This window comes from Dreissena polymorpha, chromosome 16 (genome assembly GCF_020536995.1).
Source record: "Dreissena polymorpha isolate Duluth1 chromosome 16, UMN_Dpol_1.0, whole genome shotgun sequence".
Lineage (NCBI taxonomy): Eukaryota > Metazoa > Mollusca > Bivalvia > Myida > Dreissenidae > Dreissena > Dreissena polymorpha.
This window is the reverse complement of record NC_068370.1, coordinates 3514535-3576515: the sequence shown is the minus strand read 5'-3', so window position 1 is coordinate 3576515 and position 61981 is coordinate 3514535. Positions and strand designations below refer to the sequence as shown.

Sequence of the window (61981 nt, the reverse complement as noted above, 5' to 3'; positions counted from 1 at the left end):
TAAATTGATGCTTGTATATCCATCCTCTTCAAAAGAATCGTCACACCAGTACTGTCAGTACTTTGATTTAACTAATGGTTTATGTCAACAAAATTCCGATTAACGATAATCGAAAGTCAAAGATTTAACCACATGTATAGGAGAAATGGTACGCATTGTGTACTAATATTTTTTTGTCATATACTTTGTAAACAAATTAGTAAGTATATATTAGTATAGAATATTATATATTGTTGTTACATAAAAAAAAGTTCCTGTTGAACGAATATATGTCAGTTCAAAACATGAGCTTATTTGACTTTTATCTATACCAAAGACATTATTAATTGGAAATCAAAACAGTATAAGTTCTAAAAAAAAAGGTATTTCCAATTGGCTTCTGGCGCTCTTAAAGTTATCCAGCCTGGTCCGATGTTATGTTCAATGCATTCGAGTTTGCATACATCATGCAGTTGGGACACATATATAATTAAAAGTTATTATCATGTATATAAATAACACGATAATGTATATAATTTCACGTGTAACACGTAAAAAAATCAGTTACGAAAAGTAATATTGTTAAAATGTTAAGTTGAAAGTATAGAAATTCCTAATTGATAATTCTATCTGCACGGAGATATATCTATCTCTATTCATCTCATCTATCGGTGGCACTGCCAATGAAAAAAAAACACGAAATCAGCCAATAAATTTCACATTTACATGGATCTTATTTCAAAATCACGTCTCAAATTGTCGCCAAAACTTAATTAAATATTTAAATAGCAATGTATTTATGTATCTAAATATTTAATCAAAATCAAATTTGTTATAGATAGCAGTTTGATAGAGGGTAGTGAAATTGTATTATTATGCGTCGTCGGTCTGTTTAGTAGTAACCTGTGATTATTTTAGATATTTGAAAAACGTACAATGGGTATTGACATGAAGTCAAACATGATAACAAAATGGAATTACCGGATTATTAAAGCTTCAAATTTAATTGAAAGTTAAGACTTCGCAATTACACGTAATAATTGAGGGAAGGTACCTCGATAAACAGTTTAACTATTGCTTACTGAACAGGATGTATTTACGCGTCAAGTATGAATAGCGCATGTCTGTAGTAAACCCATAAATTCGTCTGGTTTCTCAATCGGCGAATGCCGTTTGCTAACAATATAAGTCGCAAACGAATTAGTAAGGAATATAAAGCATCGCTAATAGAACTCAAACATCAAGTGTTTAATCGGCTTAACTCTACAGGAGATGATGTTGAAAGTAATGAGTTGTAAACAAAACTGAATGTTTTACAGATGTTAAATACGTTGGACAATCATTTTAAGGCGGAAATTTTGTAATTTAAAGTAAGCTGTGCAAACAAAATCACATACCGATTAAACTAAAAAACAATATTTTGTGATAAAGAAAAATACGCGATCAAAATGATTGAAAAAATTATTAGGAAAGAAATTAAGTAAATAAGTGGGATTTATAGTCATATAGTAATTTAAATAACAAATAAGTGGTTGATAATTTATAAAACCAGTGCGTATACATACCTTGTCAAAATCCACGGGAATATTAATGCATGCACACACAGATACAATGAACAACAATACCGATCTCGACGATGAAGCGGCTTTTCTGGAAGAAGAGAACTTTGCTGAATGGCCTGCTGACAGGAACAACAACATCTCATCCAAGAATACAAACGACGCGAGGGCAACGTTAAATGACGTCAGAGACGGTCAGATAGCGAACAGACGTGTATTGCCTAAGGGCTCGGCTGTATTTCAGCGTGTGTTGGATGAAATACGACAGGAACAGGAAAATGAAACAAAACTTATCACAGATTCGCTTTCCGCATTCGCTGACGCCAAGAAGAAACACGAGGCAATTATTGCTGAAAGAAATGCAAGGAACAGTAAGTGGAAGTTGGCTTCAGTAAAAATGCTAACAAAAAGGCGGTCTACAAAGGACCTTTTGTTCAGTGGTAGTTAATGGTGTGCTGCTGTTTTCGACGTAGTCCAATATTTGGGAAGATAAGTGCTTTTACTATGTACGGACATCATCTAACTCTGTATATTGATAGAAATGAAATAGTTTGGTAAAAAATTGTAGAATAAGTAGAATTGTAGAATAATTATTAAGCAACTTGGAAACTGTCCACTTTCTTGATGCAATATTTTTGTTAAAATCGTATTAGTCTTTTTATGTTATTGCTTGTTTAAATGCGTGCATGTAGAAATGTAAAGCAAGTAAGATAATGACGCTTCTTGCGTAGCTTTTTTCACCTGTTCATATTATAAAAATAATATGCTTCAAATTGCATATTAGACTAAACTGTCCATTTCATTCTTTGTAAATAATTGCAAACATTGAATTAATTGTTACTATAGTCATAGTACCGCGTTACATTATCAACTTAGATTCTAATGTACCTTGCCATTGTCAGAGCCTTTAGTGAATAGATCAGCTACAGTATGCAATAAAAACTGTAAAACGTATGTACATTGATAGGTGTTTACAATTGATTCTTCCTGAAAACTACCCAATTGTGTTCAGCTGATTGACAACAGAGTTACGCGACCAGGAACAATTCTGTATTCAGTGTACATAATATGAATAAGCTTCGCTCTGTGAAAACGCGACTTAATGAATGTACCTAGAGTGCTGTCAAAGGTAAGCGTGTGTAGTCAGCACAGCACCATTGGCGAAACTTTTCGCTTATATTGTAATTTTCGTTTAAAGAAAGTCTCTTCCGATAAATATTCCAGTTTTAACGGAAAGTGTCGCACATGATTAGCCTGTGCGGAATTAATATGCTTTTTTGGGATGACACTTTGAGCACATGCATTGAGACCCGTTTTCCCTAATCACGGTTAAAATAATTACGTAAATGTTCCCCTATTAATACATTGTGTTTATATAGTTTATTTTCTAATATTCAATTAGAGTCACACATTAAGATATAAATTTCAATATTAATACTAGTGTGTAATCAAAAGAAGAGCTACCACATCGATATCATAAATGGCATCGGTACAATAAAATGAATTATGTTATTCCGGTGAAGTATAGGTGCTAAATAACTTCAGAGGTGTAAACCGACTTGAATTTCCAAAATTGTTATACACAAATAAATGAAATTCATCGAAGTCGACTACAGTTGATAAAATTGATGGGCAGTGTTTACAGTTTATGTGATAAACAGTACAGCTCACGCAAAACCAACAAAATCCGCGGCTATGCCGCGGACACACTCTTTTGTTTTCGAAATTACTCCGCATCCACAACGAGTATTCCCTCGGCATCATGCCGAGGCACTCCGAGATGATTCGCGGAGTTACGCCGCGTCTGTTCCTGCCTCGGCATCGATCCGCGGCAACACGCCGCGTCTTTACACGCGGCGGTTCGCCGAAAAAATAAATATTATATACTTTAACACATGTTAAATATTTTTTAAATAAACGATTATTAGAAACAGTTACAAATAATACGTTGATATGTTTTCTTCTGCGTGATTGTGAAAACCTTTGGTAAGCTTCTCTGCATACGGAACTTCATACGTAATGATTGTGTAGGTCATTAAAACCATATCGATGAACCTTAAACAGTTTAATCATGAACATGATCTCGGAAACAAGATTTGCTTTAAACATCGAAAATAACATATTGAGTTCATAAGATTTGCGAAAATACATATGAGAACCAAACAACTATACACATAAAAAACAAATATAAATAATGTTGACAATTTTAATAAAAACTTACATTCGTTTATATTTAAAAATGATTACTTTCACTTCGTCCCGATTTTCAGAAATGGCCATGCACATGCTGCATCTAAATATAAATTTAATAAACGAAATTATCGGATAATATATTGAAACATTAAACTCGGCATAAATGTGACTACCAAAATAATATTGTGACGCAAAACAGTATCTTTATTGTGACAATTAAATACACTTGTAAATCTGCTGTTCTCTTAGAAATTGCGCGAAAATAAAGATGACTTGTGTAATATCACGTTATCTGCCTGGAAAGCGTGAGCATTTTCATTGTAATTTTAATAAATCTGTGCAAATAATACGAGGATATAACAAGTAATACAAGCGTATGCGAATGCAAAAGGAAATGCGTGTGTGTATTTCAGAGTTTATTTACAGGTCCTACTGGCCTCTTCACGAGGTTATGGTAGCCCGACCTGCCTACTAAAAGGAAATGCATTGAGAACCCCGCCTTAAAATATCGAATTTTATACTGAAACATTAGGCGGTTAATCTTTTGATTTGTCGGCATTTTTTTATACTGAAACATTAGGCGGTTAATCTTTTGATTTGTCAGCATTTTGTTTCATTTCAGACTCCATGCAGTTTTAAGATCATAATCTCAGTGCTTTATTACCCGAACTCGTTAGTTTCTGGACACGTTTGCTACTGAAAATGCACAATGTGTCTAATCTCCCGTGTGTTTTATCCCTAAATGTTAGATAAGCACGTGCACTATTAATTAGTATGTTGGTCAGTACAAAAGGCCTTCTGAAAACCGCCGACTGCGTCTTTGTTTTATTGCTCAATCAAGCACCGATAATCCAATATCCCGTGTATTACAAAAACACACACTTTAGATAAGCACGTGTCGTCTGTCAAAACCATAATTTATCAGTAAACATATCGAAGTAATTCTCGTATATGATCTCGGAAACGGGACTTGCTTTGAACATTTACCATAACGATATTTTTTCCAGAAGATTTGCTTAAAACAAATGAGAACCAATCAAACATACACAGACAAAACAAAATGTAAATAATTATGACAAATTTAATGGAAAAAAAACGTTGGTTTATTTTCGAAAAATCGCTTTCCCTTTCTCCCAATTTTCAGAAAATGACTTATACGTGTTGCATAAAATATAAATATAGATGACGCTGTTTATTGGTCGTTGTAAAAGAATATTAACTTTACATGGCACTTTGTGTGCAATCAGATACAATACAGTAATTGTTGCAATATTGAACGAACTAAAATATGAAAATGATACAGCGTTTTTTACTTTTATTTTATTCAGGAAAATGTCAAAATCATTTGCGAGATACCCCAATACTCAAATGGAAATTCAATACGAAGCTTTTACAATGTTGTCTGCGCTACGTAGTTTCGTGTATCAATAAATTCACCCACGCCTATTTTCGCGCGCTTTTTGTTTTAGACAAACACTGGACACGAAAATATCATGGGCATATACATGTATTTATTTGTGTCACCCTTGTCCCGATTGGACATCAAATCTTTAAAAAGAAACATATGCCGAAATTCATTTGATATTTTATAAAAATGTTGGATGTCTGTGTTAATGAGTTTTCTTGAGCGCTTGTCTCGTCAGTATTAATCAGAATTTGCATTTGAATATGGACTACACGGGATTAGCGGGTAATGGATAGAGACGGAAAAATTCGCATGTATGTGGTAATCGATAATGACAGTAATAAACGCATGTATCGGGGAAACGATAGACTCGGGATTATACGCATCTATCAGGGAAAGGGTAACAGTTTATGAAGATAATTTGGACAGATGATGCAAAACCTTAACCCTTTGCATACTGGGAAATTTGTCTTCTGCTAAAATGCCGTCTGTTTGAAATTAGCATTTTCTTCGATTTTTTTCAAAGTATACTATCAGAATAGCAAACAGTTTGGATCCTGATAAGACGCCACGTTCTGTGACGTCTCATCTGGATTCAAACTGTTTGCAAAGGCCTTCAAAATTCGGTTCCCGCACTGAAAGGGTTAATGTCAATGTATTATGTAGTGAATTGTTCGCAACGTAGTAACGCTCCATGTTATAAATTTTATGATGCGAAACTCGGAGTCCATTTCTATCCGAGGTACATGTACATTGTAAATTATAATTAATACGATTGTCCGCCGAATGACTCGACATCATCAACAAATTCCTCGGCATCATGCCGAGGCGTGTCGCAGTGACGAGATGCGGAGTGCGGACAGACGAGGCTACTCGGCGACCAGATAGTCGATTCCGAGTCGACTCCGCGAACACAAGATGGCGTTTGACTCCGCGGATCGCGGAATATGTTTGTTTTGCGTGAGCTGTACTGTACATAGATCAAACTGACAGGGCTTATTAAGCACTATCGTTTGCGTTTGTCAATTTCAAAAATATAACCCCGTGCTATATGAGCCGTGTTTTAGGACATCTTGTCTTAATACATTTGCGTTAAGTGTGAGCCGCGTTCTGAAAAAAATGGGTTTAATTCATGTGCGTCAAGTGTCGTCCCAGATAAACCTGTGAAGTCCGCACATGATAATCAGGGACGTCTCTTTCCGCGTTTATGGCGGCATTTTTAGTTTCAAGGAAGTCCCTCCTTACCGAAAATCAAGTTTAGGCGGAAAGTGTCGTCCCAGATTAGCATGTGAGGACTGCACAGGCTAATCTGGGATGACACTTTACGCACACGCATAAAGCCCAGTTTTCTCAGAACGCGGCTCAGTGTCATCCCACATTAGCACGTGCAGTCTGTATTAGAAGATACGTTCTTTTAACGAAGAATCCCGTAAACTGTTCGCGGTAAGTGTCGTCCCCGCTTAGCCGGCGCGGACTCCACGGTCTAATGTGGGATGACACTTTGCGAACATTCATAAAGCCGAGTCTCCCCAGAACGATGTTCATATTATATGCCGACACGTATTATTCAGTAGCATTTGAAGAAACCGTATGCATTAACAATGCAACACCTGACAATAAATAAAAATATTCATTACGCCTGCTTCACCTCTATAAAGAATCGGATAATCTCACCGTGAACTCGCGCATGTAGTTTTATACCTAACAGAATATGTAGAAATGCATATTTGTTTGCAACAATCACTCACAAACTAAACAGATATCTGAATTATGTTTTCTCGCATGATTTTGCATTTTATTGTGTCTAACAAATATATATAATTAAATTTCATTATTACCCTCAGATATTATATGAACACATCTTTTACTTCACTTAGTGTACACGACAGTCGAAACGTAAAGTAATTATAAAATTTACTATTAAAGTCAATATATTGAATAACTTGTTCCATTTTAAGTGTGATTGAAATTCTGAAAGTTTTTCACATGCAAGGAAAATAAATTAGATCTTTATCTATACAAAAGAAATCTATTTTTACCTCCGGGGTGATCTTTTATACGCGTAGAGTTTTATTACTTTTCAAGACAGAAAGCAGAGCTTTAGCTTTAAATGTGTAATTATAGAATGCTATTAAAAGGAACAATTATTGCTTATTGTCCTGATTGAAAGCTAATTGAAAAATGCATTTCAAATGGACGGGTAAGTGAACTGATCGGGTACAACGATTTTGCCTGCAATAATTTGGTTATTCAAATAAAGTAAGCTAAACGGGTTGGTTGGCGAGCTTCCCGCGATTGCGCACATTAGCAAAAAAAAAGCAGATTTATAAATGAGCAGCGATGTTGAAAACCAGGGCTTAATGCATGTGCGTAAAGTGTCATCCCAGATTAGCCTGTGCAGTCCGAAAACGCTAATCAGGGACGACACTTTCCGCCTCAATTAGATTTTAGCTAAGAAGAGACTTCATTTTAACGAAAAATGTCATAAAAGCGGAAAGTGTCGTCCCTGATTAGCCTGTGCGGACTGCACAGGCTAATCTGGGACGACACTTTACGCACATACATTATGCCCAGTTTTCTCAGAACAAGACTCATTTATAAATGAGCCGCGCTCTTGGATACAGGGCTTAATGGATGTGCGCGATGTATCGTCACAGATAAGCCTGTGCTTTAGGCAGAGGCTAATCAGGGACGACGCTGTCCACTGTCATGGCATTTTCCTTTAAGCGAACGACTTCTAAACGAAATTCCAGTTAAGGTACAAAGTGTCGTCCTTGACAAGCCTATGTGGAAGTCAGGTGTATCTGGCTCGACACTTTAAGCACATGCATTGAGCCTTGTTTACGGAGTTGTTTGTTTAAATGCCATTACATGTATTTACTAAAAAAACGTTTACTATATAAGCATTACTTTTATGTCAATAGCAAAGAAAAAAAGTAAAATAAAAAATATTGCCTGCTCAAGTTCGAACCCAGGAACTTTAGAAGCAAAATGTAATGCACTACTACTAACCATATAGGCTTCAAAATTACAAAGAGCGTGTTCTAAACGCTACGTAAGTAAACGGCGTTTTCTGTTTAATATTTAGAAAAACATAATGATATTGCCGATTTCGACTGAGTATTAATAAATTATACTATATTCTTAACGGTTTTCTAACACAAGTGTGTTCGATATACTTCGCTGTTTTGTACATTATTCATAATACATATTTTTGTAATCTATTACATGTGTTATCATTGTCAATAAATTACACTTTCAAATTTCGGTTAAACATTTTAACAAGCGCAGTCGTTCTTTTAATACCAAAATGTTCACTAAAATCAAGTAAATACTTAGGATAAAGCAATAGGAAGTAAGGTGCAGTACTGTACTTCTAAAGAAATGCGGATAATCAATTAATTATTGAAGAAATTTAATATTTAACCTGTTATTTTCCGTCAGGTAAACTGGTCCATTTTACATTTGTTCACATGTAAAGTGCGGGAGGTCTTTATTTCATAAAGATATATACCCATAGTATCAATAATGGTGGTTTAATAAACTTATCAGATACATCATACAAAGAATACACTAAGCTTTGGGAGTTTACGGAATCCGGATAGTGCCATCTATAATATCGCACTTCTTTCATCAAGGGCGACACTAGACACACGAAGCGATACTTGATATTTTTCTTGACAGTCGCGGCGACGCACGATACTTTTCTTGACAGTCGAGGCGACGCACGATATTTTTCTTGACAGTCGCAACGACGCACGATAGTTTTATTGACAGTCGCGTCGACGCAAGATATACATGTATTTAACACGATACATCGCCTTTTGGGCTACCTAAACAAGGGCGATATATCGTGTTAAATATACCATGCGTCGCCGCGACTGTCAAGAAAAATATCGTGCGTCGCCGCGACTGTCAAGAAAAATATCAAGTATCGCTTCGTGTGTCTAGTGTCGCCCTTGATGAAAGAAGTGCGAGATTACAGATGGCACTATCCGGATTCCGTAGGAGTGTAATATTAGATATATGTTGTATATACATGTATTTTGAATTGCGAATTAAACACATTAAAGCAGTCAATTAAACCTTTTCGATTATGGGATTGTCTTTTCAAAATGTTATATATTGGTATATTCAAACGGAGCTTATAAATGTGATCGGTTGCGATTATAGAAACTTATTTATATAAATGGACTAAGTGTGAAAATAAGCATCTTGTTTTGTGTATACATAAAGTAATAATGCACCGAAGATGAGTATTGCTTTTTTGCTAAATGCCTTATGGCGTACCAGTTGAATTGGATATATAAAACCTCAAAATCAAGAAGTTATTAACATGTGTTGGTTTTGAAAGGAGCTTGTGACACGTTGATTTGAAACAAAATTCAATAATGTGATTTCAATTCAGTTTAAAGTGTAAACTTGTACTTACGCACTGAGATAATGTTCGCACCGTTTCGCAATGAATACCTCTATGAATTGCTTTCTATTTGACATCTGTTTAATACTAAGAAGACGTGATAAATTCATTACATTGAAAACGATTATATTGCTTATAAATCTTAATACATAACCATTTGTCGGTACGGGAATCCCTCATGCTATAACCTGTAATGGTTGTTTTTTGTAAAAATAAAACGACATTATAACAATGGTATCTACCGATGTTATTTACGACCAATATAACAATACATTGATTTTACGAGTATCTTCGGTACTTATGCACAGCGGGTACAGACATCCTCTATGTCTTCACAAATAAACGTTAATTACGGTCATGCAAATTTAATGTTGGTGATATCACGTTATTTCATCTTTATAATGAAAAGTGCTACATAAAAAATAAGTCGGATCGTTTTCTGTAATAAATAAGCATTCTATAACGGGTAGTTCTACACATTGAAGCTGACAATCGCACTTGTGAAGATCACGTTTCGGCTATGGAAATGGAATAAATTCAACACTGTTTTAGACGATAATGAACGAAACTCGTGGAAGAATACATCGACATTCAGCTTGTAGCAAATGGGTGTCAGATTATGACATTTGAGATGCGCAGGTATTCTCGCAGTCTGTGCAGGAGCAACATTGTCAGCTTTAAAGTAACGCAAGGCTAAGTGGTCTAATCTGTGGAAGCCATAAACCTGTATAGACAATGTACCGTCCGTTTTCAAGGTATAGCTGATACTAAGAGAAGCAGAAGAAAAGACATCACGACCATCGTTGACAGCAAACCGCTCGATGACAACTTTAACGTAATGTAATTTTGACAAACAAATGAAGACTTAGGTTGTTAGCGCCAAATGCCCCGAAAGTTTTGTTCCGCCACAAATCTGTGATATTGACTTTCAAAGTTAGGTAAAAACAGACAAGTTTATGAATTTCTTGAAAACAGAAATTTGAATGTCTTCCATGCTATATGATCTTTAATTACAATCAAGTTTATATTAGTCGTAATCCGTTGTGTGTAAAAGAACATTTAACAACGAAAAATTACTCGATAACAATCAGAGAAAGATATCTCGTACTCAACACTTCATCTCAAAGAATTATATCATTAAATGAAGTTTGACGCGAACTCCTTTAATACCTCTTGAGTTATGATGTGCAACAAAATAAAAATCCCTAATATTGGTCTTTGTACAAGAATCACTTAGGAGAGTGTTTTAGTGTTTGCACTCTGCACTAACACAAATTGTTCGCTTTAGATCTATACATTTTCAAACTAATATATCGATCTCTATGATTAACAAGAGCACGCATAACGGGTGCCAACGCTCGGCTGCGGGTGCATTTTTTAATAAATGAAAGCTTGTCAGATTTTTTTTAGAGGTCACAGTGACCTTGACCTTTGACCTAGTGACCCAAATATGGGTGGGGCGTGTAGAACTCATCAAGGTGCAGCCACATTATGAAGTTTCAATGTTGTAGGTGGAAGTACTTTGATTTTAGAGCCAAAGTTCAAAACCTTGACACAATGTTAAGGTTTTAGCACGACGCGGACGACACGACACGACGAGCTGGCTATGCCAATACCTCGGGGTTTCTCCGAAAACAGCAGAGCTAAAAATTAAACAAACAAAAATCAGTAAATATAGAACAATTACATATGGAAATTCTAAAAAAAGGCAATAGGAAGAGTTTAGGTCACTGTAACCTCGACCTCCTGTCAATGTCTTATTTTTAATATTAATCGAAGTTTATTTTGATCCCATCTATCGACATGAGTTCATGCTTGACACATACACCATTTACTAATGGCATCAACTATGTAAATAAATGAAAGTTATCTGCCGTGTACTCGGTATTTCCTCTTAAACCAATAAAACGTTATATGAGTCGTGTTCTGAGAAAACTGGGCATAATGCATGTGCGTAAAGTGTCGTCCCAGATTTACCTTTGCAGTCCGCACAGTCTTATCAGTGACAACACTTTCCGCTTTTAAGGCATTTTTAGTTTCAAGGAAGTCCCTCTTTACCGGAAATCATGTTTAGGCGGAAAGTGTCGTCCCTGATAAGCCTGTACGGACTGCACAAGCTAACCTGGGATGACACTTTATGCACATGCATTAAGCCCTGTTTTCTGAGAACAAGGCTTATATGAAGGTGTATTTGAATGCAGTCATCACGTACCCTTTACATATGAATCAAGTAGGGCAGTTGTAAGTTACAATGGGGGGGGGGGGGGAGGGGGCATGCTAATCACCTATATTTTTAGGAATTTTGGCTGTGAAAAACAAAATCAACTAGAAGTGGCGCGGCATAGATGTTATATTAAAAGGCAATTTTGGGTGGGCATGGCAATGTTGGTGGGGCCACGGGGTGGGTTATGTGGACATGGCTGGTCGCTATAGACCGTGTTGTCATAATAGATGTTCAGTATTAATTTGACGTAAATTGGTGGATAAATGAAGAAGTTATGTTAAAACAAATATTTGGGTACGAAAAATAATTTGGGTACAACAAAATTTGGGTAAGAAAACAAATATGTGAGAAAAAAAATTGGGTTCGAAAAACAATTTGGGTACGAAAAAAATTTGCGCACGAAAAAAAAATGGGTTCTAAAAAAATTTGGGTACGAAAAATTTGGGTACGAAAAAAATGTTGGCACAAAAAAAATGGGTAAAAAAAAAAGGGTATGAAAAAATTTGCGAACAAAAAAATTGTGCAAAAAAAATTTGGTTACGAAATAAAATTTGGGTGCGGAATAAACTTAGGGTACGAAAAAAATCAGGGTAATAAAGAAATTTGGGCACAAAAGAATTTCGGGACATAAATTTGGGTACAAAAAAAATTGGGTACAAAAAAAAATGTGGGTATGAAAAAAATGTGGAAACGAAAAAAAATGGGTATGAAAATTTTTGGGTACGAACAAAAATTGGGTACGAAAAAAAATTTGGGTATGAAAAAACTTTGGGAATGAAAACAATGGCTGTTTGTAAAACATGCATGCCCCCCATATGGGCTGTCAGTTGTAGTGGCAGCCATTGTGTGAATACGTTTTTTGGCATTGTGACCTTGACCTTTGACCTAGTGACCTGAAAATCAATAGGGGTCATCTGCAAGTCATGATCAATGTACCTATGAAGTTTCATGATCCTGGGCGTAAGCTTTCTTGAGTTATTATCCGGAACCATTTTACTGTGTCAAGTCACCGTGACCTTTGATCTAGTGACCTGAAAGTCAATAGGGGTCATCTGGGAGTCATGCTGAATGTACCAATGAAGTTTCATGATCCCTTGCGTAAGCGTTCTTGAGTTATCATCCGGAAACCATTTTTCTAAGTTGAGTCACAATGCCCTTGAAATTTGACCTAGTGGGTATCTGCGAGTCATGATCATTGTACCTATGAAGTTTCATGATCCTAGGCATAAGCTTTCTTGAGGTATTATCCAGAAACCATTTTACTATTTCAGGTCACCCCGACCTTGACCTTTTACCTAGTGTCCTGATAATCAATAGGGGTCATCTGCGCTTCATGATCAATGTACCTATGAAGTTTCATGATCCTAGGCATAAGTGTTCTTGAGTTATCATCCAGAAACCATTTAACTATTTCGGGTCACCGTGACCTTTACCTTTGACCTAGTGACCTGAAAATAAATGGGGGTCATCTGCGAGTCATGATCAATGTACCTATGAAGTTTCATGGTCCTAGGCATAAGCGTTCTTGAGTTATCATCCGGAAACCATTTTACTATTTCGGGTCACCGTGACCTTGACCTTTGACCTAGTGACCTTAAAATCAATAGGGGTCATCTGTGAGTCATGATTAATTTACCTATGAAGTTTCATTATCCTAGGCATAAGCGCTCTTGAGTTATCATCCCGAAACCATTTTACTATTTCGGGTCACCGTGACCTTAACTTTTGACCTAGTGACCTGAAAATATATAGGGGTCATCTACGAGTCATGATCAATGTACCTATGAAGTTTCATAATCCTAGGCCTAATATGTTCTTGAGTTATTATCCGGAAACCATCTGGTGGACGGACAGACATACGGACGTACGGACCGACATGTGCAAAACAATATACCGCCTCTTCTTCGAAGAGCGGCATAAAAATAGGGTATGAAAAAAAAATTTGGGTGCAAACAAACATGTGGGTACAAATTTGCGTAAAAAAAAAATGTGTGTAAAAAAAAAAATGGCTACGAAAAAAAAATTGAGGTAAAAAAAAATTGGGTACAAAAAAAAAATTGGGGGTACGGGGAAGTAGTACCTGTGGACCTCTCGATAAATTTGAAAGAGGACGGGAACCATTAAGCTACCTTTACCTTTATCAATGGCCCTGGGGTGGGTAATGTGAACATGGATGGTCGAGATAGACCGTGTTTTCATCAGAGATGTTCAGTATTAATTTGAAGTCAATTGGTGAATAAATGAAGAAGTTATGATAAAACAAAATTTTGGGTGGGCGTGGTTGTCCACTATCTCCTCCTACACTTTTTGCACTAGAACTTTGAAACTTAAACGCATGGTAGCAATAAGCATATGTGCGACGGTGCACATTCGGCATTTTGATCTGACCCGTCTGTCAAAAGTTATTATCATGTGCGTCACATGTTGTTAGTAAAATGATTTTTTTTACCCATTTTTAAGTTTTGGGTGTGCGTGGCTCTCCGCTCTCTCCTCCTATACTATTAGCACTTGAACCTTGAAACTTACACACATGGCAGCTATTAGCATATGTGCGACGGTTCACTTTTTGGAATTTTGATCTGACTCAGTTATGCTGCACGCATGGAAAAAGACTAATTGGGTATAACTCTTCAATATTGAAGAAATGTATCACTGCATGACGTTTTTCATTTAAATCCCTTCATTACTTTTTCCCACAATTATATACAGTCTGAACATCTGTTTTTCGCTGGAACAGATTCTAACATAAAAGTAATATCATTATGACAACAAAGTAAGTGTTTGATTTTTTTATTAGGAATCAATGTTGCATATCATATGATTATTAAAATCCAATCACTCATGATCAAAAGAACAGTTTCACAATGTTCGAATGAGAACAAATAGTACGCGTTCTATCATCGTGAATATCACAGTAACAATGAAACGTTACACATGTTAATACAATACATATTCAACCAAATGTATATGGACCATAGACATTCAGATTTGGACTATATTGACTTGATTTTCAAGCCATAAGGACTGCATTGTAAGTCCATGCAGACTGTGTTTTAAAAGCATACATCACAACAATAATTTTAACTCTTTCAGTGCTGGAACCAAATTTTGAAGGCCTTTGCAAACAGTTTGGATCCAGATGAGACGCCACAGAACGTGGCGTCTCATCAGGATCTAAACTTTTCTATTCTGATAGTATTCTTTGAAAAAATTGAAGAAAATGCTACTTTTTGAAATTCAGCAGACAACATTTTAGCAGACGACAAATGTTAGTGTTGGCACTAACATTCGACTAAATACATTCGAGGTTCATTCTGGGAAAATGGAATTTAGTGCATGTACGTAATTTGGCCTGAGGCTGAGGTGTCTGCACTGGCTAATCAGGGCCACTACTTAACTGGACTTGCTCAGGAAGAGACTTCCTGTTACAAAAGATACCAACAAAGCAGAAAGTGTCTTCCCTCATTAGCCTGTGCAGACTGCGCAGGCTAATCTGGATGACACTTAGTCCAAATGCATAAAGCCCATTTTTTCCCAGAGTGCCGACACATGATAATATTAACCCTTTGCATGCTGGGAAATTTGTCGTCTGCTAAAATGTCGTCTGCTGAATTTCAAAAAGTAGCATTTTCTTCAATTTTTTTCAAAGAATACTATCAGAATAGCAAACAGTTTGGATCCTGATGAGACGCCACGTTCTGTGGCGTCTCATCTGGATCCAAACTGTTTGCAAAGGCCTTCAAAATTCAGTTCCAGCACTGAATGAGTTAAAATATCAATCAAGAATATAACACAATGGTATGTTCAAGGTGAGAACTGTGAATCCTCCACGTCATCTGTGCTGCTGAAGGCTTCATAGATGTTTGCTGCCAGAGTCTTGCTTTGTTCCATGAGCAGCAACTCCTGACAAGCAACCGGCAACAATTATGTAATACCATTGGGCCTTGTTCTGGGAAAACGGGGCTTAATGCATGTACTTAAAAGTGTCATCCCAGAATGGCAAGGGCAATCTGCACAGGCTAATCAGTGATGGCACTTTCCGCCTTAATGGTCTTTTTGGATTATAGGAAATCTCTTCCCAGCAAAAATCAAATTAAGGCAAAAAGTGTTGTCCCTGATTAGCCTGTGACGATACATTACAAACATGCATTAAGCCTAATTTTCCCAGAGCCCTGCTACATTATTTTTTTAGTGACAGTTTTGACATTATTTTCTCCAACTGACTATTTCCTAAAATATTTATGTTGAAGTTTGCAAATAACGTCTACTGTGTGTGATAAATGACACTTCTCAAAACTAAGTGTTTTTTTTTAAATACCAAAATGGCTGTTTTTTTGCAGAGCTTTGACCCATATGGAATAATACATATGTGTTTGCTGGAAAAACAGTATATTAAACAGACAACAAATTCTTTGTATGTTGATACGAAATGTAGAGTGAAAAGCACGAGCCTACCACTTTTCTAAATGGAAAGCCTTACACTCTCAGACAAGGTCAGAATTGAAAATGTGAGATTATTTTTTTCTAAATTTAATCTCTGCAAAAGCTTATGATATTTTCAATAAAGTTTTAAGACTATAAATCTCCTATGAACCAATTACTAGTAAAACAAGCAAATGTGTTGTAAACAGTATAATCCTTAAACAAATACTATGTGTAGAGTTATTGTTTTTATGCACTGAAATTCTCCTAATTGATATTTATACACCCATGAAGTTTCATGTTCAAATGTTGTGGCCTATCTGAGATATAGCCATGAAAAGTTACATCATATAACAAGAGGGCCTGAAAGGTCCAAAGGCGCTCACCTGAGATAAAAAGAAATGACCTGTTCTTTGCAGCCCAAGATAGCAATCGAACAAATGTGCTAACCAAGTATAATGAAGAATGAACAACAAATGGCCCCTTGGCAGCTGTTTTTTTAACAGACCTGAACCATTTTTTAACTCTTCCAAGATATGTCAAAATTTCATGAAGATTGTGAAAAAAATGTGTCTTCTAGACTGTTCACATGTTGTCACTATATACATATAAAGAAAACTGCCCCACTCCATGGCGGCCATGTTTTTTCACTGATCACGACCATTTTTAAATGTTTTGACAAAATTTCATGATGATTAGGCAAAACATGTGACTTCTAGAGTGTTCACAAGCTTTTTTACTATATAAATATAAGGAAAAATACCCCCCCCCCCTGGCGGCCATGTTTTTTTACCGATCCAAACCATTATCGTTCTTAATTGTCCTATCCAGGTGTGGTAGTGCGGTCTCCTTCGCTTACGCAAATGAACCGGTCACAGGACAGTTACAAGTTATGTAACTTTGTAAGCACTTATGTAATGCGGAAATATTTATTTGACAAACTCTTATTTCCGGTCAGGATGAATATACTGACTGGTTGCAATTCAATTAACTTAAGGCGTTCAGTCAGGGATGCCTAAATACACTCAAAGAATTTATTTATAAGTGAAAACCAAGGCAGCTTTAACAAAAATAACTTATTCTTATTCCAAGAACTCGAAAAATGAAGAACAATGACAGAAAATTCAGAACAGGTACAAGCCAAGTCTAAAGAATCTAAGTATTGTTACAAAAATGAACAGCAAATACCTTAATGAATGTAAAAAGAAGTTCAAAATCTGTAAAAAAACAAACTGATACTGTTAGTCTAGAAAGTGCTTCAAAAATCTAGTTTACAAAATAGGTCTAATTTAATCTAAAGAACAATATTTATGGAGATTAGGAAACTTTAGTGAATTAAAAGTAAAAATAAGAAAAATTTACTACAGTTATTGAAATAGAATAGAGTCTTTCTAATTTAGAAAATGCCAAATAAAATAATCTAAATAATAAGAATAATTTAGAAAATAATGCCAAAATGTCTTGATGCTGGTGTTAAAAATAATTTAGAGTTTAATTATTTCAAAATTCCAACATTTTTCAAGAGCTGTTAAATTTTCAAGAAAGCATCAAGAGGTGTTTAAATCAGCCCAAACAGCTCATTTTATACAGTTCAGAAAAGATCAATGGCAGAGTAGTCAATTTTCCCTCAGAACAGTGCATTTATCAATGATCAATATCTTTCCAAATTCCAGAGCAGAACTAAAAATAGATTACTGAACCAGGATAAACAAGGGAGATAAATACTGCAAATCATGTACATGTTGTCTTTCTTTCAGTTATCTCTTAGTTGAAAGGCTTATCATTACATAACACAGTTAATGTCACATTTATTATTGACATAATAAAACCAAACTTTACTACACAGGAAACCAATGTTCTGACCAAATTTCATGAAGATTGAGCAAACTAGAAAGTTAACAAGATTTTACTATAGCCATATATAGCCATATAAGGAAAAATGCCCGGCCCCTTGGCAGCCATGTTTTTCAAGCCAAGGTTACCATTTTTTAACTCATCCAAGATATCATTGGGACAAATCATCTGAGCATGTATCATGAAGATCGGAAAATAAATGTGGCCTCTAGAGTGTTAACAAGGTTTTACTATAGCCATATAAGGAAAAATGCCCCACCCCCTGGGCATGCCATGTTTTTCAACCAACGGACATCATTTTCAAACTCGTCCAAGATATCCTTGGGATGAATCTTCTGACCAAGTTTTATGAGAATCGGACAATAAATGTGGCCTCTAGAGTGTTAACAATATTTTGCTATAGCCATATATAGCCATATAAGGAAAAATACCCCGCCCCTTGGCAGCCATGTTTTTCAAGCAATCGTAACCATTTTCAAACTCATCCAAGATATCATTGAAACCAATCTTCTGACCAAATTTCATGAAGATTGGACAATAAATGTGGCCTGTAGGGAGTTAACAAGGCAAATGTTGATGCCGCACAACGCATGACGGACAAAAGGCGATCACAAAAGCTCACCATGAGCAAGTTGTGCTCAGGTGAGCTAAAAACAACAAAAAGAAATATCTCCTGTTTAAGAAAGTGGAGTGCTATGGTTCTTGTGCACAAAGCAATTTTCCTTATTGCTATCTATACTACAAATGGAATTTCATGTTAAAATAGTCTATGGAATCTGAGATATGGCGCTGAAAAGTTACATCATACAAAAAAAAACCTACAATAACTCATATTTATCAAAGTGTAGAGTTATTGTTCTTGTGCACAGCACGTCTCCTCATCGATATATATATATATATATATATATATATATATATATATATATATATATATATATATCCCTAAGTTTCATGTTGATATCTCGAATAGTTTCTGAGATATAACTCTGGAAAGTTTGTGACAGATGGACAGACGGTTTGAAAGATGCAATGACAGATGGACGGAATAACGGAAAACTCCAATTTTATATCCATCTACCTTTGAAGGGGGATAAAAACACTTCAATTAGAAAAGATATAGCTATGTTATGCAATATTAATTTTATGTGTGCGCCTTATATCCTAGTTTGAGTCAGTTATCTCACTAAAAGATGAAAAAGTGAACAAATAAATGTGATGTTTCTCATCTACCCATGTGACCTTTACTCAGAAAAATATGGTATACACAACACAGATGGACTTTTGTATAAAAAGGACGTTATGGTTTTAAGAAAATTCCTGATGAAGCAAGTTGAATATCTGTACTTTCTTCGTTTTATGGAATTTTTCATTTAAAGGATCTCTCTTCTAAATGAAATTGTAGTGCAGAAGTAAAGTGTTGTCCCTGATAAGACTGTGTGGACTGCACAGGCTTATCTGGGAAAACATTTTACACTTGTATTTTCAGCTGCCCTTCATGTAATTTTTTCAGACCACTATTCACAAGCAGTTGACTTACCTGGACTAAAGGGTTGGGCGCGTCACTGCCCAGTTTCATTAACAGGCTGCTCACAAATGGAATCAACTTGGCCATTGGTATGGTCACTTCATGGAGGCTTCAATAGAACAAGGGTACTCATTTATATGAGCTGGTCACTTCATGGAGGCTTCAATATAACAAGGGTACTCATTTAAATGAGCTGGTTCGCAGAAAACTGGACATAATGCATGATGTGAAGAGTCATCCCTTCTAAGCAAAAATCCAGTTTAGGTTGAAATTGATGATAAGCCTGTGCGAACTGCACAGGCTCTTCTGGTACAACACTGTCTGCACATGCGTAAAGCCACGTGTTCACAAAACATTTTTTGCAATCTAAAATCTATTTTGCTTGTCATTGAAAATGTATTTCCATTGTAGTTGATTGGCAAAAATGAAAATCGATGTCAGTTAAAATAGATTTTGGATTGCAAAATCGTTTTGTGAGCACAGGCCAGTTTTCCCAGAATGAGGCACATATCTTCATGCCTACCACCACACTGGCAGCCAAAGGCGTGAGAAAGAAACTCAGTCCATCAAAATTTTCTCACTTTTGTTTAATTGTTCAATAAATGCATAATGATTTGTGGTATAGGATCAAAGCACTAAAACGCATAATAAGAGTGCAGCGAATGTGTGCTAAGAAATGTTTATTGGTTTTTAAATCAAATCATTCCATTATGGGGAATTTACCACAGCTCTGAATGGATTTACAAGACAGTCATTTACAATACAGTTAAGCAAATAAACTAACGATCAACAGTATTCTGGAACAAAAAGAATTTAGGTAAAACCTGATATACTATTTCATTACATGTAATTAAATATTATTAAATTTGTAAACCATTTGAAAGGTAATCACTTTTCTTGACAAAGAGGTCAAGAAGCACCAGATACAAATAAAACAAGACATGTTTGTGAAACACTATGTCCCCCCCCATCTATTTGACCTTGAAGGATGACCGTGACCTTTCACCACTCAAAATATTCAGCTCCATGAGATACACATGCATGCCAAATATGAAGTTGCTATCTTCAATATTGCAAAAGTTATGGCAAATGTTAAAGTTTGACGAAAAAAAAACAAACAAGACTATTGTCAAGCAATAAAAGTCCCCTACCGGCTCCACCATTGTCAGAAATTCCAGATTTTTAAAAATATATATTTGTTGCCATAGCAACCAATTTTTTTATATTTAGGAACGAAATGAAATGACGTGCATAATGTCCATATTGCCATCTATCCATGTTTCAAGTTTCATGAAAAAATATTAAGAACTTTAAAAGTTATCGCAGGATCCAGAAAAACCACCATTTTCAGCAGTATTTCTAGTCTATTTGTTGCTATAGCAACCATAATTTTTGAAGTAGGAACGAAATGAAATGACATGCATAATGTCCATATTGCCATCTATCCATGTTCCAAGTTTCATGAAAAAATATTAAGAACTTTTAAAGTTATCGCAGGATCCAGAAAAGTGTGACGGACGGACAGAGACAAAACCAAAAGTCCCCTCCGGTGAAACCGGTAGGGGACTAAAAACAGACAGGGCAAAAACAATATGTGTCCCCCAGTATAGACTGGTGACATGAAAAGCATATCAAAATAATTACAAGTAGTCTAGATCTACACTTTTCATGATCATTTATTCACAAATATTTAACTTCAAGCAAATTTAAACTGCAACTTACTGTACTATCGATGTCTCTGTTTTATGATGAGATTTGAACAACTCTGCAAGATAATCCTGAACCTTGGCAAACCCTCTGTCAAGCCCCAATGAAAGCACACAGTGGAAATCTGCACTGAAAAAATAATAACATATGCATGCAAAAACTTTTTATCATATGGATTATCCATTTCATAATGAAATGTTTTAACAAATAAATGAAATATAGAATTTGGGGTGAAATTAGAAATTTCAGGTCTAAACAATTCATGTGTGAAGCTTGCATTCGACAGGGACCTATACAAAGATTGTTTATATAGGTCACTGCATTCGCTAATCAATTAACTTAAAAACAAAATTATCCCCTTTCATGGTTTCATAACGTTTCCATCAAATCACTTCTTAAAATAAATAAATGAAGTTATCATGTGAAATAAGTCTGGTTGTCTCATATCATATCTCAATAAAAAATTTTTGAACATCTTTTTGTTTAAAATTTCAGACTTGATTTAAATCGTTGTCTGATATCAATTGCTTTTTTTATGTTCTGAAATAAATTTACTTATGTTAAACTCTGCTCATTTTATTAAAATGTGGCATATGACATCTAAGATGTAACCATCTCAGTATGACCATACCATGTGGCATATGACATCATTTTTAGCTAGCGACTGAATCAACTTAACCTTTGCTTAAAAATTTGAAAGCTGTTTTAATACATTGTTTCCTTTCTATATTTTGACAAAATAAAGTAAAAAGAAAGCATTCATTCAATCGTGGAAAAACACACAAATAGCAATTTTTTAATGAAACTTTGTCATAGCCAAAATTCTTGTTTTTACTACCATCTACAAATAAAGGTTATTAACTTGTTAAAGTTTTAGTAAGATCCAATCATGACTTTAATAGGAGTTGCACACACAGGCTATAGATGGACAAGGGAATGCTTTATTCATCCCACTTTATGAAGGCTTATAAACAATGACATATTTGATTGTTAAGTGTGGATGACCAGCTAACATCAGACTTTACACACGGAAATAGGATATGTTAAATACCTTTCTAAAATATCTTCTGTTTCCTTCAACAACTTGCCATATGTTCCATCTTCTATGGAAGACTGAAAATATTGGAAAAATGCACTTCATTGGGTAAAACACTATACAATTATTAACTATTGAAATTCTTCAAGAGCAAATTAGAAGATACTAGTACCCTTGTACCGGAAAATAATGTATTCTTTTTAAGTCATGTTTGACAGGATTTTACATGTAAGTTTATGGGACAAGTCTTAATAATATCAAAATGTAACATTCATCAAAATATGCAATTCGACCATGCAAGCCAATCTTTTTAATTACATTTTTTTTCGTTCAAGATATAATTGCAAACATATCTCGAAATTTACCAGTGAAGTACTTGTGGGCGTCTACTAAATTTGAATATTTAAGTTATAGGATGGTCCCACAAAAACTAATTTTGATCCTGACATATCATTAATCTTCCCCAGTAAAGAGAAACAATTAATTCTACATTTATTTTCAAATACATACAACTAGTTGTTTTAGTTAGTCTCAGCCTAGCAATTTTAGCTCATTTGCATATAAGGCCTAAGCCTATATAAACTCTCTAAAAGTCCATATTCAGGGAATAACTAGTACTTAATGTGTTTGCAATGGGTAGGGATTCATTTCGGGACACCTATATTTGACACATTCAGCACCCACCCTTCCATTTCTCAGATGCCAGAGTGTAATGGCATAATAAGTTATGGTTATCCAAAAAGTCCTGTTACCTCACTGTCACAATATAGACATGTGATCTGTTACACACTTGTGACCTTTGCTGTTCCTAAAAAGACCTAAGTGTTGACCCAGCTTTAATTGCACCTAAATACATGCAGCATTTTGCTTTATGTATTTTCTAAGTCATATTTTACCAGCTGACAGTGACAAGAATCTGGAGTTTCATTGAACCTCCTTCTGGGGAAAACTGGGCTTAATGCACGGGCATAAAGTGTCGTCTTACATGTAGATAAGCATTCAACACAGGCTAACCACGGATGACATTTTCTGATGTAAGAATATTTTTCTGTTTAAAGGAAATCTGGTCTTTAGAAAAATCATGTTCAGACGGAAGGTGTCGTCTCTGATTGGCCCGTCTAGAACAACACTTTAGGCCAATGCAGTAAGCCCAGTTTTCCCAGAACAAGGCTCAATCATCTCATTGCATACCTGTTTGACTGCGTTCCAGCACACCAGATGCTGTGTGAGAGGCAAGGTGGCAGGATGGTGAACCCCCAACTCATGACCGTTCTCCACCCGAGCGCGCACGTGTTTCACCATCGCCTCAAGGTTTTGCAGTGTTAGCTTCTCCTTTAGTGATACACTGGAAGCAGAATGATGCATAGAAGGGTCAAAATGTCCCGCTTGACAGAAAAATGGGGCTACCCTGTCAGATAATGAGTCCATTAAATCTCGCGAGACTCACCGGTAACAGCGGACAAGGTAGCTCTAGACCAGACTGTGCAGGGCTCGAGCTATGCTGGGCGCCTATGGCATAAGACCTATTTTTGCATGACGTGGCTAAAATATAATTTCATGAAAAAATGAAAGAAACCAAACAAGATGGTAAGTGGGTAAAGCCCCAATATGTCTGTCAGAATATAAGAATATAAGAATTAATTGTATAATTTATTAGTTGAATAATAAGAAATAATAAAATATTAAATCATAATTACCACATATTAAACATAATTTGTTCATTTGGATAGGCAATTTGAATGTTATACAAACATGCAGATGAAATACAAATATTACTCAGCCTTTTTGTATGTACAATCTTGTTTTGCAGTTCTGTTAATTTAATTATGTTTAGACTTTGAAGCAAATTGATTGAAATACCATTGTGCAACCATGCATGCCATTAAAACTGGTTTGAACCGGCATGATTACATTGACCCAGCTACACCTCTATATTCATTTTTATGTTTAATTTTGTATGTATAGTCCTTTATAGTTCAGGCAATTAGAAAGCTCCATTTAATAAACAAGAGCACCGCCTTGCGGGTGCAGACCGCTCATCTATTTTCTTTTTAAAGGTGAAGGGACTCTCATTTTCAATCACAAAGGAGGGAGGAGTGGAGTGAAGAGGGGTGTATAGTGTGGGGTTGTGGACATTTATTACATTATCTTCCAAAAAAGCGAAAAAAAAAAAAAAAAAAAAAAAAAAATCGGGGGGGGGGGGTATAGTGTGAGGGTGTGGTGATAATTTGTGAGATGATCTTAAAAAAAAAAAAAAAAAAAAAAAAAAAAATCAAAAAAAAAATTTGGGGGGGGGGGTGGGGGGGGGTGGGGTGGGGGTATAGTGTGAGGGTGTGGTGGTCATTTGTGAGATGATCTTATAAAAAAAAAAAAAAAAAAAAAAAAAAATTAGGGGGGGGGGGGGGGAGGGGGGGGAGGGGGGGGGAGGGCACGGGGGATGGTTTGGGTGAAGTCTATTGTGGTATGTCAGGTAAGAGTAGTTTCATCAAAGTATCAATCAAATCTAATCATAAATAAAGAAGTTATGGCAATTTTAGCAAAATTTAATAATTTGACCTTGAGAGTCAAGGTCATTCAAAGGTCAAAGTAAAATTCAAGTTGCCAGGTACAGTAACCTCATGATAGCATGTAAGTATTTGAAGTTTGAAAGCAATAGCCTTGATACTTCGAGTGGATCGAAACACAAAATTTAACCATATATTAAAAGTTACTAAGTCAAAAAAGGGCCATAATTCCGTAACAATGACAACCAGAGTTATGCAACTTGTCCTTTTACTGTACCCTTATGATAGTTTGTGAGTGTTCCAAGTATGAAAGCAATATCTATGATACTTTAGGGGTAAAGTGACCAAAACATAAATCTTAACCAAATTTTCAATTTTCTAAGTATAAAGGGCCCATAATTCCGTCCAAATGCCAGTCAGAGTTACATAACTTTGCCTGCACCGTCCCCTTATGATAGTTCATAAATCTTGCAAGTATGAAAGCAATAGCTTTGATACTGTAGGAATAAAGTGGACCTAAACACAAAACTTAATCAAATTTTCAATTTTCTAAGTATAAAAAGGGCACATAATTCTGTCAAAATGCCAGTCAGAGTTACATTACTTTGCCTGCACAGTCCCCTTATGATAGTTAGTAAGTGTTGCAAGTATGAAAGCAATAGCTTTGATGCTTAAGGAATAAAATGGACCTAAACACAAAACTTAACCAAAATTGTCAATTTTCTAAGTATAAAAAGGGCACATAATTCTGTCAAAATGCATGCCAGAGTTATCTAACTTTGCCTGCCCAGTCCCCTCATGATAGTAAGTAAGTGTACCAAGTTTGAATGCAATAGCATTGATACTTACTGAGAAAAGTGGAACTAAACGCAAAACTTAACCAAAATTTGCAATTTTTTAAGTACAAAAAGGGCACATAATTCTGTCAAAATGCACGCCAGAGTTATCTAACTTTGCCTGCCTAGTCCCCTCATGATAGTAAGTAAGTGTACCAAGTTTGAATGCAATAGCATTGATACTTTCTGAGAAAAGTGGACCTAAACGCAAAACTTAACCGGACGCCGACGCCAACGCCAACGCCAACGCCGACGCCAAGGTGATGACAATAGCTCATAATTTTTTTTCAAAAAATAGATGAGCTAAAAACTAGCTGATGTTGACAAGGATTTCTCTCTTTACGATATTTCTGGAGTTTCATTGTTACTATAACCTGTGATCAAATTAGCCTTGTTAGACCAGAATTGACTTGTCAACAGCTCAACAGACCTCTGAGTCTCCTTAGTGACTGCATCTTTCACTCGTAACATCAACTTCTCTAAGCCTGCAAAAAAGGAGAAAAAGAGAAAAAACTTTAATCCAGGGACAAAATTGTCACAAAACCAGATTTTCAATGTGAAAAAAAGTCTAATAAAGAGAGACAACTCAAACTGAACTGATTGTTTATAATTAACCCCCTTTGTTTCAAAATAAATCTATTTTTAGTCGTGGCAACCTTGACCTTGGAGATATTGACGAAATTCACCGTCCCATGATGGTGAACAAATGTACCAAATGATTTTAAAATCCCACAATGAATGACATTGTTATGGCCTTGACAAGCTCATTTATGGCCATTTTTGACCTTCAAACTCAAAGTGTGACCTTGACATTGGAGATATCGACGTAATTCTTTCGCGCGACACATTGTCTAATGATGGTAAACAAATGTGAACAATTGTGCCAAATGATTTTAAAATCTCACAATGAACAACAAAGTTATGGCCTGGACAAACTTGTTCCGCCTGCCAGCCCACCCGCCCTCCAGCCGACATTGGCCAATCTAATAACTAGATTTTTCCTTCGGAAAACCTGGTTAAAAATTTACTATACTAATATGTCATATTAAGAAACAAAATCTACATCTATCAGTGGATATTACCATTCATGGGGCACATTGATGGTATTTTGCATGTTTATACAGGTAGACATGTCATTTCACATGGATTTAACTTCGCATGATTAATGTGTTTCTGTAGAAACAAGATTTATAATTAATGTTTAACAAATGCTTCCTCACACATAACTTTTAATTTCAACAAATTACAAGATTTATTCTCTGTAAATCAAAAATGCTTTTGCAAACAATAGTGTAAACATTTTGCCAAAGTTAATGCAATTTTATCGTTATTTTATTGAAAAGAAATTAAACTTAAAATGAAATCCAATAGCATAAAAACGGGAATAGATCAACAAGTCTCTTGAATAAATCAAATAAATGGATTCTGCAAACAGTAAAATTCCATGTATCTAAACAAGATGCTTGTAGCAAGCACTGTATAACAGTCAATCATGGAGGATGAAAGAAGTCACATTAGATATATATCATCATCATATATGCACCGACTTTAAATAAAATTTGTATTGTATTGTATTGTTTGGATGAGGGGATATTAATGAGCAAAAGCCCACTGGCCTTTATCCCCTGATATGTGTTCTAGCAGCTGAATTTGAAGAGACATTTTTAATGTCCTTTAAACAAGATAAACTGAAAGAACAAACATGAAATATGCCCTCATATATGCTGAAAGTCTGCAGTTAGCACAGTATACATGTATCTCTGATTATTAAGAAGCACCCGGTAACAATTACAATGTTTAATAACCATTTATTGTCAAATACCCCTAACCTTTATCGAAGAACACCCTGACTAGCCCTATATATCTCTCCTGAACTTCAGTTGGAGCAACTTGGATCATTGTGTTTGCTTTCTGAAAAAGAAAACATACCAATACAATGACCAAAAGCATGAAGTGTGAATACACGTATTGCATCTGTGCAAATCATCTCTATGGATTAGCCTATGCAACGTTTTTAAGCTTAGATGGTATTTTCTTTTTCACTGAAGTATCTTTGCAAATGAATATGAGACTGAAAGTTCCTACTTAAATACACGAATCAAGCGCAAAATACACATGCTGAAACAGAACAAAATGTTGTATAAAAAATAATCAAACCCAACAAAGCTTATTCCATTTTACATCATAAAATTTGATATCTGTACTAAAGCTAAAGTTAACCCTATTACTGTTCTTACTGTCCAACTGCCTACCAGTCCTTTGTGCTGTCTAACGTTGTCTGCATACATGTAGCCCCCGATAATGTTGAGCTGCACCCTTAGCATCATGCACATCAGAGAACACGCGTACACGACTGTGATCATACGGGTGAAACCTTTACAACAAGACGGGAACAAGAGTTAGGTAAAACAAACAAGGGCAGTATTCAGAGAAAGCCCAAGGGGAAAACTGATATGCCTAAAAGAGTATGATTCACATATTTTGGCATATTTTGAAATAAGGAATTTAACCCTTTCCCACTCAGAAGCAAAGTGAAAATGGCTATGTGCAAACAGCATAAAACCAGAACAGCCTGCGAGTAACTCCCTATGTTCAGATTCTATGCTGTTTGCTGCTCATCAGTATCTAACCTTTGGAAATGAAGCCGTAATAACTTGAATCTAGTAAGAAAGGTCTTAAATTAAATATATAACTTTCTTAGGCACTACAATTGCGTGAAAATATGTATCTAAGTGGTAAAGGGTGAATGTCTTATCTTCACATCATCATTGGAATTGCAAATGTTTAACCCTTTCAGTGCTGGAACCGAATTTTGAAGGCCTTTGCAAACAGTTTGGATCCAGATGAGATGCCACAGAACATGGCATCTCATCAGGATCCAAACTGTTTGCTATTCTGATAGTAATCTTTAAAAAAATCGAAGAAAATGCTAATTTTAGAAATTCAGCAGACAACATTTTAACAGACAACAAATTTCCCAGCATGCAAAGGGTTTAGTATGGATGCTCCAGAAGAATGAGCTTGAATATACATGTAAATCAATGTGCTGATTGTAAGCATGGGAAACTGGGAAAGGAAAAACTAATCATAACATATCATCAAACAGGAACAACATGACAACAAGGGCATGACATAATAGTTGATATATTGACATTAGCCAATCAGTCGCAAAGATATTGCATGGCAAAGCAAAATGTACTATTTGAAACTAACCCCCCCCCCCCCCCCGTTCTCACATAGCTGTGACTTTACGACGATCATCCCGATCAAGCCACGATCTGAAAAAAAAGGATCGAGGCCGATCGGAGTCTAAATCGAGCAATTTGAAAAATTATGGTCTTCATTCAGACCATTCATGATTACTGCGTTTACTGCCCCGACATTCAATATCATACTACGACGCTACGCAGAGCTTTTACTGCCCTTTTACTACGATCATGAGGATCCCTCCATGGTGGTTCCGCGCTCCCTATACGATAACGGCGCTTCTACTACGCTCTTTTTACGACTTTACATCGATTCTTTTTGGCCACGATCCTGTTACGCTTGTTTTTAGCATGTTCAAAATAAGCGTGGCGAGAGCCTATAGCTCTCCGATCATGAAGACTCTACCGCAATCATACTACGCTTATGAAGACTCTACTACGTTTCTCCTGCGATTCGTCACGATCGGCCACGTTTTCGGCCATGCTTTGATCGTAGTAGAAGCGGCGTCTTTGTGTGAACGGGGGTTACAGGGCGATAAAATATTTGAGAGGAACAACATGATATCATACAGGAGTTCATCCTGCAATTTGTCATGCCGTTCAGATGATTAGTTCTTTTCCAGTCAAATTGAAATATTCCTAGGAACATGTCCTTTTTGCAATCAAAGGGCAATAACTCCCTCAAGAAAAAATTGAACCAGAGCAACTTGAAAATTCGCTCATGTTAAACCTGTAGGTTTAACATATCATACTAAATATTTTTATGTATATTTTTATGTATATTTGCCCTTTAATTGTAGTACAAATTGTTTCCAGTCTTTCAGCTTTTATACACTTGTTATTTCTTCATCATGTTTTATAGTCCGTTGTACAAGCTGCCTGAGCTTATGTTTGTTGTTTAACTCTTGCCGACTCAAAATAAATCTTATGTTATCTTATCTTAGGAATATTACATATGTTTATACAGTTTCTTCCAACGGGAAGAATAGCTCTTCTTATCTTACATGGAAGAAAAACATTCTTCAGAAAATATCAAATGTATTTGAATGGTACAACTCATACAAGCAGAAAGACCTGAAAATATGCACATGACAATGGAGCCTGTATAGTATAGGGATGCCGGATAAAAAAACAACAGATTATTTACGTATTATTAATTTACAAACTTACTGCACATCTTCAAGTCTTCCCATAGTTCCAGCTTATTGGATGGACTGAAAGATAAAATGTAGGGACACTATAAGGCAAGATGCACAATGAGCCAATATTTGAAATACGTCATTCAAAAATGGGTCTTAACCCTTTGCATGCTGGGAAATTTGTCGACTGCTGAATTTCTTAAATTAGCATTTTCTTCGAATTTTTTCAAAGAATACTATAAGAATAGCAAACAGTTTAGATCCTGATGAGAGGCCACGTTCTGTGGCGTCTCATCTGGATCCAAACTGTTTGCACAGGCCTTCAAAATTCGGTTCCAGCACTGAAAGAGTTAACCCTTTCCCACATAGATACATATTTTGACGCAGTTTTAGTCCCTTAGAAAGTTACATTTAATTATATACCTTTCTTACTAAATTCAAGTTTTAAAGTCTTCATTTCCAACTATTAGTTACTGATGAGCAGTAAACACCATAAAACCTGCAAGTTACTTGAGGCTTTTCAGGTTCTATGCTGGTTGCACTAGCCAATTCACTTTTGGGTTATGCCATATGCAGTATGCCTAACTTCAGACCTTCCTGCCCTTTTTTACGTCTGGTCATGAGCTTCCTTGTTCGCTTTAATGTCACGCAATGTCTTGTTATCTCATTTGCAGACAGAGTAACTCACAACCAGACAGCACATACATGTATGTCCAGGTGTGTTAGGATGCTACGGTGGCCGCATATATATGGTTTATAATCAGTTTTTGCAAAATCCAGCTCAAATATCTTCAACTTGATAATACAGGTTTCAGATAATGTTGTAGTGAAATAAATTGGGATATAGGCGTGTTTCTTATCAACATAACACATGTACATTTAATATCTATATACTAGTGTATACAGGAAATAATTTTTTATAAAGTGCAAAAACTAACTTTTATGCCCTCTATAAACATAAATACTAAAAAAACAAGGGATGTTTGTAAAACCCCATATGGGCTGTCAGTTGTAGTGGCAGCCATTGTGTGAATACGTTTTGTGTCACTGTGACTTGACCTTTGACCTAGTGACCTGAAAATCAATAGGGGTCATCTGCCAGTCATGATCAATGAACTTATGAAGTTTCATGATCCTAGCCATAAGCATTCTTGAGTTATCATCTGGAAACCATTTTACTGTTCCAAGTCACTGTGACCATGGCCTTTGACCTAGTGACCTGAAAATCAATAGGGGTCATCTGCCATTCATTATCAATGTACTTATGAAGTTTCATGATCCTTAGCGTAAGCATTCTTGAGTTATCATCCGGAAACCATTTTACTGTTTCAAGTCACTGTGACCTTGACCTTTGACCTAGTGACCTGACAATCAATTGGGGTCATCTGCCAGTCATGATCAATGTTCCTATGAAGTTTCATGATCCTTGGTGTAAGCATTCTTGAGTTATCATCCGGAAACCATTTTACTGTTTTGAGTCACTGTGACCTTTGACATAGTGACCTGAAAATCAACAGGGGTCATCAGCCAGTCATGATCAATATACCTATGAAGTTTCATGATCTTAGGCATAAGCATTCTTGAGTAATCATCCGGAAACCATTTTACTGTTTTGAGTCACTGTAAACTTGACCTTTGACCGAGTGACCTTAAAATCAATAGGGGTCATGATTTGCCAGTCATGATCAATGTACCTATGAAGTTTCATGATCCTAGGCGTAAGCATTCTTGAGTTATCATCCGGAAACCATTTTACTATTTCGAGTCACTGTGACCTTGACCTTTGACCTAGTGACCTGAAAATCAATAGGGGTCATCTGCCAGTACCTATGAAGTTTCATGATCCTAGGCCTAAGCGTTCTAGAGTTATCATCCGGAAACCATCTGGTGGACAGATGGACCGACATGTGCAAAACAATATACCCCCTCTTCTTCGAAGGGGGGCATACAAATCAACAAATCAGCAGTGAATCAAAAATTTTCATTCAGCCATTCTTAAAATAACAAAAAAGTTACAAACATCAGCAAGTCACTCACTTTGATTTAAGCTCATCTGAAATTTTTTCTGTGTTCAATAATTCCCGTAACTTGTCTCTAAGTGTTGGCAGCAAAGACAAGACTGGAAAACAAAGTAAGGCTTAGGCACTTAACATATAACAGCCAAATTACTTGCTGAAGTTTCCTCTATTATACTTTATAACTGAGGCATTCAATAAAATACAAAGGCAATTCTTGTAATATAAAATATAACAAATTCTACTTTTCTCAATGTAAACTTAAGCAAAATCTGCACTGAGAGGTGTTTTATAGCAGTGGTCAATTGACAAAAACAACAACACCCGGAGCTAATAAATGAGTATCTATTTATAGGAATGAAGAAGTTTATGAGATCCTTCAATGTCTGAGTCTGAAATATATGAGAACACCGAGTGTGTCCCAGCACTCCTACTTTACTAACATATTAGACTCAAGATAGTAGGGGTGAATTTTAAGTGATTGCATTTGACGGCTACAAGTGTTTGCTTTTTTTACTGAAACATATTCAATTTTGGTGTGGTCATTTTCTGTGCGGGGAAGCTAGAGTTCCTCAAGGAAGTCCCACCTGTCCAGTATGGTGACCACATATTAAACTCATATGCACCATATGTAGGAATCCAACCTCAGTTGCCCAGATGAGAAGCACAGACACCAACCACTGGGCTTACTGACAGCCTTAATAACACTACAAGTATTCAGTTCTGCATGTTTTCCAGATTAATTATAATGAACACTTAAACTAGCATGCTGTATTCTTTATATCACCATCATAACTTTTACTTTACCTGTCATATTACATGTTCTTTGGTTGCTGTCAAAATGATGCTGGCGTCTGAAATGTATTGAAGAAAATTGAGCATTGATATTAACATAAGAATAAATACAAGTTATTTTAGTATCAGCATATAACTGGACATTTAGTATCCCTTACTCGGTGCACATCTACTGCAAAAATTGAGACGTTGAACAATTGAAACAAGAGGGCAAGAGGGCCACAGTAGCACATCTGAGAATTTAAGAAAATGACCTTATCTCAGCATCTTTTGAGCTGATTCTGAAACCATTTTTAAACTTGGCCAAAAAATCAATTAGAGAGATAACAAGGTTTTACTATAGCCATATACAGAAGAATGCCCAGCCCCCTGGTGGCCATGTTTTTCAATGGACTGGAACCATTTTCGAACTCAGCCCAGATATTATTACATATATTGTATTACAAATGTTCTGACCAACTTTCATGAAGATGGGACGATAAAAGTGACTTCTAGAGTGTTAACAAGGTTTTACTATAGCCATAAAATGCCCTGCCCCCTGATAGCCATTTTTTTCCAACCAACAAGAACCATTTTCAAACTCATTAAATATATCATTGGGACAAATCTTCTGACAAAGTTTCATGAAGATGGGACAATATATTTCTCTTGAGTGTTAAAGATAAATGTTGACAACACACACACAAATTATCAAGTTGTGCTCTGGTGAGCTTAAATGTTCTTCTCTTGAATTTGTTCTTATAAAACAAGTATATATTACAATAAACCACATAAATCAATGAAATATATTTACTTTATACATTCTTGTTGTTTATAAGTTAATATCAGTGCTTTGAAACAATTATTTCACTATTTCAACCAGAGTAAAGAAAACATTCTTCATTTCAGTAGATGATTGATTTTAAAACAGAATCAGAAAACAAATATTTTTAGGAGTGATTCTGATCACTTGTAAATTGCAATCCATAACCTACATTTATGACTTTATAAGTAAGTATCAGACAATACCAGTCAGCCCAAAATCAAGTTATCCTTACATACCCCGGTACTGTCAAATTAGTTAAAACAAACAAAAAATCCGCTATATTGAATATATCTTTGCAAAGTTACATGAAAATGTGCAACTCTTAAATGCGGCACTGAAAGCCCAGTTAACCCGTTCAGTGCGGGAACCGAATTTTGAAGGCTGTGCAAACAGTTTGGATCCAGATGAGACGCCACAGAACGTGGCGTCTCATCAGGATCCAAACTGTTTGCTATTCTGAAAGTATTCTTTGGAAAAAAATCGGAGAAAATGCTAATTTTTGAAATTTAGCAGACAACATTTTAGCAGACGACAAATTTCCCAGCATGCAAAGGGTACAGCAAGTTTCTAACCTGGCCTGCTCTAAACACTCTGCAGCTTCTTTATCCTGGAATTCTTTGAGTTGCCGAGATATATATCTGTACACATACCTGCTCCCTGAAAAACAAGCATTTAAACTTATCACACTAACCAACATCTAATACAAATTACTGCTTCACTCCAGCAGAGCTGAGCCTTACTCAAACCCCTACTCCAGCCATACAGAAATGCAGAGTTATGCACACTAGGCAATAAACTGACCATGCAATCTGACATTAACTCAAATGAATTGTGAAAAAAAACGACTTTTGTACTATAAAATGTGTCTGGAATGAAAATATGTTTAAGAAAAGTATTTCAATTGGTGCCAAATGATAAAGTTCAATAATCATGTTCTTCCTCTAGCCTCAAAAGTATATGGGTTAGAGGTTTGACCTTTTCCTTACCATAATTAACACAAAAAAACTGTTATTTCTTTGTTTAAATACTTATGTGCATTTTGGAAAAATCTTTTTCAAACCTTATACTGACCAAAAGTACTAATGCACAATCTTACTTCTTTTTAAAAACAAATAAAATGTTGATGAATAACATACTCAAATAAAAAATCTTTAGAGTTTGTACAAGAACTTACTTACAAGAGCACCGCATAGCGGATGCCAACCCTCGGATGTGGGTGCAGATTTGTATAAATGAATAAATGCTTGTCACAAGAAAAGGAAGAAAGGTAAGTAGTGAGAAGAACTCATCCAGACTATGCTTACGTTTAATATTAGAAGTCACAGTGACCTTGACCTTTGACCTAGTGACCCAAAAATTGGTGTGGCGTGTAGAACTCATCAAGGTGCATCTACATAGGAAGTTTCAAAATTGTAGGTGGAAGCACTTTGATTTTAGATCCTATGTTAAAGTTTTATATTAAAGGTCACAGTGACCTTGACCTTTGACCTAGTAACCCAAAAAAGGGTGTGATGTGTAGAACTCATTAAGGTGCAGCTATATATGAAGTTTCAAAGTTGTAGGTGGAAGCACTTTGAATTAAGAGCCAATGTTAAGGTTTAAGCATGACGCGGACGGCAGATGCCAGCGGACAACGAGCTGGCTATGACAATACCTCGAGTTTTCTCCAAAAACAGCGGAGCTAAAAATTAGAGTTTTATTAAATACCTTATCATTTTTGTTTGTGTGAATGAAAGCCATTCATGTTAAATAAGGCCTTGTACAATTTTTGTTCAAAGAGTAGTCACAAAAGAAATTATTTTTTTTAGTAGCTTTCTGTTTCAAATTATGTTCGCCATCATTTTTGGATAACAAGAAGTGATTGAGACTGGAAGCGAGTGATGTATTCTTACAGTTTTAACAAGTAGTTCACAAATGTTTGTAAACAAAAGCCATCGGGCATAAACACAATACCACCAGAATAGCTGACCCTGGGTTTGGGTATACTTTGATAAAAAAAATACTGATTTTAAGTATTGAAAAGTGTAAAGAAACAAGGTCACCTCAAACAGCCTTACTTTTGCGCTAGCTCTTTAGGGATGTGGTTAAAGTGTCTGCAGTGACCTACCAAAAAACGGCCCTTTCCCCTTGAATTTTTTTCCCATCAGCAGGTGCATTTTCCCCTAGATTTTATTCCCCCCCCCAAAAAATAAGTTTACCTGATTCAGTGTAGAAAATATATAAAATATTGCATAATTAAATTACATGTTGCCTTGAATTTGTTTTAAAAACAGTAAAATATGTTAAATTGATTATTTAAGACTTTCCTTATTTTCCACAAAATCTGGCATTTTGCGCAATTTTTTTCCCCTCAAAAAAGGCCAGGCCCTTTCCCCAAAATCAGATAATAACCCCTGGTCTGACTAGTTCTTCTTGAATGCTCTGAGCTTTTATAAGAACATAACTGATAAGTACAGCTCAGAGTTTTTCTTGTTAACCAAATTTTAATGTAAAAAAATTAAGTCTCACTTATGTCTATAAAATCGAGTTCAATCAACCAAATACATCGCTACAAACACAATACCAGTTATCACCTGCAGAGATTTGGGAATTTGTGGAGAAATACTCAAAACAAAAACTTTATGCAAAAACTTTTTTTGAATTGACGATTCAATCTATCTTACGGATGTTGCGGGGAAAGTCTTTATATTACAATTTGTTGATTAGACACGAGTCTGACGAGATCTGTCTCGCCAAGGATTTTTGAATTCGCAATACTTGGCTTTGTTTATTGCAAAAGCATACACATTTAAATGAACTGTTGACATGTTTGAAACTTTGGATTAATATCAATGTTATGTGAGCATACCATATCATGTAAGTTGTTTTAATTTGCTCATTATGTGGAATATATTACCAATTAAAGTGCCGCCCTGAGTGCGGGTGGCATCTTTACATGAATAAACGTGTAATCAGTTGCAACTCCCAGTTATCTGGAGGATTGCAACTAAGTGTCTGACTACCAGTACCACTCTGGAGACCCAGATTCAATCCCATGTTGAAGCTCAGGATTTTTCAAATTAGTGACATGAATAAGGCAATTCCATTGACCCTTCAAGCAACTGACGGGGACACCAACAATTAATACTACTTCTTTAACAAACTCGAGTAAGTGGCAATTCTTTAAATTATGTAAACAAATGACTACACAAAAAACTATCTAGACGGATATTAGTGCTGAGTAGCCTATTTTGATAATACGCTTGATGAAGTTTTTTACTATAACACAGTTAGGTTTACGAACCATATAACAGAACAGCTGTCACAATTAATTTCTTTTTGTGTCTTTTGATGAAATTCCATATTTTCCGAAACATGACAGCTTAAATATTAGCTATAGAAGTACTGTTAATAAATGTAATGTGGGTGTTCGTGAAACAAGGGAGGTAACAGAAATGATAAGGATGGGTACAGTATAAATCAGTTGAATATAAGTCACTATAATTTCTCGCACATCTTTAATATATTATTCGTGTTGTGGTTACATTCCTGCAATGTGTTCAGACTTATTTCATTGCTAATATCAAACACACAAACGATCGCTTCAAATTGTATTACAATGACACGTTTAATAAGGCGTCGACAACGACGAAATTATCTTCGTATTATCGGACGTGGGTTTCCGGTGCCCGTTTTCGTACACATGACAGAAAAGTGAAGTTGACAAGTGACAAGTTAATTTAGGTAGTCTTTTTTGGCATTAGATATATGAAATTGTAATGACGCGTGATTTTATGGTGTTTCAAACTGAACCGTATTGTTCAATAATATATGTTTTGAAAGATTTAGTTCTACATTTGCTGCGTTTAAGTGAAACGTACTCAAGAAAGTTCGCCCCAGGGGTTTTAGTAACATTGCGACCATTTTAATTTCCAGACTCCAATCATGCATTAGATTGATTTCTATTTCAGCTCATATATAAATGCTACAATAATTCAAATAATACCATTATTATAAGTTATTTTATACAGTTTAATCTTTTAAGATTGTATGTCCAATGATGTTTTTCCTTCTTTGGACAGGTTGGGTAAACGGACCCTTCCCAATAACCTTTGGATCCGTTCACAAAATGAAACAGATCCGTCCCATTTTCCGAAAAAAATACCAAAAATCCCAATCAAAATCAAGTAAACAATCCCCCAAAAAACCAACTTTACGTATGTCAAGACCATTTCAACTTGCGGCCCATTTGACCTCTCAATCTTTAACTGGTTTAAACATTAAACGTTACATTCGAACATTAAATACATGTATGTTATTGCGAAATATAAACAAGTCTGAATTTTCTTACGCTTCTGGCAATATTCGCCATAAGTCACAAAAGTAAGTATTACAGAAAAAAATTAAAGCCTAGTGAAGTAAAAAACAAATCCTTAAGCGATTTTGGCTCCGTAAAAAGTTCCGATTTTGTTTCATCCACCCATTCCCCTCAGTACACTGCAACAAAAACTCTTGACACACTTACTGCTCTGATAAGGCTATGCAGCCTGGGGTGTCTGGACTCTCATCAGCACAGAAAGGCGCCATGCTCATTTTTGATATTTTTAAAGCAGAAAAAAACAGAGAACGCTGTCTGTAACAATCTGTGTTCTGATAGCATGTTGTTGTTTGTGCAAGGCTGTGAACAAATGTTTATGTTGCGTTCCTGTGTCATATAAAGCTGACAAAAGTTAAACAAAGTCATTAAAATACCATTCTTCAATTTGTACAATTCACAACTTGATATTTCCCAATTGGAAGATTTTGTGACTCGTTTTTTTTTCTTCAAAATTGGTGGTTTCACGACACAAAAAAATCCTAAAAGCATGGGTACCAGACCCGTTCCCAAATGGGTGAAAAAAATCACTGATGTCTGAAGTGCTCATTAGAGTTGTGAGTCTGATGAGTAGGATACTAAGATAAGCTACCCTGATATTAAGTGAGCAGTACTCTAACTATGGATCAACTATTTTGTATTGGCTGTTGATTTTATTTTTTCTGAACATAATTGAAATTGCTTGTACATGAAAGGAAGCATAAGCTCTAATATGACACTTTCAAAGAAACTAATAGAAACAAAGATCGCCGTGGTGTAGTGGATATGGTGTCCGCCTAGCGATCGGGAGGTCACATGTTCAATCCCCACTGTGGGAGCGTTCTTTAGATCTCCCCCATAGACACCAAGGAAAATGGACTCGAGAGCGTTTCATATAAGCTTAGGCTTGTTATGCAATCGAGCTTAAATAAAAAGGTTTAAAAAAAAAAGAAAAGAAAAAAAGGAAACTAATATATATATTTTTTTAAAGGGGGGGTATTGGGATTTTTTTCCCACAATTTTAGTTGGGATCTGGTCTGTTTTCTTTGGGATTGGGTCCATTAAACTGCTTTTTTCTAAATAGCAGGAAAACCCCAGCATGCATTTTGGCATGCTGGTCACATTGAAGGAAGACGTGTATCAAACTTGAGATCAACAGATAAAAGGTTAAGGTCTTTGGGGCTTGTTACATAAAATTCATTATTAGATTGATTGTTATTTTGCTTCCATGAAACAACTGCATTGTTAAAATTGTACTGAATTTGTTGGCATAACTGTGTTTAAGATACGCAACACCATGGCTGACGTGAAGAAACTAGTGTTCTCCATAATAAGATTCCTGCAAGACCAGAGGACTAGCAACACACTAGAGGAAGAACAAGCTGAGAGTTTAGAAGGTAATATGAAACCAATATGATTTATGTGAAATCAAATGATCAATAAATGTTAATATCCAAAGTTTTGTATTATACGATATAAAAATTCCACAAATTTAAGGTCCAACGAATATGTCTGATTTTACAAATCCACAAACTTTCATATCAACGAAATTAAATGAATCAACTGTAATACCTTTTCATTAAGACATGGGAGGGCAGTAAATCACTCCTCAAAAATTACAAAAATATGTTTATTTAATCTCAACCAACAGTCAACTACTTTTTGAAGCAGGAGAAATAATAAGAAATTTCCAGTAAAATTTTTGTATATTTACAAATCAGCAGCTTACTTTAAATAATACTGACTGTATACATATTTAGTGGGAAATTCTGCTACTAAACTTGTTGGTCTTCTTTGGAAGTTGCAAGCACTGTTAGGTCTTCTTCACATACAGCTGTTGATTGTCCCCTACCAGTTTCACCGGAGGGGACTTATGGTTTTCGCTCTGTGTGTCTGTCTGTGAGTTTGTCACACTTTTATGGATCCTGTGATAACTTTAAAAGTTCTTAATATTTTTTCATGAAACTTGAAACATGGATAGATGGCAATATGCACATTATGCACATCATTTCATTTTGTTCCTACGTCAAAAATTCTGGTTGCTATGGCAACAAATAACAAAAAATCTGACAATGGTTGAGCCGGTAGGGGACATATATTGCTTGGCAATAGTCTTGTTAGATCTGTTAAAAGCCTAGTGGCTACCAGACAGTTGACGAAATAAGGCTGGGATTATGTAATTCTTAGTCGCACTTAAGTTTTACGTTTGCTACAGTCGCTGTGCCAAGGCCATCAAGTGTGATTATCCATTATTTTTATGCCCGCGGTAGGGTGGCATATAGCAGTTGAACTGTCCGTCAGTATGTCAGTCAGTATGTCAGTCTGTCCGAAAAAAAAATAATTTAACATTGGCCATAACTTTTGCAATATTGAAGATAGCAACTTGATATTTGGCATGCATGTGAATCTCATGAAGATGCACATTTTGAGTGGTGGAAGTTCAAGGTCAAGGATATTTTTCAAGGTCAAAGGTCAAAAAAAATAAATTAAAGCGGCGTTGTCATGAAGCTGCACATTTTGCGTGGTGGAATTTCAAGGTCAAGGTAATCCTTCAAGGTCAAAGGTTTAAAAAAATAAATATTTCAAAGCGGCGCAATAGGGGGCATTGTGTTTCTGACGAACACATCTCTTGTTTCTAATATTGTGGGAAAATAAATACTTTAGTGTATAGATTACTGCCAGGTGCAAACAAATTGGTTGAATACCTACAGTATGATTAAGCTATTTTGCTGTATCAAGCATTTTCAGCCTTTTAATAAAGAGGCAATAACTCTGCGTGAAATGTGTTCACCAGAAAAGGATAACATTTCAGACATATACTGTCAGAAAATATTGGAAATTTGAGAGGTCCAGTTGTATTTTTCACCCTTAGCTTGTTTAAACATCTTTTAGTTATACTAGTCTTATCTGACAACATTTCTGATAGTTTAAGGAGTCTGGAAATATAAAAAAGAAGTTTCTTTTTTTAATACAGCTTGTTTACTATCATTGCATTATTCTGTGGATTATTTTTCCAAGTTTAACTTTAATTTCAATGACAATATCATCATGTTGAAGAAATCTCTGGTAAAGGAGACTATCCAAGACACTGGCTAAGGGGTAGAAAATACCTGCATTAAGGCTTGTTAGTGTATTTATATTTGTATTGTTCAATGTTGACTTAACATGAACAGTGAATGTCTGTTTCTGTGTTAAAAGACCTTTTAGATTAAGTCTGGTCTGTACATCAAATTTTGTTATTTGTAAAAAACACTAAAATCATGTTAAAATTATCTGTCTAGTTCTATTACACTGTCATAAGACAGAATAGTTGTATGATATGATCATTAAATGAATTTCCATTATTTTTATCATCAGTGGCCATCCAGTGTTTAGAATCGTCTTACAGCATAGACTCCTCAGATGAGCAGACTGTCGCCAAGTACCATGTACAGAGGAACCTCCTAGATATATTTAACGCACAAATGAGTTTGGAGGTAATATAGCTATATCAGCCATAATGGATGTAAATCAATAGTTCAGCAGCTGGCTTGAATAGCGATGGTTGTAATTGTTCTACACGTAACAGAGGGCCTTAACAGCCATGTTTAGTAATTTTTCTACAGATGGCTTGAACAACCATGTTTATCAATTGCTCTACAGATGGCTTGAACAACCATGTTTATCAATTGTTCTACAGATGGCTTGAACAACCATGTTTATCAATTGTTCTACTGATGACTTGAACAACCATGTTTATCAATTGTTCTACTGATGACTTGAACAACCATGTTTATCAATTGTTCTACATTGGTTTGAACAGCCATGTTTATCAATTGTTCTACAGATGGTTTGAACAGCCATGTTTATCAATTGTTCTACATTGGTTTGAACAACCATGTTTATCAATTGTTCTACAGATGGTTTGAACAACCATGTTTATCAATTGTTCTACAGATGGCTTGAACAACCATGTTTATCAATTGTTCTGCAGATGGCTTGAACAACCATGGTTATCAATTGTTCTACAGATGGCTTGAACAACCATGTTTATCAATTGTTCTGCTGATGACTTGAACAACCATGTTTATCAATTGTTCTACATTGGTTTGAACAGCCATGTTTATCAATTGTTCTACAGATGGTTTGAACAACCATGTTTATCAATTGTTCTACAGATGGTTTGAACAACCATGTTTATCAATTGATCTGCAGATGGCTTGAACAACCATGTTATCAATTGTTCTGCAGATAGCTTGAACAGCCATGTTTATCAGTTGTTCTACAGATGGCTTGAACAACCATGTTAATCAATTGTTCTGCAGATGGCTTGAACAACCATGTTATCAATTGTTCTAAAAATGGCTTGAACAACCATGTTTATCAATTGTTCTGCAGATGGCTTGAACAACCATGTTATCAATTGTTCTACAGATGGCTTGAACAACCATGTTTATCAATTGTTCTACAAATGCAGAGATCGGGATAAAGATGCGCAGTGCGTTTTTTCCCATTAAAACGAAAAACTGCGCATCATTTCCGTAATTCAATGCGCACCATTACGCAATGCTATGCCCGTTGCATAAATCTTATCCATTTATAAAAAAAATTACTCTTACACAAATTATTTGTTTGCTTACTCGACTTCATGATCGTTCATGAAAAACAATCCAGGGCGTTGTCACGGTAATGTTTGCTAAAATTGTTGTTGTCATGAAAACTCTTTGATGTACAATGCAAAACATCTTATTTGAACCGACGCAAATTAATTAAATAATATTTTTCAACTTCGCTTTAGCTTTATTTTGATCATTTAATCCAAAGTTTAATGTTAGCAAGCGTTTTTTTTAATGGAATTGTAAACATAGAGTCAATTAAAGTCTTTCAAAAATTTGCACTCTGTGAATTGGCAGTTTGACGTATTCAAAAGAAAGCTGCTTCCGGTGTGAAGCAATAGAGTGACAAATTTATAGCCAAAAAAATTGGCTTCCTTTGTCTAGCAATCAACATGCGGAACCAATTGTGTGTTTGTTCCTCAATGACAATTGTCCAATTTAATAATAGCACGTGCATAGCTCTGCCTTCGAATCTTTTGCAGAGAACGGAAGTGGATATTAACAGATAATTGAGCAAGTGTTTTACACAAGTTGAGTTCCAATTTGTAGAAATTACTCAGCCCTAAGTATTAAAACTACAAATACATTCATCAATGATTTTCCGAGATATACTGATTAGTTCCGATTTTCAAACTTTCTGTACAGTTCCTAACTATGCCTATGGCGTACGCCCGTGTTTGCAAAATTCCTCAACACATATATCATAAATAATGGCAGTGTTTTATTGGATTATTTATACTAATTGTCATATTGCAACATACATGTAATATTATTAACCATGTTTTCCGAAGGAAAAAACTGGTTATTAGATTGGCGAATGCGGGCGGGCTGGCGGGCGGGCGGAACAAGCTTGTCCGGGCCATACTTTTGTCGTTCATTGTGAGATTTTAAAATCATTTGGCACATTTGTTAACCATCATTAGACGGTGTGTCGCGCGAAAGAATAACGTCGATATCTCAAAGGTCAAGGTCACACTTTGAGTTCAAAGGTAAAAAATGGCCATAAATGAGCTTGTCTGGGCCATAACTATGTCATTTATTGTGAGATTTTAAAATCATTTGGCACATTTGTTCACCATCATGGGACGGTGCGTCGCATGAAAGAATCACGTCGATATCTCCAATGTCAAGGTTGCCACGACTAAAAATATATTAATTTTCAAACAAACTTACAAAGGGGGTTAATTTTGTTTGTTCATTTCAAAAGTTCAGTTTGAGTTGTCTCCCTTTATCAGATTTTTTTTCACAATGAAAACCTGGTTTTGTGACAATTTTGTCCCTTGTTTTTATTAGCTCACCTGAGCACAACGTGCTCATGGTGAGCTTTTGTGATCGTCTTTTGTGCGTCATGCGTCGTCAACATTTTGCCTTGTGAACGCTCTAGTCTACTATAATATCGGATTTGTTTAATATAATTAACATGTTAAACAATATAGTTGCGTCACAGACTTGGAAATAAATTTGATGGGGTCACAATTTTACTGACACTGATTTTCCTATTGTCTGTAATTTTTACTCGAAATAAATATTGAGAAATGCCCATTCATAATTGCAAAGAGCCCATTCAACTTTGTAAGTGCCCATTGTTGTTTTCATATATGGGGCAGTAATCCCATCAGAGAAAAAATATCCCGATCTCTGCAAATGGCTTGAGCAGCCATTTTTATTAATTATTTCACAGGATTTTTAAATGACATTTTTCTCGGAATTGCTTTTTTTTTAATATACTTGTAATAATATTAACGGATAATGTTTCTTTCAAGTAACAAACATGGTGAACAAATGCATTTAAATATTAGTAACAATCAACACTACTGATAAATATGTAAAACAGCATATATTTTAAACTTGTCAGATGCAGTTGTTAATATGTTCATTATTTTACAAGTATTACCTGGTTAGCTGGGTGTTTTCGGAGAAAACCTTAGGTATTGTCATAGCCAGCTCGTCGTCCGCCGTCTGACGTCCGCCGTCCGTGTCGTGCTAAAACCTTAAAGTCTCTGTAACGCTCAAAATCAACGAAAATTTCGTTAAGTATTTCGTAAAATAAAGTTAACACCTTAACAATCTAAGTGTTCCTTATAGCAAAAGCCAAAATTTCAACGCTAGATGTGGTATAATTACATAGATTTTTGTAGATACAAAATGCTCGTTTTTATTTATTGTGGCCACAATTAATTCCCACAAATATATCTATTCATACGACACACAAACACCATTTTAGTGCTCATGTGTCGTATGAATAGATATGCAAAACAATAATAAAAACGAGCATTTTGTATCTACAAACATCTATTTTACCAGACCACATCTGACGTTGAAATTTCGGCAATTGCCATAAGGAACACTGATTTTTAATTGGTTAAGTTTATTTTACGAACAATTGTACGAAATTTTCGTTGATTTTGAATAGTAATGTTACTTTAACATTGGCTCTAAAATCAAAGTGCTCCACCTACAACTTTGAAACTTCATATGTAGATGCACCTTGATAAGTTCTACATGCCACACCCATTTTGTGGTCACTTAAGTCAAAGGTCAAGGTCACTGTGACCTCTAAATAAAAAATAAAAAAAATTCTGACAAGCTTCCATTTATTCAAAACTGCACCCGTAGCCGAGAGTGGCACCTGTTATGCGGTGCTCTTGTTTTATTAGCACGCTCACAACTAAATTTACAGAGCATGTTTTGCAAATCAGTATGTGCTTAGAAGCCTTAGCTACGCTTAGAACCGTAACTCACTATGCTAGGAATGATTGCAGCTGCCTGTCTGCACTGCAGACGACGAATGCTTTGGAGTGTCTGCATCTACTACTGCAGTGAGTGTATTTACCAGCTTGTAAGACGACATTGGCTAGTCTAGTGTTTATCATTGAAATCTGTACGTATTGGCTGCTTTCAGGGAAAACGGGGCTTTATGCATGTCAAATAAGATTAGCCTGTGCACACTGATTAGCCTGTGCAATGCGCACAAGCTAATCAAGGATGACAACAGCGAACAACTTCAGTGCCTTCAGCGCTTTGATTTTATTCTCATTTTAGTCTGAAATTTTAAGTCTCGGGATTGAATCTGAAGAAATATTATAAAGATGTTATAAATTATTTATGTATATCAACACTTCAAAGTATGGCATTGGTGTCTGAATATGATAAAAAAAAGAAACTGAATTTTAGCGCAATACAAATGCAAATTAATTATCTGATTTTAATATATTATAGTGAGTATGTTATTATCCCCGCGCTTTTCGAAAAGTGTGGGGATTATGTGGTTATCTACATGTATGCCGTCTGTATGTCCGTCCATCCTGGCCACTAGGGCTTGATGCTTACTTCTATAGATTGGTGTCCACAGGGAACCCTGCCTATTCAAATTAGAGAAAATCCTGCGAAAAACTGGTGTCACTCACCAAAATTTGCGGGTCTCGGGTTCCCGGGACACTGTTAGTGTCGAGGCCTGGCCACTATCTCCACCTACACTATTAGCACAAGTTATTGGGTTTGGGGTGGGGCCGGGTCAGAGATTTTCACTCATTTTACTAACAACATGGGGCGTGGGGATACACATTGGCCTCTGCTGCGCCATTTCTAGTTTATAATGCAGTGAGGATAAACTGGCAAACCATTGACCTCCCTTCCTACATTCATACCCATTTTTTATGCAGACAAACATTAATTCCTCTGGTATTTTCACAGTCCAAACATTCGTTCCGTTTGTTCTGATAAATATTAGTGTAGGAAGTTCTAACCATTGTTGGTAGAAACCAATGTCTACACACCTAAGCTGGAGTATGCATGTGGTTTAAGGCTGATGCAGATTTCACTGAGCTATCTCTACATGAAGCAACACCTGAAGAGAAAGAAGAGGCAGAAATTCTTAAAAACAAAGGTATGCAATTACAAAATTTCAGTTTTGTGTATTTTTACGTTACCTTTCTTTCACTAAACCACTTTATAATTGATGTATAATTATTTGGTGGCATGAAGCCAATGCCTTGTCAGTCTGTTTGTGCTTAATTCTGGTGGATACTCTAACCCCATAATTTATCAGTCAATTTTTAGCTCGGCGTTTTCGGAAAAACACCGCGATATTGTCATAGCCAGCTCGTTGTGTCGTTCGCTGTCCGCGTCGTGCTAAAACCTGAACATTTTGTTAAGGTTTTGAAGATTGGCTCTACAATCAAAGTGCTTCCACCTACAACTTTGATGCTTCATATGTACATGCACCTTGATGACTTTTACACGACACACCCATTTTTGTGTCACTTGGTCAAAGGTCAAGGTCACTGTGACCTTTAATTATTATTTTTTAAATCTGACAAGCTTTCATGTATTCAAAATTGCACCCGTAGCCGAGTGTGGCATTTGTTATGCGGTGCTCTTGTTTAATAACTTGCCACAAATATGCATTAAAAAAAATGTCCGATTGTGATAATTGATAATGTTCATCTGATAATTGATAATGTTCATGTGCTAATTGAGGATGTTTGTTATCTATTTACAAATGTAAGAGTGTAACAAATAGCTGTTTTATATTACGTCTGGCGATGAAGTAAACAATAAATATTTTGTTCCATTATTATTATATTAAACCTTTATATTTTTGCAGACATAAATGTAAGGTGATATTTGTTGACACATAAACTCTTTTTAGCTCGACGACTATTATACACTTCAACACCGTTATTTCGAAGTCGTCAGACCGTTAAAAAAAATTTCGGATTAACGATAATTCGAAATAAACATTTGACAGAAGCCTTTTGTATTCTGTAAAAATAAAACGTTGTGGAGTTCGCATGGTTTGGTTACACGCTTACTTAAAAACGTAAACAAGTCAGATAGCAATAGATTTCTACTTGTAACAAACGGAGGAATAAAACGATTCTTTTTTTTGTTTTTATTTTTCTCTAATTACAGAACATATATAATATAACGAATATCACAAATTATCAGACATGCATACATATGAATACATTTTCGGAAATGAATTAACATTTGTTTGAAATAATATGCGATGTCTCTTTGAACACCAGCGTTCGCGCAGGCGACAAAGGTATAATTATCGGCTTTTGACGCGCCACGACAAAGGTGTGAAATTACGCAAAGTATTTTGCAGTTTTGACTTCGGATTAAAGATTAATAATTAGGTGTGAATTATAGTGTATGGACCTACAGAATCACTGGGCATTAACGATTTCTTCGGTTTAATGAAGTTCGGATTAACAATGAAATTTTACATTAAACAAAGAAGAACCAAAATCGGAACCCGAAAAATACTTCGAAATAACGGTTACTTTGGATTATCGGTGTTGGAAATAACGGTGTTGAAGTGTATATGAAATATATATAGTGGAGCTATCCTACTCACCCCGGTGTTTCCGTTTCCGTGCAAATGTTAAAGTTTTCGTACTACCCCAAATATTTCCCTTGACATATTGCTTTCATATTTTGCATACTTGTTTACCATCATGACCCCCACCTATAAACAAGAGCAGACAACTGTAGCAAGAATTTTGACAGAATTATTGCCCCTTTTATACTTAGTATATGCAAATTATTGATAAATCTATGTTAAAGTTTGCGTACTACCCCAAATATTTCCTGTGTTCCTTGACATATTGCTTTCATATTTTGCATACTTCGTCTTGTTTACCAACATGACCCAACCTATAAACAAGAGCAGATAACTGTATCAAGCATTTTGACAGAATTATGGCCCCTTTAATACTTAGATAATTGAACATTTTGCTTTAATTGCCATAACTTTTTATTAATGATCAGATTTTATTAAAACTTTGACAAAACAACACTTACCTGAATACCACAATGGATTCCACCCAAACAAAACTCCACGCCCCAACCCAGAATCCCTGCCCCCCCACCTCCCCCCCCCCATATTTTTTTTTCGTTTTTAGTTTATTTTTGAAAGATCATCTTGTAAATGACCACATCCCACATTATACCCCCCTCTCACCCCTCCCCTACCCCCCCCCCCCCCAAAAAAAAAAAAATTATAATTTTTGTTTCACTTTTTTGTTGTTGAAAGATCGTCTTATAAATTATTGAATATGATCAATTTCCCCATGATGGCTTACGTTATACTGTCAAGCACTCAAATAGTCGAGCGCGCTGTCCTCTGACAGCTCTTGTTTACCTTTATTATTGAAATAAGTTTCTATTTCTTAGTATCTTCTTTCAGGGAACGATTTTATGAAGTCAGAAAAGTTTTCAGATGCCATTGAGTCCTATTCACAGGCATTGAAATTGGACAACAAAAATGCAGTATATTATTGTAATAGGTAGGTGCTGATGTATTTGGAAAAATTTAGTTACATCCGTTCTAGATAAAATGTGCTTTATATATTCCATTATAATTTCTATGCTCCCCCAAAAAATTTTGGGGGGAGCATATAGTCGCCGCTTCGTCTGTCCGTCCGTCCGTCCTTTCCTGGTGTCTGTGTGTCCGTCCGTTCGTCCTTTCCTGGTGTCTGTGTGTCCGTCCGTGCGTTATTGCCCTTTAAAATTTTCCATTAACTGTACATATAGTGCAATTCTTGTCCGGGCTATTTCTCAGCAACTAATGACCGGAATTCAATGAAACTTTATGGGAAGCTTCACTACCAAGAGGAGATGTGCATATTATTAGTGGGTTCTGGTCGGATGATTTTTCACAGAGTTATGGCCCTTTGAAATTTTATATAAAGATATTCTTGTCCCCCCAACTACTGTGCCCTCAAGACGTTTCCTTTTATCTTAATATATAGTGCAATATTGTGACAAAAAAAACCTTTGAGGAGCATCACCCGTCTCTGACGGTTTCATGTTTTGTTATGACCCCTGAAGGAGGGCATATAATGATCGGACCGTCCATCTGTCCTCCTGTCCTTCCATCACACTTTTCGTTTATGTTTCTAAATATGCTCATAACTTCTATGTCCCTTGAGATAGAACCTTCATATTTGGTATGCATGTGTATATGGACAAGGCCTTCCCATACACTTAAACAAATTTACCCCTGTGACCTTGACCTTGAACTTAGGGTCCGCGTTTAGGTTTCAAATCTGCGTTTTGGTTTCGAAAAATGCTCATAACTTCTATGTCCCTTGAGATATAACCTTCATATTTATTATGCATGTGTATATGGACAAGGCCTTCCCATACACACAAAAATTTTGGCCCCTGTGACCTTGACCTTGAACTTAGGGTCCACATTTAGGTTTCAAAATCTGCATTTGGGTTTTGAAAAATGCTCATAACTTCTATGTCCCTTGAGAAATAACCTTCATATTTGGTATGCATGTGTATATGGACAAGGCCTTTCCATACGCACACAAATGTTGACTCCTGTGATATTGACCTTGAACTAAGGGTTTAGGTTTAGGTTTCAAAATCTGCGTTTAGGTTTTGAAAAATGCTATAACTTATATCAGAGTGTTTATATGGGGCATATGTTATCCTATGGTGACAGCTCTTGTCTAAACCTCTATTGTAAGGAGACGCTTTTCTGCAGTATTCCTTGACACTCAGTAACGGTTCTTCCAAGCAAACAGTCCCAAAAATCCTTTCATAAGATTTTACAAAAAATTCATGGTAATATGGTTATAATTAGTTTTACAAAATTGGTACAAAAATCCAGAAACTGTAATTGTTTTTGATATTGCTGAATTACTGGTAAGCACATAAAACAATATGAGGCTTGGATTCATGTTTCTCATTAAATATGGTTTTGCAAAATATTCTGTGTACTGCATTTGAAGAAAAGTAATTTATTTTCAGAGCTGCTGCCTATAGTAAAATCAGCAAGCATAAGAGTGCAATAGAAGACTGCCAGAGGGCCCTCACTATTGACCCACTATATAGTAAAGCATATGGAAGGATGGGGTAGGTATACCGTAAAGTGTAGAGATGATGTAAAAATAGGGCACTAATTTGTTCTTTGAAATCGTACTGAAATTTTGTTACAAACTAATGTCATATAATTTGCATATTGGTTACCATTGAGTAACACAGTAACAAAGCTAAGGTATAAGCCATATGTTTTGTTTAAATATTAAATATTTACAAATGTGTGTGTGTGTGCTTTTTAATGAAAATAACTTTCTTTTGAGTGTAGTTAAATTGTAGAATGTTCAAGTTAATCTATGGGCAGTTACCAAATGCAAACTTCATGACACAAAATTTAACCATTTTCAAAATAACATTTACTAATTACTTTACAGCTATTTAATATTTTAAATAACCTAAATGTGAGTGATAATTTACTTTTGCAATGCAATAAGCCTTCAGGACACATTCAATTAAAAAAGTAATGAACATGTAGCTCAAGCCCTGGAGATAGCTACATTGTATATTAGCAGGAAATAAGTGAGTTATTGAGGTATTATTTACATAGTAGAAAGTCATTTGAATAAATATATTGTGTGTACATGTATACAGATGGTCCATTTAAGCTTGACTATTCGTCAAGTAGCCTTATTCTATACTACTCACTTTATGTCCATATAATAATGTTGTCATCTGAATAACACAATTATTCAGGTTTGTGTGCAACGTCTCCATATCACTGTTTCTTCTACATGTATTCAAATACAACGTCACGCATGTGTTATGAGTCAGTGTGTGAGTTCACTGACAAAGGCCCATAACTCAGACCTGCAGAATTATGACCCTTTTTTGTGATTATCACCTGTTGTACCTGCACAATGAGGCCTTGCTGATGATTTCCGGTTGAACCTGTACGGTATTGTGGGACTTCTTTTGTCTGTGGAAAGATTACAGATTAGCATGATTGATGATAGCTATTATCCCCCGCCATAGGCGGAGGGATATTGTTTTGGCATTGCACGTCCATCCGTCTGTCCGTCTTTCCGTCCGTCTTTCTGTCCGGCACTTTTGTGTCCGGCGCCATATCTTGGAAGTGCTTTGGCTGATTTCATTGAAACTTGGTATGAGTATATACCAGTATATGGATAAGAGAATGATGCATGCCAAATGGCATTGTACACCATCGGATTATAACGGAGTTATGGCCCTTTGTATCTTGAAAAAAAAGCTTTTTTGTAAGTCTGGAGCCATATCTTGGAAGTGCTTTGACGGATTTCATTGAAACTTGGTATGAGTATATATATGGATAAGAGGATGATGCACTTTGGCGTTGTCCATCCATCCGGAAAACTTTTGTGTCCAGAAGTATAATGGCGGGGATATCAACTCAGCGAATTTGCTTGTGTGTTTAAGGTAGCGCACCCCTAATGGGCACATCTCCAAATATAATTTAATTAATTGTTTTCCTAATCAGCATCATTTCACTGAACTACATGCAAATTTGTAGGTAGGCTTTCCATGCTTTAAAAAAAATAGACAGATTTTTTCAAAACCACCCTCACGCTCGGCTTTTGTCCAGTATATTTTTCACCCCTGGGGTATATAAAAGTTCCATAATTCATTCAAATTTCCAAATATGGGCATGCAGTTGGTGTGTACAGATACAGTAAAGGTGTTTAACATTTAAACAAGATGAAATAAGTATTATTTTACAGACATTTATTTTTTACAAATTTTTATCTTTGGAATAGCGCCATGAAATGTTAGTGATTTCAGCCAAGTAAAAATTTGGTCGGTTAAAAACAAGTGTCATAAAATTCAAAATAGTATCATTTAAGGTATATTTTAAACTAATTTTTTATAGAAACACTATATACAGCAAAAATACCAAGAAATAGACAGATTTACCGTTTACTTTTTGAAATAAAAATAAAAATGCAACATGCATCATTCGTATTTTCAGCAGTAAATTACCCAATTTAGCCATAATAATGTTTTAATTTTAAAAATTGAAGGATGTGCATACAATTTTCAACATATTTAACAATAAACAAAGCTTATATGCTATATTAAATGAAATTACGTTAGAAAAGAAATAAAATGCTTAGCAAAAAGTATGTAATGTTGGCAGGATTAGAACTTGCGCGGGAAGATCCCAAAAGATTTCTAGTCCATTGCCTAAACCACTCGGCCACGACAACTTCACATCAGTGCAACCTTAAATTAAATATCCATAAGTAAACAGGTAAAAAGGCTCGTCGATCTTTGAAGAAATCGCGAAATCGTATTTTTCAGATGATAATTGGATTAAAGTCAATACTTATAGTGAAAATAATGTATTCTAAATGAATTAGGTAAACACATATTAAAATTCGAAGTTTGAAAAAAATAAAATGCATCTCTTGGAAATAACCGATCATTGAAGATCGGCAATGATCGTAAAATAAATCGCGGGAAATCATTAGAGGTGCGCTACCTTAAGTGCAGTATATCACAGCTGATTGCCTGTTGTACATGTACAGGGTGCCTTATTGTCTGTGTTATGTGTACAGGATAGCGTACACAGCCCTGGAGGACCATGAGAGTGCCTTTGAGTGCTACAGGAAGGCCCTGGAGTTGGACCCTGACAACCAGAGCTACCAGAACAACCTTGAGATAGCCGAACAGAAGCTGCAGGAGTCCGCTGCTAATGTGAGGGTCCAGTATAAATACATGGGCTTAACTCTTTCAGTGCTGAAACCGAATTTTTGAAGGCTTTTGCAAACAGTTTGGATCCAGATGAGACACCACAAAAAGTGGTGTCTCATCAGGATCCAAACTGTTTGCTATTCTGATAGTATTCTTTGAAAAAAATCAAAGAAAATGCTAATTTTAGAAAGTCAGAAGACAACATTTTAGCAGACGACAAATTTCCCAGCATGCAAAGGGTTAATGCATGTGCGTAAAGTGTCATCCCACAGACTTATTAGGGACAACACTTTTCTTCCTATACTAGATTTTCCCCTAAGAAAAGACTTTCTTTAAATGAAAATTGCCCTAAATACAGCAAGTATCATCCATGATTAGCCTGGACTACACAGGCTAATATTTGATGACACTTTACGCACTTGCTTAGCCCTGTTTTCCCAGAACAAGTCTCTTACGTCCATGGCCCAGATTCCGGTCATGTAGTTGGGTTGAATGAAAGAAAACTTGTGCAATTAATTAAACGTGCCTGGAATGCCAGGGATTGGGGCACTGCTCAACCACCTAGTTATGATATTTAGGCATAGCTGTGTTTAAGCTATCACTGTTCTGTCTATTGCAGGCTGGTTTTGGTATGGGTCTAGGTGGAGGCATGCCTGGAATGCCAGGGATTGGGGCACTGCTCAACAACCCAGCTATGATGCAGATGGTCAGTAAACAGTTATCAACCTTGCTATGTTACAAAGAAAACCGTTAAAAATGCATGTAAATGAGTAAATTACCGGTAAACAATGAACAGTTCTTGCATGAATTCAACTGTTCCTAGATGAGATTGTATCTGTGCCTCAAACCAGTGGCAATATTAGATAAAGCACTTTTGATTGGTTGGTTAGACTGTTTCTATATGAAATTGATAATATGAAAAAAAGAAATCAAATGAATATCAAATACATACAACAGCTTCAGATTGTTCAGGGGTGACTAGTGATTCAAATAATAAAGTGGATCAAATAAAATACCCAACACTTAACAAAGTGATTTATTAATAAGAGGCACTCTTATTATGTGTCCTAAGTTATTTCACTGGCTCTTGACATCGGAGAAAACCTTGGATGAAGTGCTGTATGAAATTATGTGTTTATTATATGATGCTGTAATGCGAAAATAGAGTCTTTTACCATTTGGGACCAGAGTAGCTCCAGCCAATCCAGCCCATCCTGTGCATCTTTGCAATCTGGTCAAGAGTTACCCTTACCATTAATGAGACCAAGAAATGTGTCGTGACTAAGTCTATAGCGTACAGCGTAGCTTCTGACCAGACCAATGCCGAGACGGGTCAGACGCTACCCTGGACGCTTATGGCAGGCATAAGACCTTTTTTTGCATGAAGTGACTCATTTATAACTTTTCTTACCATGTTAACTTATGAATAATTTCTGATTGCTTTTATATGAGTATTTTGATGCCGTATCTGCATTTATTTAAAATTAATTATAATTTTATAATCTTTTAATATTTGCAAGCACTGTGAATGCTGCTTGTTTATGATTTGCTAATTCATGCACAAAATAGTTTGCATTAAATTTGTTTTAAGATTATTTTTTGTTCTTTTTTAGGCCCAGCAAATGATGTCAAACCCAGAAATGCAGAATATGTAAGACTTTATTACATTATGATGAATTATATTTGTCTTCATTACACAGCTTTGATAATCGTTTTGTGTGCTCCCTATTCCAGTTATTAAGGAAGGAGCATATTGATTTGTCCATGTGATTTGTTTCAACTGTAACTCAAAAAGTACTAACAGAGAAGAAACCTTTTTTAGCATTTTGATCAGCATGTTAAGCTTGTATGCCTGGATAGTTCCGTGCAGAGTTGTCAGAGATTGCCAGAGTAACCAACCTTGTTTTAACAAAATTTAACATTTTTTTGCATTTTGTGTCATGTAAATCAAAATTAATTTGATATAATTGATAGAGAGATGTTACTTCATAGCCATATCTAAACAGTATTAAAACGACTAATGAAGAGTTTTAAAATATCTAACAAATGAAACGAATTTGAACCTTTTGAGATCTTTTTGCATCATGCATCAGCCTAAACAAATTGCCTTGATAATTATAATAATTATAATAATTGACCGAAATAAATAGGTTTAAACTAAACATTGCTTGAGGTTGTCTCTGTCTAAGCTAGTTAGACTCACAAGATTTTGGAAAATGATTCATGGGAAGATCAAGTACTTGGTGGCTTAACACATTTCAAATACTGAGATTTTTTATTGAACTCCTAGCATCTCGTTGTACTTTCAATAGGATGGCCAACATGATGCAGGGCATGAGTCAAGGAGGCCAGGGCGGTGATTTCAACTCCATACTGCAGATGTAAGTAGAGCCAAGATGTGTGTTGCTAGATTTCTAAACATTAGGGATATTCTGTGTTTAGCTGTCTATCAAACAGCCTGGTCTTATTCCATATGGGGCCGGCGTAGCTCCTGACAAGAATGGGCAATTGCTTCTCTACCTCAGTATCTGCTATACTTTTTTGTGTTGAAAAAACAAATATTATCTGAGTAAGATTGTCACAGATTTAGCATTATATGAAAGATAAACTAAATGTGTGGAGCAATCTAATATTTGTACTGGCAAATTATGAGAATTAGATAAACTTGGGAAACTGCATCTTTGCAAAAGTTACAAAAATCAGTTTATGATCCTTACAGGATAGGATTTATGGTATCCAAACAATTTTTGGGGCAGCATTATTATATTCACTGCATTGTTTTTTTTTGCTATGCAGTGGATGGCTTTCAGTTACTACTATTGGGGATGGGATGCTTAAATAAGAAGTGGACTTATATTTAATTTTATAATACTCCTTTAAACATGTCTTTACAATGAGGTTTTAATGGTATTCATTTGACTTGTTAGTCCTCCAAACCATTCTGTTTTAACCACAAATAAAATGTGTTTTTGATGAAGCTGTTTTTCATTTACCCAAGGTTCCAACCAGTAGGCCCGAATTAATTATGTATTTTCATATGAAGTAAGGTGAGGCCAGTGTAGGGAAGGCCAATTATTTAATATTTTATTGGCAACTTTTAGCAAGGCTGTTTTCGGAGAAAACCCGAGCTATTGTCATTGCCAGCTCGTCTTCCGCCGTCCGCCAAAGGCGTCGTGATAAAACCTTAGCATTGGCCATAACTTTTTAAGTATTGAAGATAGCACCTTGATATTTGGCATGCATGTGTATCTCATGGAGCTGCACATTTTGAGTGGTATAATTTCAAGGTGAACATCATCCTTCAAGGTGTAGGGTAAAAAAAACAAAGTCAAGAGAAGTAATAAGCTTTAAATGGACATAGTTATCTGACCTGCCCACGTATATATTTTTAACCAGGTTTTTCGAAAAAAAAACAACTGGTTATTAGATTGGCGAATGTCGGCAGGCGGGCGGGCTGGCTGGCTGGCAGGCAGGCGAAACACGCTTGTTCGGACCATAACTCTGTCTTTCATTGTCAGATTTTAAAATCATTTGGCACATTTGTTCACCATCATTAGACGGTGTTTCACGCGAAAGAATTACGTCGATATCTCCAAGGTCAAGGTCACAATTGGAGTTTGAAGGTCAAAAATGGCCATAAATGAGCTTGTCTGGGCCATAACTTTGCCGTTCATTGTCAGATTTTATAATAATTTGGCACATTTGTTCACCATCATTAGACGGTGTGTCAAGCAAAAGAATAACGTCGATATCTCCTAGGTCAAGGTCACAATTTGAGTTTGAAGGTCAAAAATGGCCATAAATGAGCTTGTCTGGGCCATTACTTCGTGATTTATTGTGAGATTTTAAAATCATTTGGCACATTTGTTCACCATTATTAGACAGTATGTCGTGTGAAAGAATCAAGTCGATATCTCCAAGGTCAAGGTCACAATTTGAGTTTGAAGGTCAAAAATGGCCATAAATGAGCTTGTTTGGGCCATTTCTATTATTCATTGTGACATTTTAAAATCATTTGGCAAATTTGTTCACCATTATTGGACGGTGTGTCACGCGAAAGAATTATGTCAATATCTCCAAGGTCAAGGTCGTCACAACTAAAAATAGATTGATTTTGAAACAACTATGTTACTATGAACAATCAGTAACAATGCACATTTTGATTTTGAGTTGTTTCTATCAGACTTTTTTATCCCCCCCCCCCCTTCGAAGAAGAGGGGGTATATTGTTTTGCACATGTTGGTCGGTCCATCGGTCGGTCCTTCAGTCGGTCCACCAAATGGTTTCCGGATTATAACTCAAGAAAGTTCAGGCCTAGGATCATGAAACTTCATAGGTACATTAATCATGACTGGCATATGATCCCTTTTGATTTTCAGGTCACTAGGTCAAAGGTCAAGGTCACAGTGACTTGAAACAGTAAAATGGTTTCCGGATGATAACTCAAGAACGCTTAGGCCTAGAATCATGAAACTTCATAGGTACATTGATCATGACTGGCAGATGACCCCATATGATTTTCAGGTCACTGGGTCAAAGGTCAAGGTCACAGTGACTCGAAACAGTAAAATGGTTTCCTGATGATAACTCAAGAATGCTTACACCTGGGATCATGAAACTACATAGGTTCATTGATCATGACTGGCAGATGACCCCTATCGATTTTCAGGTCACTAGGTCAAAGGCCAAGGTCACAGTGACTCGAAACAGTAAATGGTTTTCGGATGATATTTCAAGAATGCTTATGTCAAGGATCATGAAACTTCATTGGTAGATTGATCATGACTGGCAGATGACCCGTATCAATTTTCAGGTCACTAGGTCAAAGGTCAAGGTCACAGTGACTTGAAACAGTAAAATGGTTTCCGGATGATAACTAAAGAATGACTATGCCTAGGATCATGAAACTTCATAGGTACATTGATTATGACTGGCAGATGACCCCTATTGATTTTCAGGTCACTAGGTCAAAGGTCAAGGTTGCAGTGACAAAAAACGTATTCACACAATGGATTCCACTACAACTGACAGCCCATATGGGGGGAATGCATGTTTTACAACAGCCCTTGTTTTCTAATTGAAATCAAGGTCAATTTTACACAAGGAGGTTTACAATACACATTTTGAATTGTCTTCCTTTATCAGATTTTTTTCAACTGAAAACCTGGTTTTGTGACAATTTTGTCCCTTGTCAAATAAATCAAAGCCGCGCAGGAGGCCGCATTGTGTTTCTGACAAACACATTGTGGTAAAAGGTCAAATGATTGATTTGTTAAAGTTTTTTTTTTATGATATAATTATAATTTCTTTGGTGTTGATTACATACCTGTGGACTTATGTCCATAGATACATGATCAACTCTGGCTACGATCTCTTTTAAACCACAGGCCTTGGTTGTCAGTGATGTCTGACATTGTCATAATTGACTGTGAGACCATCCCCACCCCCCCCCCCCCCACCCACCCCCGGTTGGATTGGACAAAATTCAAGGGAAGAAATAAACTTTAAAGGGAGATGATTTCTATACCTGCAAAATGATAAATAGAAATGTTATTGCAATGCGGCGCAGTAGGGGGTATTGTGTTTCTGACAAACACATCTCTTGCTGGGTCACTAGGTCAAAGGTCAAGATCACTGTGACCTCTAAAAAAAATAATTCTGACAAGCTTCCGCAGCCGAGTGTGGCACCCTTTATGCGGTGCTCTTGTTTATAAATCCCATGTCTCTGACTGATGTATGTAGAAATGTCCACGTTTCAAAAATAATAACATAAGGCCACACACATGATATCTCTCACTCAGGGGTCAGCAGATGGCTCAGCAGATGCAGGCACAGAACCCAGAGCTGGTCAACCAGCTACGAGAGCAGATGGGCCGACCACCCAATCCTCCAGGGGATGGGGACCAACCACCTGCATCCGGTAGGTAGCCGGTGGGTATCTTGCTTCTTGCAGAAGCATTTATCTCTTTTGATAGTTATTCAAAAGTTGATTAATACCAAACCCATGTTTAATTGCTGCATTATATATTATGAAATATTTATAGTGGATCTATCTTACTCAGGTCGGCGTTAGGGTTCCCGTTCCCGTTAGCGTGCAAATGTTAAAGTTTGCGTACCACCGCAAATGTTTTAATTGTCCCTTGACATATTGCTTTAATATTTTGCATACTTCTTTGCCAACATGACCCTAATCTATAAACAATAGCAGACAACTGTATCAAGCATTTTGTAAGAATTATGGCCCTTTTTTCACTTACAATATGCATATTATTGATAAATCTATGTTAAAGTTTGCGTACCACCTCAAATATTTTCATGGTCCCTTGACATATTGCTTTCATATTTGGCAAACTTCTTTACCAACATGACCCCAATCTATAAACAAGAGCAGACAACTGTATCAAGCATTTTGTAGGAATTATGGCCCTTTTTTTAACTTATAATATGCATATTTCTTTAGTTACATTGCCATAACTTCTTTATTAATGATTCCATCCAAACAATACACCACGCCCCAACCCAGAATCCCTGCTACCCCCCCCCCCCAAAAAAAAATATATATTTATTTTTTCCTTTTTTTTATTTTTGAAATATCGTCTAATAAATGACCACACCCCACATTATACCCCTCTCTCAACCCCCCCCCCTACCCAACCCAAAACGAATATTTTTTTTCTTTAAAACATGGTTACAAAAAAAATAAAATAATAACTTACTTTATTTTTGAAGGACCGTCCAAACTTCCCACCCAAGCTATTGCTATCAAACTTGAAATAAAATGTTATTAGTTTGTTTTATGTCTTTACAAATGTTCAATAGGAAATATACCTGAACTATTATCTTGACCTTATTGAATAATTTGAAAAATTTCCCCATGATGACTTACGTTATACTGTCAAGCACTCGGAATAGTCGAGCGCGCTGTCCTCTGACAGCTCTTGTTGTTCTTAGACATCAGGTTTTAGTCTGTTTTCTATTCCTTCACTTAAGTGAATTTTTCCTTCTGGACTAAAGATCTTATTATTTTTTCCCTCCTTGTGTGTTTCAGATGGCCAGGCATGACGACTATAAGAAAAATGAGAACAACTGTTTATATTGATATGGATGGAGATTGCTCGGACCAACCATGCTGCAATGTTGTCTGTCTTTGATATGCTGTTAACTTGTAGCTGGAAGACCTTGAATCATGCTACATTGTTAGTTTGATTAAAATTATATATTATGTGTGGACAGCTGACATTCTAATGAGATGGTTAATACCTTGTATTTTGACAACTGATCAGGTTTTGGTTAATAAATGTCATGCTTGAATGAAAGCAAAAGTGTTAATATTATACAACTGTGCACTACTTAGATGTTGAAAATTAAGAGTTTATTATTTTGATTATTCCAAGATAATTTTTAACTTCAATTAATTTGGATTGAAACATGGTTTAAAATGTGTTGGTAATTTTACACTTCTTCACAGATTTGCATAAGAAAATGAGAAACATATAATTAAATAAAATTGAGTCTTTAGTATGTTTTAATGCAGAAATTGAATTGCAACTAATATGTATAACGAGTAATATAGTATTACTTCATGTATGTATATAGACTAATTTAGTTACAAATGTCATGTTTTTGTTCATGTTGAGTTTAGTAATGTGGTAAAGTATTTGATGTGTAGGTGTATTGTTTCTCATCTTTATTGACAACATGTTAAGTTATTATTTCATCGTTAATGTGCACATGTTAGTGTTCTCATTTTTTACACATGGATTCATTATTTACCTACAATATTTCTCAGTAAACACTATTAAAATTAATTTACTTACAATAATAAAATATTGATCCTGTAAGAGGTTAAAAAACATTTGTCTAGTCTTGAATGGATTTAATCTGTCAAATAATCAAGCAAGAATTGAATTGTGATCGTATTTTATAAATAAATGATAAATTTCACAATGAATTTATGTTTTGACATCAATATTTATCAAGATTTTCTTTATAAACTTGGCCCTATTTGTAAGTGAACAGTTCGAAGCTTGTAACAATCATTTATACGTCATGCTTAATGCTGTGTCATTATTTGCCTTGTGAATACTATAAAGGCAACATTTATTGCCCTTCATGACACTTGTTCATGCCTTCTTTCCCAATGATATTTTGGCCGAGTTCAAAACTGGGCCATGTGGTGTCAAAAGCTAGGATACTAATTCAAGAAAAAGCTGAGGAATGCTCTAGAGGCCACATTCATTATCCAATTATCAAGAAACTTGGTAAGGACCTTTGCCCTATTACAATATATGGTTGAGTTTGAAACAGGGCATATGGGATAAATATCAAGGTTACTACGTCAAATTAAAGAGAAAGCATGTGGACACTCAAAAAGCAACATTCATTATCCACAAACTTGGTAAAAAAGTTTTTTTAGTCCCCTACCAGTTTCACCGGAGGGAACTTAGGGTTTTGTATCCGTCAGTCCGTCACACTTTTCTGGATCCTGCGATAACTCGCTGGACATTATGCACGTCATTTCATTTTGTTCTTACGTCAAAAATTGTGGTTGCTTTGGCAACAAATAGACTAGAAATACTGCTGAAAATGGAGTTTTTTTCTGGATCCTGTGATAACTCTAAAAGTTCTTAATATTTTTTCATGAAACTTGAAACATGGATAGATGGCAATATGGACATTATGCACGTCATTTCATGTTGTTCCTACGTCAAATTTTTTGGTTGCTATGGCAACAAATAGACTAGAAATACTGCTGAAAATGGTGTTTTTTTCTGGATCCTGCGATAACTTTAAAAGTTCTTAATATTTTACATGAAACTTGAAACATGGATAGATGGCAATATGGACATTATGCACGTCATTTTATTTTGTGATACGTCAAAAAATCTGGTTGCTATGGCAACAAATAGACTACAAATAA

The 61981-nt window shown here is 35.8% G+C and overlaps 2 protein-coding genes across 6 annotated transcripts; one reads left to right on the top strand and one right to left on the bottom strand.

The window, feature by feature from the left end:
* Positions 1-14554: 14554 nt before the first annotated feature.
* Positions 14555-37075, bottom strand: LOC127861993 (peroxisomal biogenesis factor 3-like). Of its 2 annotated transcripts, none has more exons than XM_052400831.1 (13): positions 36908-37075; positions 34197-34281; positions 32832-32878; positions 32047-32128; positions 30041-30084; positions 27902-28038; positions 27494-27575; positions 26095-26149; positions 23516-23669; positions 22340-22401; positions 21304-21417; positions 19594-19690; positions 14555-15683 (listed from the first exon to the last, which is right to left on the bottom strand). In XM_052400831.1, exons 1-13 carry the CDS (start codon positions 36978-36980, stop codon positions 15585-15587), a joined length of 1131 nt encoding a protein of 376 aa, XP_052256791.1. In that variant the 5' UTR covers positions 36981-37075; the 3' UTR covers positions 14555-15584. The 2 variants fall into 2 exon arrangements, with proteins under 2 accessions (XP_052256791.1, XP_052256792.1); XM_052400832.1 differs by having other exon boundaries at positions 27917-28038.
* On the top strand, positions 36642-61008 carry LOC127861995 (small glutamine-rich tetratricopeptide repeat-containing protein beta-like). Of its 4 annotated transcripts, none has more exons than XM_052400834.1 (13): positions 36642-36771; positions 39243-39354; positions 41315-41433; positions 45315-45371; positions 46357-46438; positions 48749-48848; positions 50326-50430; positions 52926-53064; positions 53681-53767; positions 54675-54712; positions 55374-55442; positions 58863-58981; positions 60110-61008. In XM_052400834.1, exons 2-13 carry the CDS (start codon positions 39255-39257, stop codon positions 60121-60123), a joined length of 1029 nt encoding a protein of 342 aa, XP_052256794.1. In that variant the 5' UTR covers positions 36642-36771; positions 39243-39254; the 3' UTR covers positions 60124-61008. The 4 variants fall into 4 exon arrangements, with proteins under 4 accessions (XP_052256794.1, XP_052256793.1, XP_052256795.1 ...); XM_052400833.1 differs by lacking the exon at positions 36642-36771 and adding an exon at positions 37187-37347; XM_052400835.1 differs by lacking the exon at positions 36642-36771 and adding an exon at positions 37187-37347 and having other exon boundaries at positions 58863-58992.
* The last annotated feature ends 973 nt before the right edge of the window (positions 61009-61981 follow it).

Bases quoted from the DNA above. Each gene is read 5' to 3' on its own strand.
- LOC127861995 (XM_052400834.1), top strand. From the start codon at position 39,255: ATGGCTGACGTGAAGAAACTAGTGTTCTCCATAATAAGATTCCTGCAA. The intron at 39,355-41,314 runs GTAATATGAAAC...TTTTATCATCAG, and splicing joins ACAAGCTGAGAGTTTAGAAG to TGGCCATCCAGTGTTTAGAA. The intron at 54,713-55,373 runs GTAAGACTTTAT...TACTTTCAATAG, and splicing joins AACCCAGAAATGCAGAATAT to GATGGCCAACATGATGCAGG.
- LOC127861993 (XM_052400831.1), bottom strand. From the start codon at position 36,980: ATGTTTCGGAAAATATGGAATTTCATCAAAAGACACAAAAAGAAATTA. The intron at 28,039-30,040 runs GTAAGTTTGTAA...CTTGTTGTAAAG, and splicing joins GGAAGACTTGAAGATGTGCA to GTTTCACCCGTATGATCACA. The intron at 15,684-19,593 runs GTAAGTCAACTG...GTTGCTTGTCAG, and splicing joins CGCCCAACCCTTTAGTCCAG to GAGTTGCTGCTCATGGAACA.